The sequence below is a fragment of the Podarcis gaigeae genome, assembly GCF_964106915.1.
Source record: "Podarcis gaigeae genome assembly, chromosome: 1".
Classification (NCBI taxonomy): Eukaryota; Metazoa; Chordata; class Lepidosauria; order Squamata; family Lacertidae; genus Podarcis; species Podarcis gaigeae.
In genome coordinates this window covers 40115090-40187178 of record NC_139678.1, presented here as the reverse complement: position 1 = coordinate 40187178, position 72089 = coordinate 40115090, and the positions used below count along the sequence as shown (strand labels likewise).

Genomic DNA, 72089 nt, shown 5'->3' with positions numbered 1-72089 from the left:
TAAAATTTTATCTATCATCTATCTATTATCTATCTATCTCTATCTATATCTATCTATCTATCTATCTATCTATCTATCTATCTATCTATCTATCTATCATCTATCATCATCATCTATCATCTATCATCTATCATCTATCTATCTATCATCTATCTATCTATCTATCTATCTATCTATCTATCTATCTATCATCTATCTATCATCATCTATCATCTATCATCTATCTATCTATCTATCATCTATCTATCTATATCTATCTATCTATCTATCTATCTATCTATCTATCTATCTTTCTATCTATCTAAGATCAAAGTGGTATATAGAAATATCAAGTAACTTTAACAGAATATGTTCCCTCCCTTTAATTGGCTGCAAAAGTCTGTGGGCATAAAAAGTGTTCAACAAATTAATACTGAGGATGCCTCATGAATGTTGATTGGAAGAGTCTTGCACAAGACCAGGCTGATCACCCTGAAAGATCAGTTTCATGGCTTCAGATAAGTTTTACCATTTTTTTTCTTGAAAAAGAGGTGCTGGAACTTACCACGAGTGCCTCCCTTGTTCTCTTATAATGGCAATGGCACTCACCGGAAAGGTGCTGGAACCACGTTCTGGCTGGAAAAAGCCCCGAGTCTCACCAAATTGAGGGAGAACCAAAGACACTCCTACAGATGACCTTAGTGAGTGAGTTGGGATATAAATCCCTTTCATTTCCATGAGACTCAACACAGGCTTGGACCTTTTTCATTTGAGATCTGTTGGACTTCAAAGCACTTCATTTCTGGTTGCAATTTAATTTCTCCAGATGCCTGCTCCCCGTTCTCATTGTTTACACAACATGTGGACTCTTTTCAAATTCCTTCTTGTCTTTTAAGCGTTCCTTGGGTCAGTTTGTAGTGAACTGACAATTAACCTGTGGGCTCTTCACCTTGCCACACGGCATGTTAGTTTCATTCTTGCTTTGTTAATTTCATCTGTTTGGACATTTTGTTTTTCACTACAGCCACCTCTGTTCTTGTCAGCTTGTTGACAGCTGGACTTTCTTTGAAAGCGTTTCCAGGAAAAACACCCCCTGCATTTTGAGGTGGCGGGTGGTGGCAGTGGCGTTGAATTTGAGATAAAGTTACCTTACCAAGTAGAAAAGATGGTCAAGAAGAGTTTCCTGCATGTTTCCTGCATGACGACCCCCTCCATTGATTGGCAACGTTGCTTTTGCTTCATTTCATCTCACCTTTGTGTTGTTTGGTGATTGTGATTAAATCTTTATGAGTGCAGATATAAAATGAAGCTCTTGCAGCCTTATTGGAGAGGTCTAGCATATCTGTTAAGCAACTTAACAGGTTGAGCTCCCTTTGAAGCTCCAGGGGCATCGGCTGGTGTGGAATGCAGCAGCCCAAGTGTTGACAGGAGTTAAACGCTTGGACGTTATTACACCAATTCTGTGTCAGCTGCACTGGCTGCTTCTTTGCTTCCACACCCAGTTCAAAGTGCTGGTCATGACCTTTAAAGCCCTTAATGGTTTGGGACCAAGTTATCTGGAGGACCACCTGTGCCTATGCACACCTGCCAGAGTTTTAAGGTCATTGATAAAGCTCCTTCTCGTATGCCTGTCAGGGGGAAAGGTTGGGCTGACAGTCATGAAGAATGGGGCCTTCTTCAAGGTGGCCCCACTCTCATGGAATTCCCTGCAAACAAGAGATAGGATCAGCCTTCTCCTAGCTAACATTTAAACTAGCTCCAGAAAGGTGTTTTTTGTTTTGTTTTGTTTTGTTTTGTTTTGTTTTGTTTTAAGAATTCCATGGCACCTTTTATTGAGGGTGTTCAAGAGGCAGTGGCCTGATGATGGAATTGCACTCAGTGAATTGAAATGTTCTGCTGGTGTATCATTTGAGATTTTCTGTGGTGACTTTGAGCAGAGCAACAGTTACAACTCTAACCTCTGCACAGTTCTCCACATTCCATGCCCTTCAACATTTCTCTGATGAAAACAGGGATATCCTAAGGAAAAGTGGGACATTCTGGGGTCAAATCAGAAACCAGGGTGGCTTTTGTAAATCTGGGACTGTCCCTGGAAAATAGGGGCACTCAGAGGGTCTGACATTCCAGCCCTGCAAACATCAGCAACACACACACACACACACACACACACACACACACACACACACATCCTCCTCCATCCAAGGAAGAGGCAATATCACAGTTCATGGATACATGTCAGCGAGGAAAAAGCACCCAAGGCAGGGACAAAGCAAGGCTAATGAGGATGTGACCAGAGAAGGTGTGTGGCCTGGGAAGAATTCCAAAGGCTGACTAGAGAGACCCAGAAGTTTGGGGGCTTGGGATGCCTCACCCCTAATGCACACCCCTCTGAGTTCCTTGCAGTGCTTTGAAGTGTTCCCACATTGCCTCACATTTCTTGCAGTCATCATATGTTAAAGAAATTAGAGAGAGAGAGAGAGAGAGAGAGAGAGAGAGAGAGAGAGAGAGAGAGAGAGAGATTAACAAAATGCTTTGTGGATGGATATTTAGATCAGATGTTTATGTGCATAGTGCTGGAATGTGCACTCTTTTTTACAGGCATTGTAGGTGAGAAAGGAACTTTCTAAAAATGAATGGCATTTTTCATACATATACCTAATAGCAAAGAGGAATCATTCCATAATATGTAAGAAGCTTTTATGTGATCAAAGCATCTTTTCCTTTATAGCAAAGGAAATGATTCCCTGTATAGCTGAATTGCAGAACCAAAATATATGCTAAGGTGAATAATGCTCTGCTTCTACATTCTTTTGCCCTAGACCAGCAGAGAGCATACAGAGAGCATACCTGACCAAGGATGACAGTGTTCAAATTGATTGTGGGAGGGAGGTATGGGGGCCTTTAATTAAATCCACAAACCCCACCTCCTCATTTGCCCCACCCTTATTTGGGCCAAAGCATGGTACCCATTGCTTTCTAAAAACAGTAGTCAAGGGAGCTTTTGCAAAAGCTAAGGGGCTGCCTCCCCTCCTTCCCATATAATTTGAGCACTCATGTGCACCAATTCCTATATAACTGTTATCTTGCTTAAGTATGGCCATTACAACCCCCACCCACCAACCCACACACACCCTTCAAATATGGAATCCCACATTTTATTTTAATTTTTAAATGGGAACAGATAGGGAATCCATCCTTTGTTGTCCTTATTGAACCAAGATTGCTGGAATTTCAAGGCTAGTAAGCACTGCCTTATCAGTTGGATCAGTTTAGAGATCATGCCTGTAGCCCCCATTTGTGTGGGTGATTTCCTATCCAGTTATGGTGGGTAAACAACAACAACAACAACAATTCTTACTTGCCCTTTACTGTAAGGTCCCAGGACATTTACAAGAATGGGGGGGAAATGCAGTGTAAAAATCAGTTCACCATTCAAAATCAAAAGGATAGGGGGTGTACTAAAATCATATATCTCAGGTAAAGAGGTGCATCTTCAGCATACAATGAAGGTGCCAGATGCACCTCTCTGGAGAGGGAATGCCACAGCTTGAGGGTTGCCGCAGAAAATGCTGAAGTCTATTTCCAAGCACATGTAGCTCCTAATTGGATGGGAGGCTTTTCTTGGTCAGTGCATCCTGCTGCTCTCAGCACACCTGACTTCCAAGTAAGTGTGTTTTAGACCAAGGGCTTCCATAAAACAAAAGCCTTTCCAGGACCATCATAGATTCCTCTGTTCGTTGCTCACTGATTCCAATTAGCATCCCCTTTGTCTGTCAAAAGAACCTTGGTTCCTTTATCAGTCTTGCCCTCTCCTTTTGCATTTACCCTGTCTGGATTTAGAAACAAGACGCTGGATCAAGACAGTGGCCCATCGAGTCCATCTTCTCAATCTTACAATCGCCAACCAGATGCCATGGAAAGACCACAAAGAGGAAGCAAGCACAATAGCACTTACCTTTCCTGCGGTTTCCAGCAACTGTAGTCAGAAGCACACTGTCTCCGACCTTGTATTTCCTAGCCTTATATTTCATGAATTTGCCTAATCCTGGAAAGAGGGGTGGACTGTTAAGCCACTCTGAGAATTGCAGCTTGATGAGAGGAATAGGGGCCTCCCCAGCATTAGTAACAAACTACAGTTCCCAGGATTCTCTTGGGGAAGTCATACCTGTTTATAGTGACATGACGCTGCCAGATGGTTGCAGCTGCAGCAGTGGCGTAGCGTGGGTTGTCAGCACCCGGGGCAAGGCAAGTAATTTGCGCCCCCTAACCCGTGGATTTGCGCCCCCTAACCCATGGATTTGCACCCCCTAACCCGTGGATTTGCACCCCCTAACCCTAACCCCCAGATGTTGCGCCCGGTGCGGCCGGCCCCCCCTGCACTCCCCATGCTACGCCACTGAGCTGCAGCACAGATTTGTATAATGACATTATTAATGCCACTGAAATTTCTTTTATTCCCCCATGCACAGCCATTTTGCTGACATTGACCATACCCACAAAGCCAACCAGTGCACAGAAACCTGTTTGAGATCAAAGCACAATCATTTAGATAGAGGTTCTGGCAATATTATGCCTACATTGCAATAGCAGGAGCATAGGAAATGACAAGGTTGCAATCTAGCAGGCATTGCTGGTGCATTTCATTAATTCCAAAGGAAAATGCACAGAATTGCTGCACATGCCCTTTGCAATGAATAATGGCTGCCTAACAAATGCATTTGCTAAATTGTGCCCAGGCTATAAAATGATCACTATTAGCAAAATGGCATAAACAAACAGGAATATTGCTAATGTAACACACAAAGATGCTAAAAGAATATTATGATATGTATTTATGTAAACAGGTAGAGGTTTTGTTGTGTTATTTCCCTCTATAGCATATTCATACTTTAATATATATTGCATACTTTAATATATATTGCTAAATTATATGCTGCTACATATTTATAAAATCTAAATCTAAATAACTCATCATAAAAGAAGCAGGCTCTTTACAGGAAAGGATACACTTCCTGACTGATACTAAAAACACACAAAAAAAACCTTTTCTAAAACTCCTAAAACCACATTTTGGATGGCCAAATGATTCCTTGTAGAGTAATTTGGGCGATAAGATTATTATTAAATTACGATGACTGCCTCATCACAGTGGAATAAAATAATAAATAATTTGGGTTTAGGGTAAAACATAACTTTGCAAGTAATTATTCTCAGCTTGTAAATGATGTCTCTCCATAACCAGCCAAGCATAAAACGAGAAGATGAAGATGAGACTTATTTTCACTTCATTTCACTCCTTTGTAATTGACAAGCTCTCACTGGGTGTCAATTTTAAGAGATGACAAATCCTAAATCTTAGAGGACCCCATTCAATAGTTCAGCTCTCTAAACTGTTTGCAAATTAATCTGCATTTTCAAATGATTCAGGCATGAAATATAAGATGACATATATATTATGAAAATATTAATTTCCTTGTCTCTTTTCCTGCATCCAAAGACAAAAGTAGCTTTTAAAATATTCACTTTGTTAAGAAGAGATTGCATTTAAATGAGTAAATGTACAATGCACCACATTATAACAGTTTACCTTATCTTGTATTCCTGTTTTGTTCCAACACAAGCATTAGTTTCCATTCTCTGATAAAAAGATACAATTTTCTGCCTAATTCTGCATGGTAATTAGGCTTGAGCTATTTCACATGGCACATATTAACCAACAAAAATGTTTCACTGTTGCCAAAGGCTCCTTTTTAACCACATAAGTAGATGTAAAGATATAAATTCAGACTTACATGTTATTATCTTTAGCCCATGCCTTTTTATCTAATAATAAAATTTAGGATCTCACAATGGAAGTGGCAATATCAACATTAAGCTAAACTGGTCCTGGGGAAGAAATTATTTTAAAATTCAGCAACGTTGCCTTGGCCATCTGGGGTTAGAATTCATAGGAACTGCCTTATGTTATCAGATCAGTAGTCTGGCTAACCCATAAAAGTAACCAATTTTGGATGCTTTCCCAGATAATTTACTTTAGTTCAGGGTACAAATAGAGTGTTATGCTCTTTCAAGTTTGCTCCTGACATCTGGATCCACCAGGGTTCAGGGTTGGCCGTCAAAAAGCCGGCAGTTCCCTACAGTCGCCAACTCTGGATAAATGCAAACCAAATGGTAACTTGGTGCTTCAAACCACCTGGTAAGCCAAGTCATCTGCAGCACTCTGTCAATTAGTGGAGAGAAGATGACCACACAGCTGTACTTTATCAGAAATTCAGGGAAGCAGAGGAATGTCACATCCTTCTCAGTACATGGCAACATATGGCCAGCTAAGCAAGTGATTACATGAACATAGGAACGGCCCTGCTGGATCAGACCAAAGGTATTGAGTGCAGCATCTTTCTCTCAAGCGGCCAACCAGATGCCAATGAGAAGCCTACATAAGCAGGACAAGAACACAGGAACTCTCTTCTGTTCATGTTCCTGGGCAACTGGTATTCCTAGGAAACCAACCTGCCTCTGATACTGGAGATAATATAGCCATCACAGCTAGCAGTCACTGATAGCCTAATCTGCCAATAATTTGTCTAACCAAGAAGAAGAAGAAGAGTTTGGATTTGATATCCCGCCTTTCACTCCCCTTCAGGAGTCTCAAAGCGGCTAACAACCTCCTTTCCCTTCCTCCCCCACAACAAACACTCTGTGAGGTGAGTGGGGCTGAGAGACTTCACAGAAGTGTGACTGGCCCAAGGTCACCCAGCAGCTGCATGTGGAGGAGCGGAGACGCGAACCCGGTTCCCCAGATTATGTGACTGCCGCTCTTAACCACTACACCACACTGGCTCTCAAAGCTGTCCAAGTTGGTGACTATCACAGCATCTTAGTGTAGTGTGTATTTTGTATTATAATCATGTGTATGTTCTTCCATTAGTCTGCCCTGACTATCCTACCATGAAGATTCATTGGATAACTCCAGGTCCATACCACTCAAGTTGCCCCTTAGTGAATAGTCACCTCTGTTCAATTCATATGTGCTTGTTATCGGAATATGAGCAAAACCAGCATTCAAGGAAGAATTCTGAAACACGTTCTCTTTATGTTGCTGCTGCTGCTATTCTTTCAAGGTATAGAATGTACAAAGCATAGGATGACATGTTCCTGCCAGAAGGGCTTTTAATCCAAAAGAACAGCATACTCTCTTGAACCAAATACGTTTGCAAAAAAACTCAAAGTTATGTTGTTCTAATTTTTATTTTGTTTTCCAGGATTCCCAGTGATGTTTACTGCTGAGTGAAAGAATATGCTGTAATGAAAGTATCAGACTTGGTACCACATCATTGCCTTGAGTGTAATCGACAGGATGTAAGTTATATGTTTTTAAGAGTATCCCACAAAATCAAACTACATAAAACATTCCAACAGTTGATTTCAGTTATGAGATCTGACACTATGACTTTTGATCCTATCTCTTTTTTCGTAAAGGCAGGTAGAGTGAATGGGAAATCCTACAAGGTGGTTTTTGCAGTTAGATTGCACTTGAACTAGGCAGGGATCCTTCAGTTCACAGGGGATGGATCTGGAGCCCTCCAGTTGTTATTGGATCACAACTCCCGGCATCCTTGACCATTGGCCATGCTGGCTGGGGTTGATAGGAGTTGGAGCTCGATAACATCTGGAAGACCACAGGTTGCCCACCCCTAATTTAGGTACAACATCTGCTTTAGGATTGGACCTGGGGTCAACAAAATAATCCACTGGAACTCTTCTACTTTGTGATTGGGTAATGCCACCATCACTTTCCCGAATTGCTCTTGTTGTTGGAGTTACTGTTACCTCCCCTGGGGAACTCTATTTATCAAGTGCTAAAGTGTCATTTAAACAGCTGGTACGCCAGTCATCTGCATGACTGAGGAAGCAAATGACTAGGGAAATTCTTCCCTTTGCTTGGCAGGATCTTGCAGGTCGGAGTGTCACGTTACCAGGCCAACTACTTGTTCCAGCACCACAGCTGTTTTCTGCAGCCAAGATCATGAGGACACTGGAATTTCCAGAAGCGTGTGGCCTCTGGGGTCTGGAGAAATGAGCTGGCTTGGTTGTATGTATTTTCAGAGACAGACTACAGTAGCACCAAGTCGTTATATGCTCACCGAGGTAAGCAATCACTTACCACAAATATTTCTTACAAAGAAATCTTATAAGAAATCTTTCTTATATATCACTGAAGCATATAGCCTAAGGGGCAATCCTGTCTTTCCTTCCTTCATCAAGGCAAATGCTAAAAACCTCTTCTCCACATCGTCACCAAAGTCTGGTTTGTAAACCTACTTTTCTTTTCTTTTCTCTTGCATTGACTAGTAAAACACCCTTTCAGTTCTCCATTGCTTCCGTTGAGTGCCCCTACTCTCATATTGAGCTGGTTCAGCAAACCTTTGTTAAAAATCACCCCTTTCTGCCCCATCACTATGATTCGTATGTCACTTCTATATGTTTCTGCACTGGCTTCCTGTCCATATCAAACTTTCATGAGTGCAAATTTTAACTTGAAAGAGGACTTTTGAACTTTCATTGCTCTGCTGCCAGGCAGGGATTTCCCCCCACTCTGCAACGAGCAAGCTGTAAAAAAAGGCCTTGGGCTACTGTCATCTGAAAATCATGGTTCCTGAGATTTGAGGTGGGCTTCCCTAAAGGGGCATTGGTCGGAGGCAAGCAGTGACCAAGAATTAAGGCATCAAAGGGGAGAGATACAAGAAGCAGAAATACAGAGAGAGAATGAAAAGAATTTCTTAAAGAGTGGGTGTCAGGATGGAGTGGAGAAGGGCAAAAGAGCTTTTCCCCCTCTGCAAGTACGCCAAACAACGCTGAGTTCCAAAACCATTTCAACATCCTGGTAGATCATTCCTGTAACTGGAGGCTGTTCTCCCCAAATTCCTCCTGGAAATCTGTTCATTAGCACACAAAAGAAAAATAATGTTTCTGTTTTCTTTCTTTAAAAGGTACATGTGCTGCTTTAGCATGGTTTGTGTCTTCTGTTTGTCTCTTTCTATCTCCCTCCAAGCAGCATGTTTTCCTATTCACACATGCAGGCCTTGTAGGTCTACAGGTCACAACGTTAAACTGTTGTGTGGAACGCTTAATCACTGGGCTTTTACTCTTAGCCTCAGGGACTAGTGTTTTCTAGACCTAATGGATTCAGGGAGATTTGAGCTAAGGAATTAGTCTCTGCACTCCATGGGCCTGGTCCTCCCAAAAACATGCACAAGCCAGACCTCACTTGCACACCAAGTATGTGGAGGAGGACCTAGAGACAGCAGCCTTTAGAAAACCTCCAGAGCCCCAAGACTACCTCCAGTATTTATGGGAAGAACTAGTGAGCAGGCGCAGTCTTTAACATATGCGCCGCCGGGGTGCAAAGATCCGCCCAGTGCCTCCGTTGTGAATGACAAGCGCCGCTGCTGGCACGGCGCATCTTTGGTAAATGAACGCACAAAGCCAAAAATCCTTTAGTGAAACAGTAGGTATACATTTCGGTAATACCTAGGTATATATGTATTTTGTTTTTATAGCTTGATCAAAATTATTTATTATTTCATAACAGGTAGACAGTTAAGGGCTTTGGTGGCGTCAGCAGCGGGCGGTGGGTGCCCCACAGAAATCGATGCCCGGGTGCCCTGCACCCCTTGCACCCGCAGGTAAAGACAGCCCTCCTGGTGAGTCCTTAGTCCTTGAATGAGGGATTCTAAAACACCCCTCACCTTTGCTTCCATATCCTACCCAATGCAATGGGATCAAAGCTTAACAGTATAGTTCCCATGGGAGGAAATGTCCACAGGAAGGGGGAGGAAATATACTTGCCACTGTCTTGTCCCCATCATACTAGAACAATGTCCCTTGCATAGCACTTCCTACTGTATTAAGATGACTCTAACAGCACTGAAAGCAGACATTACACCATGGCTGTGGGTGATAGAATCATAGTATTGTAGAGTTGGAAGAGACCCACAAAGCCATCTAGTCCAACTCTCTGAAATGCAGGAATCACAGCTAAAGAATTCCTGACAGATGGCTATCCAACCTGAATTAAAAACCTCCAATGAAGGAGAGTCCATCACATTCAAGGTCAACCTTGCGTCTGCACAGTCTTTTTTTGATAGGTAACGCACTAAATGATCAGATCCTTTTGCTATGAATCCATATTTTGCTCTGTGCTTTTTTTTAATAAAAAAGTGAAATTGCCCTTACATGGCCAGGTTTATTTTAAAGTAGCTTGTTTTTGAAAAAGTTGCTCATTACAAGATGTATTCTAAATCTGACCATGTCTGGATGCTGGCACACACTGCCTACCGGCCTTTACATTTCCCAGATTTATGGTTCTCCCTCCTATTTTTTCACCACTTATTCCATGCGTATTATCTACAGATTGAACTTATCACTGCATGTTAAGGACAGTCGGTAAGAGTGAACTTCCTGGTGATTCCCAGGGAGTCCCCATTGATAATTTCTTCATGATATGTGATATGCTCATTTACTTCTGCTTCTCTGACCTTAATCCTCCCGCTTTCCAAGTAGTTTAGAACTTCCCCTTTGGTTACTTACTAACCCTGTGTCCAGTCTTCAGTGTACAAGCATAAAAAGCTATCCTGATGTCCAAGTAGATTATGTTTGTTTCTTCACCCCTGTCAGGTTTCATTGTCACCTCCTCAAACAAGTTAATAACATTTGTCAAGCATGGCCTCCCCTTTATACATGTCATGGTTGTCTTTGACAAGCTGCACCTGTCCAAGTATTTGTCTGTTTTGTCCCTAAGCAATGACCCCAAATCCTACCCAGCCCCCAGCCCCCCCCCCCCGGCAATATCTTTAGTTTTTATGCAGGGTGGTTTATTTTATTTATTTTTTTTAAAGAACTTCCATACAATTCAGTAGTTTCACACTGCTACTTCAAAATTATGGAATAGGTGCTCCTCTGTACAGTTTGCACAAGTAAGTCAGTATATAGACTCATTGCACAAGCTACTTATATAAGGCACTCCAGTTTCTCAAGATACTTGCAATTAATTAGACTTTTACAAAATACATATATCAAAGATTGCTACATCCCACCACATTCATACTAGGGATAGGCATGGACCTCCTGATCCAATTTGTGGATTGATCTGTAAATCTGGATCAGACCTGATCTGGTGTGATCTGAACCCATTTTGACCTACCCCAGATCTGAATCCAGATTGTGATCTGGAAATTACAGATCTCTGGGAATCCAAATAACTTGCATTTGAAGCCAAAATGGTAATAACAGACTTGTTTTTTTGCAGTGGGGCACAAGATTTGTAGACAATGTAACTGCTATAGAGGGAATTAATTCTGCCAAATTTCAGGTGAGCATCTCTAGGACGTTACATGCTAGCCACCTTTAAATTTTGAAATGTTTTATAATCTGAGCAAACATTACTTTTTTATTTTTTCACATAAGAACATGAAGTTTGGAGGCACTGAAGCTGCTGTATTGATTTATTTTGGCCGCCCATTAAAACTATTATCTAGACTGGTTACAAAATGCAATAATTAAAATGAATAAAAAGTAATAGTTTGGTAAGAGGTGAACAATCACTGGAATATTGAAGGACCACAGAATATTTGTTCTTTCTTTGCATTTGTATTCTCCTGCTACACCTTAATAAAAGAGAAAATAACATTAAAAGGTTTAATGTAGTTTGGCTCATTAAGATACATGTCAAGACACAATAAATAATAACACCAACAAGCTTGACCCTACCCCAAGCAACCCTGATATCAAAGCCCTATACTAGTTCCTAAAGATGCTCAGGTTTAGATGCTCAGCCTGTTAAATTCCTAGGCAGTGGAGTTCCTACAGGCCACTGAAAAGGCATTTTTGTGGATACCCAGTATGAAGATGGCAACATCAAGGCTAAACCAACAGTGCAAATCTATGCATGCTTACTCAGAAGTCTCAGAAGTGTGTCCCACTATGCTTGATGGGGCTTACTCCCCTGGAGCCAGTGTGGTATAGTGGGTTCGCGTCTCCGCTCCTCCACATGCAGCTGCTGGGTGACCTTGGGCCAGTCACACTTCTTTGAAGTCTCTCAGCCCCACTCACCTCACAGAGTGTTTGTTGTGGGGGAGGAAGGGAAAGGAGAATGTTAGCCGCCTTGAGACTCCTTAAAGGGAGTGAAAGGCGGGATATCAAATCCAAACTCCACTTCTTCTTCTTCTTCTTCTTCTTCTTCTTCTTCTTCTTCTTCTGCTTCTGCTTCTGCTTCTGCTGCTTCTGCTTCTGCTTCTTCTTCTTCTTCTTCTTCTTCTTCTTCTTCTTCTTCTTCTTCTTCTTCTTCTTCTTCTTCTTCTTCTTCTTCTGTATAGGATCCCTGCCAAAATGAACCACTGATCTGATCCAAGGATGCAAGTCTTATGCTATTCAGAAGAGCAGAGAAAGATTGCAATGCTATATATGCAAGAAAAGAAATCTGGGGCTTAATAGTTAAGAATCAGAATGCATATGGTGCTTGCACTGAGAAATAACTCATTTTAACAACTGCAACAGCATCTTTAATAATATAGGCATGAAAAGTTTGAAATGTGTTTCCTTTTATGTTAGAATCAGGATAGCTGGAAAGTTTAGCCAACGGCTGGGAAACGTTCCAACGACAGATCAGCAAATCACAACATTTAACTCATCCAGAATCACATAAGTTGTTTTTCCTTCCTGCCTTTTCTAACATAAATGTGTGATCTCGATTTGGACGACCTATGTTTGATGCACTTTTGTACTCCCTTTGGGACAAAATGTTTTGAAGGCTGCCTCTAGCTGTGGCTTCTTTCGAGAGGAAATCAGATCAGATAGGAAGCCCATACAGTTATGGAGGAAAAGACTGCTAAAGGAAGTGTTCAACATATGCTGCCTGCAATAGGCCAGTTCCTTCTGCGTGGCATTCAGTCTCGTGTACAGGAGCAAAATGAGGTCTCTGAAGCTTAGGAAGCACAGAAATGAAAGCAATGATCACAGTATTGGCATGATTATAGTACAGTTCACCATAAACCTACAGGTTAACTGGCTAAGGCCATATGTGCATGATAAGAGACAGATGTATTTTCACAATGTATACACAATACATTTGGGAAATTAACAAGTTAAAGAACTTCAACACTTCTCTGCCTGTTTTGTTGCGTATTATAGCTAACAACCGAGAAGAGAACCTGACAGCATGAAGAAGAAGAAAGCTGGATTCAAATGTGTCATCTAACCCCAGAACAAACAGAAAGCACAGAGCATTCTCCCCAGAGGATTTAACACTGAAGGTGCCTAACAGCTAGGCACTTCAGCTGAAATTATACTGACTCCCTACCTAGCATGCTTTAAATAAATCACTAGCCTGGTTGTACAAAATGAAAGTTTACCCTTGTCTTTTCTGAAGAATCGGAAACAAAATTCTGCAATGTTCAAATGCCTAACCTATTGGTTAGGATTCCTAGTGTGAGCAGACAGTTGCTGTAAATATTAGAATTCTGTTTCTGAAAAGTCTTGCATTCAAATCTCATGCTGGCTCCATCTGATCTGCAGCAGAATGGTTGTTTTCCAATTTGCCCATCACCATCATAAAAAATAATAAGAAGAAGAAAACAGGGGAAACGTCCCAAACAAGACTGTGTACACTCAGTGGGCATAGAATGAAATGGAAGATATTGGGAGAAGGCATGGAACCATGGGCAACCATGCTCCATTCCTTGTTGCTGCTGTTGTAATCTGTAATAGTCAATTCATCATCAATATTCAAGAACCTGGTTTTAAGTAGCCAAAACAACACTGGTCAGTGCCCAAGAGTGAATTGTCAGCATACCGAAGATTTTCAAAAATTATTAGAACATAATCCAAGACAGCCAGATGAAGACTTAGCATGCTCAGTGGCCACTTATCATTATTTTTAAAGTTATCTATGTTGCTCCTAACTTCTTAGCTTGAATAAGAGCTCTCCGATTGTGGGAACTTAATCTCAGACCTGGTTCAGATGTTTATCAGAGGGCAATATGCCTATACAGGGGTGAAGGAAGGCGTCGTGACACCCGGGGCGGGCGTCAGGACGTAGGCCGCATGTGCGGCGGCGCTACGTACAACGCATGTAGCGACACCACAAGTGCGCTGTATAGCGGTTTGCCACCGGTGCCAGCAGAGGATTCTGGCACTGTCCATTCGGCGCTGGAGTGACGCTGCACATGCGCTGTACTTAGCGGTTTGCTGTCGGTGCTGGGATCCTTTGTTCGCAGCTGCAGCCACAAACGAAGGATCCTCCAAAAGCAGCTGCGCGATGGCTGCTCGTGCCACCATGAGCCCCCGCGGGGTGACGTATTGTCACCCCCGCAGGCTTGGAACCCGGGGCGTACCTCCACCCCGCCCGCCCACCGTTGTGACGCCACTGTGCCTATACAGTATACATCTTAGGTTACTTAAATAATATGAATATTCCAAGATCTCAATGAAAGGGTTTATTTAAATGTTCTTTGGGTAACTATTAACGCAGAGCAATGGAAGGGGCTTCGCACTTACAGCTTTGGGAGATGGAGCCCTGCATTAGTAATGTAATGAAAGTGTTTCTTTGTGTGTGTGTTTGTGTGCATGTGCACCTGTGTCTGTTTGTATATCCTGCTTTGGGAAGTGGCAGCCTTGCTGCTGGGCATGCGAAGGAGTCTGCTCTAATGCCACACACTACTACTAGGGCAGATTTTTTAAAATCTTTTTTTAAAATAGAAAATGTTGTTGGATTGGTGGGCATTGGTGTAAGGGAGTGAGAATAAAATAAGAAAATAAGAAGAACGTGCTGGATCAGGCCAATGGCCCATGTAATCCAGCATCTTGTTCTCACAGTGGCCAACCAGATGCACAACTATTTAAAGAAGTGCATTTTTAAAACAAACACCTTAACAGAAGTCCCAAACATCCTCTAGGCTTGAGGGCAGAAGAGTATGGCATTTGCAATAGGCAAAGTGCAGTGACACTAGCTGGGCTTCAGATGGTTACTTTCAGCTTTTTCTGGGTACATTTCGGAAACTTGCCATATCAAAGACCAGGGGGCGGAGAAATAGGCTCTACAGCAGCACCTCCAAACCTCTGAAAAGCTATTTGGCCACAATCTAACCCAGTCAGGCAATTATTAATCTCTTGAAATCAATGGGCTTAAGTGCACCTTTTTTCCTGTGTTGGGTTGTGGCCATTTTGTGTGCACAGCCAAAATCCTGAGGCTGAAATATTGCCCAACTGCTGCCCCCAAACAAATGAATATAAAGAATTTATAATCTGTTACATCCTGATAATTATATTTCCCCCCATTTTTTCTTTAAAAAAAACCAACAACCTTCCAAGGCATTGTAATGCTGTGCAACATGTTCCGAAATACTATTACATGCAGCTTAATCAGTTTTCCTTTTTGCCAGAATGGCACTCATAGCAGTGAAATAAGTTTTTCAGAAAGCTATTTTGGCTAGCAAAATCCTCTATTTGCTTGTTATTTCCAGAACAGGAACAATGGTCTGGGAGTTGTTGTTGCTGGGGGTTTTTTATGCCATATTCCCACCTCTTCCAATTCATTGTAATAACAACCATGACAGAAATATAAAGGAGAATTTAAAAGATAATACTCAGTAAGAATGACTGAAGTGGCATGCTTCATTACAAAAACAACAACAAAAAAACCCTACATTTGTATTCTGGAACATCCCTGCAGAAGGCTAGATAAATTAGCTGAACAGGATGTAATGTAAACAAACCTTTACAGCTAAGCTGCAACAACGGTCTTCTATTAACAGAGCGACAGATAGCAAGTACTTTCTAGTTAAACCATAGTGTTTAATGCAACATAGCAGTGAGAAAACCTAATTAGAAATGAATTGCTATGAAAATACACCTTCAGAAATCCAAGTAGACTCAATACAATTTGGATATGAGAGCTGGAACATAGAATTTAGGCACTAGGCTTGCCTAGTTTAAAAACCAATGGTTAAAAATGGTACCCCCAAGATGAAGGAATTGCTAGGAAATAAATTAAATTTGAAATGACTGTTGGAACATATGCATTATACAAAAGATCATGAAATTCATTTCATCTGACATATTGTACAATGAGCTACAAGAACATTTGCAACTGATAAGAAGTATGCAAGATCTCATTTATTATTCTAACAATAAAGATTACACCATGAAACTAAGGTGTAATACTTCACGCTGTGTTCTAGCAACCTGAAGGTCAGGAACAAAAGACATGTCTTGAAACTCCTAGTTTTCCAAGTATCAAGGGATGCAGTTGTATGCTAGCAGTTGAAAACCAAACGAATGTTCTGTGCTACATGTACAGAATGAATGAAGCACAAAGGCCTCATTGAAAAGAAAAATAGACACTGGAATCATCTGAATTTTAGATGTTGTCTCCTTAGGTTCACCAAATACGCAGCACATGGCAGGTCTATTTTGAGAAATTACAAAAAAAAATCATAAAAATCTCTGAAAAACTGACAAAAGTTTAATTGTAGGAGTGCGGAGGAATCTGAAATAAAAGCATTTTGCTACCCTACCAAACGTCTAAGCTGAAATCAGGTATAGACTTCATATTTAAGTATGCAGTCTATTTTTCTGGAAGAAAGTGCATTTAGAATCAATAATTTAATTTCTGAAGTGTAGGCGTATATTTTTAAAAGCTACACAGAAAAGACCTTCCTTGAATATTTCATTCTAATTGGAATCATGATATCTCTAATAATTGCTGTTTGGTTTTCGTATTTCAAAAACCAATTGCTTTTTGCTCTGCATATTCAGTGACTGTTATCTTCTAGGAAAATATATTCTGTGATGTTTTTTTCTTCTAGGATGGGCTGTGTGCATGTCAAAGGTCCCAGGTTCAATCCCTAGCATCTTCAGGGAGGACTGGAAATGCTGCTTCTCTGAACCCCTGGAGAGCTGGTGCCAGTCAGTGTAAACAATACTGAGCTGGATGGACCAATGGCCTGAACTGATAGAAGGAGGCTTCCTATGTTCCTAATGCAAATGAAGATCCCTTAGCTGCAGCTGACCAGGAGTGGGGTGGGTGGTGGGTGTGAACGAGGTGGCAGAGAAGTCAAGATGGATTAAATGCACCAATGGAGCCAATCAAACACTGCCAAAGTCTTCCAATCTATTTCATTCTATTAAAGAGAACCAGTGTGGTGTAGTGGTTAAGAGCGGTGGACTCGTAATCTGGTGAACCGGGTTCGCTTCCCCGCTCCTCCACATGCAGCTGCTGGGTGACCTTGGGCCAGTCACACTTCTCTGAAGTCTCTCAGCCCCACTCACCTCACAGGCAAAACAAAAAAAATTCCTTCCAGTAGCACCGTAAAGACCTACTAAGTTAGTTCTTGGTATGAGCTTTCGTGTGCATGCACACTTCTTCAGATACACTGAAACAGAAGTTTCCAGACCCTTCTATATAGTGAGAAGGTGGGGAGGGGTATTACTCAGAAGGGTGGTGGGAATGGGTGATTGGCAGATAGCTGTGATGAGCCTGTTGATGACTCTTAACAACTGCAATAGGTCTTACAGGAAAAAGCAAGGGGTGAGAAGGTGAAAAATGGCATTGTCATGTATAATGAGATAAGAATCCAGTGTCTTTGTTCAGACCAGGTCTCTCCATGGTTTTAAGTTTAGTGATAAGTTGCAATTCAGCAGCTTCTCTTTCCAGTCTATTTCTGAAATTCCTTTGTAGTAAAACAGCTACTTTGAGATCTTGTATAGAATGTCCTGGGAGATTGAAGTGTTCTCCTACTGGTTTCTCTGTCTTGTGATTCCTGATGTCAGATTTATGTCCGTTTATTCTTTGGCGTAAGGTCTGGCCTGTTTGTCCAATATAGAGAGCTGAAGGACACTGTTGGCATTTGATGGCATACACAATGTTAGACGATGAGCAATTAAATAGTCCCGAGATGGTATGTGTGATGTTGTTGGGGCCAGTAATGGTGTTGTCCGGGTGTATGTGGCAGCAAAGTTGGCATCTGGGTTTATTGCAGGCTCTGGTGCCAGTGTCCGTGTTAGGTCTGGTTGTAGTATTATTGTGGGTTAGGAGTTGTTTAAGATTGGATGGCTGTCTGTAGGCAATGAAAGGTCTTCCTCCCAGAGCTTGAGAAAGAGAACTGTCATTGTCCAGGAGAGGTTGTAGATGATGTGTTGTACTGTTTTAACTTGGGAGCTGTATGTGATGACTCACAGGGTGTCTATTGTGGGGGAGGAAGGGAAAGGAGAATGTCAGCTCCTTTGAGACTCCTTCGGGTAGTGATAAAGCGGGATATCAAATCCAAACTCTTCTTCTCTTCTTCTTCTTAATGTTCGAAAGAATGGTTGTCACATAGCTCAGTTGGTAGAGCATGAGACTTTCAGTCTCACAGTTGTGAGTTTGATCCCCACATTGGACAAAAGATTCCTGCATAATCATAAACTTTGCCTTAGAGCAGAGCTTTCCAAACTGTGTGTTGTGACACGTTAGTGTGTCGACTGCAATGTGTGGGTGTGTCATGTGGACACACCCGGTGCTCCTCCCGGGGTTGGAAAGGGGTTTGTTTAACCTCCAGTTTGCTAATAAAGCTGGATGACTGTGTTGCGAAATGATGCAGGAAAAAAGTGTGTCACCAATGTGAAAAGTTTGGAAAGCTCTGCCTCAGAGTAATTTATAGATAGGCCTTTACTGTTTATAGAATGTAGCAAACACCTCCACTACATACTTGTAGATTTGTAAGTGTAAAATCTTTTTTGCATGTGGCTATACATACTGGTAGTTACCAGTATTCTATTATATACCATGGTGCGCTAGATTGAGCCTGGAAACAAGATGTTTCAGAGTGGCTTGAATGATAGATTGATTTAAAAGCATTTATAAACCACTAAAGATTTGTAAAAGGATGACTACATAAAGATCCACACTAATCGCTTGCCTTCAGATCAGAAGGAAATGATGCAGGCAGATTATATAGTATTTTAATAGTTCAACACATAACCTCAAAGTGGAAATAAAAAGAGAGAAACAAACTGAAGCATGGAAGATAAGGGGGTGGGGGACAGTTTTTGCTTTTGTGCCATTCTACCACAGCAAATCTGCATTCGTAATTTTTGTCTTCCTGATGAGGTATTTTATAATACGGCGAAGTGACCAGATGACAGCTTCAATGCAAATCTAATTCTCCCAACCAACCCATTGTAGAATACTGAACAGGTTGTACAAACGTGTCCCAAACTGTAATTAATCACACACATTTGTTTTCTGTTTCTACCTTCCATATGATCATAAGGGATAGCTTTTGGGATAATGGGTTAGATGTTAGATGGCTGCCATCTTCACTTTGTGTTCTTTGTTGTTGCTAAAGCATCCATGACAGATGGTCATCCAACCTCTGCTTTAAAACAGTAGGTGGACCTGGAGGGATGGTGTGATAGGACTGGCTTGATAGGAAGGTTGTTTCTTGTACCTAACCCAAATTTTGAGGGGCAAGCCACTAATGGAACTGGAAGCAGGTAATATATAACATAACAATGTCAATGTACCTTCACTAACTTCTAGTTAGCTCCCAGGAATGATTGTGGTTTTCTCATAACCAAACTACCTTAACTTAAATTTTTGGTATTCAGATATCCGTGCATTTTGTCTTCTTTAGAATTAATGTGGCCAGGAAAGATCTTTTTCACAAACTATTTGCTTTCACGTTGCTAGTGTGTTTTTAAATTCCTGGGGTTAGAAGAAAATGATTCCCCCCCTTGACATTGTTTGACAGCTGAAACTAAACAAATCCTATTGAAGTACAAAGCTAATAGAAGGTTTACTATGTGTGTCATTAGCACCCTCCATACAAGGAAGCAGAAGATATGAGGTGTGGATTTTTAAAATATGATAAAATGAGAACACTGTTAGAAGCACAAGAAGGTGCGACATCAGTCCAGGCATTTTCTTCTTACACAATCAGATTGCCTCCACCTTATTCTAGTAAATAATCACCATTATATGATTCAAGTTGACGCCTTTCAAATTATTTTTATCAGCTCAAAAATATAGACCACAGCTGAAATATGATTTAAATATTGTGTCATTTAAGACCCAAAATGATTCACAGTGTACTGCTAAACTTTTTTTTTATGCTCATCTTAACAAAATAATAAAAAAGGAAGATACCTAATTTATATGCCAGAATGTGTGGCTTTTTAAAAAGCTCTCACTTTCTTATGGAATTCCATGCAATGAATTTTTTTTTTCTTTTTTGGGAATAAAGATGGAAATAGGCTAGAACAGCCCATACAAATCATAGAATTTTACAGTTCTAATTTAGGTGGCAATTAAGCTGTGTGCTTGTGGCTGTTTTAACTGCCCTTTTTCCATTCTGAAATTTGTCAGGCCTGATGCTTTGAAGGAGAAAGAGGATGTCTGTAGAAGACATGCTGGTTAGCTAGGAAACACAGAAGTTACAGGCAGCAGAAGACTGCCTTGGCGTCCTATTGAGCAAATGGAAAACAGAAAGAAATTGGAAAAAGAAAGTTATATATTTATTTCATAAAATCTGTACACTGCTTGATTGCAAAAAAGAAAAAACCCTCAAAGTTGTTTACAAATAAAAAAACACACACAGTAAAATCAAGAAAAATTCACAACCATCAATACTTTAAAACACACAAAAGTTAAAATACTAAAACATATTAAAAATGCCTAATTTATTTTTTGAGGGTGTTCCCCCCCCCCCAGCATATGGGACCTGCAGACTCTCCCTCCAGCATTGCATTTCCCATCCTCCCGCAGTGGAATGGTGCAGACCCCAACCTCAAGCTCCCTCCTTGTGCTCAAGGCCACTGGTTGAAGCTCCAGTCCTTCTCCCTTTCTCTCTTTCTCACCAAGAGAGGTGTCGCGGCTGAGATTCTCTGTGCCAGTGGCAGCCCTGACCCCAGATACATGACTTGCTAATTATGGTTCAGAAAGCATAATTGCAGCAGCCGTGGAAGGCAATCCAAGGGGTCCAGTTGTCGTGATGCAGGTGACTCCCCACTGACTTGGGAAGATTTGTCCATCGTTGTTTTTTCCATAATATTCTTTATCGGTTTTCATTTGCACACTCCACATACATATATTGTATTACATTTCACATTTACACCTGCTACCCAGAGCCGACTTCCCTCCTTCCCTCTTCTGGCCTTTTATATCACATCTAACTTTTTCGCATTGTCTTCATCCGTTTTGTATATTATTGTTCTTCTATCATATTTGTCCATAGAGTGTCTATAGTCAAATAAATGCTCCTGTATATACAATTCTTATTGTCGGTTTATATTCATTTACAATTACCATTGGTTACATTAATTACATTATGCATTTTCTTTATATTTCACATTATGAGGTTTATTTCAATTCTACTGGTTCCACTATTTCACCTTATCCTTCAAAGATTTTTCCATCGTTAGTAGGGGAAGGTATTTACCATATTTTTCACCCTATAGGACACACCAGCCCATAGGACGCACCTACTTTTTTTGGGGGGGGAATAAAGGAAAAAATTATTCCCCCCCAGCCGTGGCTTCAGCGCGCCCCACGCTCCGGGCAGCAGGCTGCTATCTGCAGCCTAGGGAGCCCTGCGGGAACGCCCGCGGGCTCCCCAGGCTTGCTGATAGCTTCCTGAAGCTTCCAGTGTGCACCGACCCCTCTCACTCTCCAAGCTTCAGCAAAAGCCTGCATTCGCACCATAGGACGCACACAGATTTCCCCTTCCTTTTTGGAGGGGAAAAAGTGTGTTCTATAGGGTGAAAAATACGGTACCTCATCATCATCATCATCATCATCATCATCATCATGTCACTTTTTCCAAAAAAGAATAACTAAAAGCAACTTACTAAAGCATTTTAAAGGATAAAAATAAAAATAAAGCAAACCAAATTACACCTTGTGACATCACTGAGAAGACCTATTTTCAGGATGTCATCCTCTGCACCTCTTGGGGTGGAGGTGGGGCAAACACAGAGTTTTCGTCTCTTCCAGATAATAGCAACAGGGCACTGTCTTGTTAATACAGTGAAGAGTCTAGTGGTACAAGCCACAAGCTTTCATGGACTAGAATTCATTTCATTAGATGTAACACTCCATCAAGAGAAGTTGACTCTAAGCCACAAAAACTAATGCTATAATAAATTTGTTAAGAGCTGTAACCAGTTGTGGTTTGGCATTCATAGAGGTATTTGCATTTTTGTTTCTTTAAGTCTTCTTTTTACACTTAAAAAAATGCTTTTGTAAGTTGTTTTGAGTGGCTAAACAATAATGATGAAGATGAAGTAAAGGAATTCCTCTGCTAGGGATGGACAGATCTGCCCAAGTCTATTCCACTCTGTTTCCATATGCAGCCATCTTAAAGTATGTCGTGTCCTATTTCTGTGTGGACTTTTGGATAGTTCTGAGGAAATCTTTAAAAATCCCCACAGAGAAATTGCACCCGAAAATGGAGGAGTTCATAAGAGGTGTACTGAGAACTGTTTGCCTTTACCCCTGTTTTTAACAGCTGCTTGGAGCAGCTTTAAAGCTCAGCATCTCCACCACTCCAAGTAAAAATGCTTTTTAAAATGATACAGGAAGTCACTTCTCTGTAATTCTATGCTGAAATGACCACTATTTGCACACACAAAATGACTGGTAGTACAACATGGAGGCAGCCATATTTTTGTACATACAATTACCCTTTGCATATAGAATTACACAGGAAGTAACACACAGTCACTTCCTGTAATGTTTTTGCCTGGTGCATTAGAGGTAAAACTTCAAGCAGAATTACGCATTGAAAAGTAAGGGGGGGAGGCAGAACACCCCTCAGTACACCTTGCAAGTGCAATGGCCAAACTAGCCCTCATAAAGGTGCATACATCTCAGAAGTAAATGGTAGGATTCCATTCCATTCCAAGAACTGGTTCAACAGGACTGGTGAGGGGCAGGAATTCATGGAACAGAGAGAAATCCTCTGACATCCCCAGTCCTTATCATTTATTATTATTTATTAGGTTAAGGTTTAATGAAGTATCATCAGACCAAATTTCTTCATCAGATAAAAACAATAAAACTGAATTTTCAGCCACAATGGCAAAACATGTGCAAGAGGAATTATCCATTGCAGAAAACATTAAATTCTAATTGATACTGATTTCATTTTCTTCTCTGACTTGAATGGGGTTTCTCTTTGTAAAAGCTAAGAAATATAAGGCCCATTCCAAATCGAAAAGGCGGGCGTTCACCCATCTCTTACGATGTTAGAATGAAATATAAACCTGACAGGCAGGATTGATTCAAAGTGTAATGCAGACTTTCCGAATAAAACCATTGGAAACAACTGGTTACAGCATCTCTACTAATCAGTGTCATTCATGCATGTTCAAGTTATTGAACATTACACCATCTTTCAGTCGTAATGTCACTTGACACCTGACAAAAAATCCTGCTGCTGTTATTGATAGAGATAAGCCTAATGTACTGCTGTGGGTACGTAGTTTAATGTGGGAATGGCTGAAAACAGCCAGATTATTTACACATAACAGCAAAACTATTAAAATTAAACTTTGTCCGTGCCCATAAGAGCAAATAACAATGATATGACCTTGGAACTTCTCTCCGTGTCTCCCTTGTATTCGAGCATGTTTGTTTGTGTGTTTATTACAATTTAATAATTATGGGGTTTTTTTTGCTTTGTTTTACACTGCTTAGAAGAAACGAATAATTTTGTACAAGTAATATAATGGGGCTTCCTAACCCAACAGAACATATTTTCAGGGCACATGGGAGCGCTGCTGGTGGTAGGAGAGGAAGCACTGTTGCATGAGTGGAATTCTGTTCTGCTCATGAGCTGGATACATCCCACTGTGATTTCCTCCCCAATTTTATACATAATTGAAATTGCTAGGAGTGTGCACTAACCACAATATTTGGTTCAGACCTTAGTTTTAAAAGAGCTAACCTCAGTCCAAAGCACTTTTCAGACTGCCTGATTTGGCCCCCGGGGTCAAGGCCAAGGCTGCATCAGGAAAAATAAGAACCACCCAATTCACTATTGAGAAATAAAAAGGGGGAGTCTCTTTTAACAAAAATAGTTTAAATTGCAGGTAGAGTACTCTCTCCAAAGTGGATTAATCTGTCAAATGCTGTGTGTGCTGTGTACCTTTAAAGTTTGGTTTTTTAAAAAATAATAATGAAACTGTAACTTTTGTATATTCTGGCAGGACTGGATGAAGTTTGCTGGTGTGTTGGACTCTTCTGAGGAGATGAATCCAGGCAAATTTCAGAAAGATAGCTGTAGTGGTTTTCACACAGAGGCAGCCTATACAGTTTTGGAGTGAATAAAAAGGGAATCACTCCCCTAGTGTGGGCAATTAGTTTGAAAACAGCAGTCATGAGAGAGTTGTCCCTAAGTGAAAAACATGCCAAACATCAGACAAATTAGATGAGTGGTTTTCATGTATTTAAAGTTTTGTTGGTCGGAGAACTAAAAGGATTTACTTTCCTCCTCCAAAGCACTTGCATTAAAGTATCTGGGTAACATAATTCTCTCTAATTACAAGCTTGTTAGGTGCGTCAGTTTACTTCTAGCAGGTACTTGTCTGTAGATTTTTTTGGTGTTTGACTTGGTAAGGCTCCTTGAGGCATTTTGTGGAGTCCCTATACAAACCTTGGACAAACCCTGCTTCATCTTGGTCATACTCAGAATTCTTCCAACACACTCCGCTCTGGCTTGAGATTTGTGATCACACTCCTAATTCTTGTTATTCTTGTTATTTGCTTTTTTAAAGACCCGTGGCAAAAGTGTGTCTTACTGGAGCGGACTGGTAAAAAATATTCTTATCTTTTCTAGCCCTGTGATGTTGTTGTTTAGTCGTTTAGTCGTGTCTGACTCTTCATGACCCCATGGACCAGAGCACTCTTGTCTTCCACTGCCTCCTGCATTTTGGTCAAACTCATATTAGTAGCTTCGAGAACACTGTCCAACCATCTCATTCTCTGTTGTCCCCTTCTCCTTGTACCCTCAATCTTTCACAACAGCAGGGTCTTTTCTAGGGAGTCTTCTCTTCTCTTCTCATGAGGTGGGCAAAGTATTGGAGCTTCAGGATCTGTCCTTCCAGTGAACACTCAGGGCTGATTTCCTTAAGAATGGATAAGTTTGATCTTCTTGCAGTCCATGGGACTCTCAAGAGTCTCCTCCAGCACCATAATTCAAAGGCATCAATTCTTCGGCGAGCAGCCTTTTTTATGGTCTAGCTCTCACTTCCATACACACTGGGGAAACCATAGCTTTAACTATATGGGCCTTTGTCAGCAAGGTGATGTCTCTGCTTTTTAAGATGCTGTCTAGGTTTGTCATTGCTTTTCTCCCAAGAAGCAGGCGTCTTTTAATTTCGTGACTGCTGTCACCATCTGCAGTGATCATGGAGCCCAAGAAAGTAAAATCTCTCACTGCCTCCATTTCTTTCCCTTCTATTTGCTAGGAGGTGATGGGACCAGTGGCCATGATCTTAGTTTAGCTCTGTGAAACCAAGGTTCTAATACCTCAACATAACATATTTTAACTAGCAGACATTTATGTGTTGTTTGTGTGCAAGATAAACATTTGATATTGTGATAAGAATACATAGAAGAGTATTGTTTATGTGAATGCACAGCCGGTTACATCTTGTGTGTTTCCTGAAAGCATGGCATGACTTGGCCGACACTGCATAAACCTGTAACTGAATTACACCAAACAAATTATCACAAAGAAGGATACCTAGCAGGGACTGGGCAGAGGAGGAATGGTGGATACTGCCTCCCCAGCCTGAACCTTCCAGAGAAGAAGAAGACAGTTCAGAATTACAGCAGGGGTTTGAGAGAGGTCACAGCTCAGAGGAAGATGAGGGGGAAAGCTGGAAAATAATGGGAGAGGAGGAAGAAGAAGCACCACCAGGAAGAGACAGTTGACGAACTCAGTGTCTTTAGAAAGCATTCCAGACTCTCCTCTTCCAGAACACAGCATGCCTTGAAAGTAGGAGAGCAGAGAGCTCAAAGGCAAAAGGTACTTTTCAACAGCCATAGCAATGACTCATGAGAAGTGGGAGGAACAGAGGGAGTGGGGTTTCACTTGGAGCAACGCCATTACTCCCAGAGGCTGCATTTCTAAGCCTCTCTGTGTGAATATTGAACAAATAGCATTGGTAAGAACTTTCCTTGTCTTATCTGTTCCTGGCAACCTACCGTGGAGGGTTGGAGCCTCTTGACGCCTGACAATGCCACAAAAAAGGGGCAGGGGAATCATTTCCAACTAGCTTCCATCATGAATAATTGCTTCCCAACCCAAATAATGACTGACCAAAAGAGATTGTGATGTCTAGTCAGTACAACATAAGTGGGTTCCTCAGTTTTGCTCCTTGCCTGTCCCAATTCTTCCTTCTTCTGGCCTTATATAGACCCAGTGCTTTCTTCTTGTCAGAGTTCAAATGAGATATTGGGGACTGCAACTCAGAGGCTCTGCGTAGCACATACAATGTTCAGAGATCCCAGCAACTGCCATAGGAACATAAGAAGAGCCTTCTGGATCAGGCCAGTGTAGCACCCTGTTTCTACAGCAGGCAAGTAGATACCTATGTGAAGCCCACAAGTTTCCCATAGCCACACTTTCCCCATTCTACCAGTGATTGCCATGTGGGGTAAGAGGACAGAGGGGTCCTTCTAGTTGTTGGGACGGATATTTTGTAATTACACAGCACATTTCTTTCACTTCATGCATCTTGCTCAGCTGAATCTGTAATCTGACCAAAGAGGGCATTAGCTTCTTCTATTTCAGTAATGTGGCAAATGATTAAATTTTACCCTAAGGCTGACTTTCTAGAGAAAACAATTTTGAACATTTGAATTAGTGCAACTGATGTTTGTGAAAAAAACTAATATTGTTCCATTCATTTTAAAATGTTAAACATAACCTCCAAGCCTGAAACAGGAGGGAAGAAAATATTTTTCATGAAAGAACTTGATATGGCCCAAGAAGAACATTTAATTACATCTAAGTATATTTGCCATGATTCATGATGGCTATTTGCATCAAATGATTTTTAAATATTAAATATTAAATCCATTTAAATGTAATAACTTTTAGGAGGAATTTTCATCTTTATTTCAGAGTCATGCTATTTTAAAATTCGTCATTAGAGCTAATAAGGAATGATGTTGGAACTACCCTGTACATTTAAATGAAGCATAAATCAATTATTGAAGCAGAGGAATTTTTTTCATCATTGTAATGATTATTGGAATAAATTTAGTCCTTAGATGTTCCTTAATGATATCCTCAGTAGTGAAAGTAGGAAATTACACGGACTTAATTTTTACTACATACTGTTTAAATGCGCTTGTAATGTTTTCCTCTGGCAAAACCATGTAGATCAGAGGCTCTCAAATCACTGGTTCATTCAGCATTCTTATACAGCTAAGCTTTGGCCAGGTGGATCCTTTCAATAATAAACCCAAGTGTGTTGTTCCCTGTGCGTGTTTATATTGCCTGGCACACACTCAAATAGAAGATGAACTGCAAACATTATAAATTTGCTCCATTATCTCACAGCTTAGAGATGTCGGGGGATATATCCTGCTTCAGTCCTGCTGGAGTCTTTATCTCTGCACTAAAAAGAATAATTTCTTTGCAATTTCAGAATGTTGTCCTTCTGTTCACTGTCTGCCATTTTGTTGTAGCTGAGAATTATCATCATCATTATCATTGCTGCGTTTGTTTGTAAGCCATCTTTATTAGCTGCCCTGTCTAAGAGTACTCACAAGAAATAAAAGAACGCACATTTCAATAACAATAAAACAATCGCAATAAAAGTCCAATGCAGCATAAGAGCACTAGTTGCAGAAAATTAAAAAAAAAACTTTCTAAACCTAAGATATATTAAAATGTCTGGGGAAATAGATAAATGTGAATTCCTAAACCCTAAGTGGGTGTGCGTGTTAAGACCCAGCAGGCATTCCCACCCACTGGCCTTTGTCAATGTGGGGCCAGAGCAGCAAGACTTTGCCATCATGGAGGTCTCCACTGCAGCTGGAAAAACCATGGCAGAGACAGTCCTAATCCCCAGTGGTGTTTAATACTGGCAGTAGCTGGTGTAGGTCCTGAAATGGGGAGGGCCTTGGGTATGGGCTGATTATAAATACAAATGTGTTTTAAGTTCACATGTTAATGGTGGCAGACAAATTATCATCTGGCCTTGTATATTCAGAACATTGTTATTAGGGTCATATCCGAAATAAATATATGTCAGGGACTGGACTGAGGAGGAATGGTGGAAACTGCCCCCCCCCCCCACTCCTGAACCGTCTCAAGAAAAGGAGGACAGTGGTTTGCAGAAGGTTCAGAGGCTGCAGAGGATAGAAGCTGGGAAATATTGGGAGAGGGGCAGCAGGAAGAAGAGGCACCAGGGGAGAGACAGCTGACGGACTCAATGTCTTTAGAAAGCATTCCTGACCCACCAACCTCCCAGGACTTGGCGGGCATTGAGAGTAGGAGAACAGAAAGCTCAGAGGCAGAAAGCACAGATTAGCCAATGAAGGAATGACATAGAATAGGAGAGTTACAGATAGGTAGCCGTGTTGGTCTGCCATAGTCAAAACAAAAAAAATTCCTTAAAGACAGTTGGTCTTTAAGGTGCTACTGGAATGAATTTTTTTTGTTTTGATTATAGAATAGGAGAGATGGAGGAGAGGGGACTTTATTTGGAGCAACACCATTATCCGAGAGAGACTTCATTTCTCTCTCTCTCTCTCTCTCTCTCTCTCTCTCTCTCTCAACACTGAATAAAAAACTTGGTAAGAATTCTTCTTGTTTATCTAGTCCCTGAAACCTGACAATATACCCTAAACCCTCCATAACATATAGTAAGCAAGAGCTTTTACACACATAAGAGAAAATTATTTATTTGACATTTAGAGAAAAATCCTAGGTACAATGAATTTAAACCCAGCTTGCCCAATAAAGTCCATATATTAAGAGCACCCCCTGCCTGTATTTTCAGCTCTCTTGCTTCTCTCCAATAGGTTGTGTTCGAGAATGCAACACAAAATACCTCCCCCACCTAAGGCTGCTAAATACATGTCAGGTGTTATTAATACTCTACAGTTGTCTCCAGCTAAATTTTACTCAGGTGAGACCTGTTAATTTCAATGGGTCTACATGTACAACTAACATTCATAGCCAGTGTAAGTTAATGCATAGAGTACTATACTTGGACCTGGAGGGGGCAGAGTTTGAATCCCTACTCCGTCATGAAGCTTGTGGGGATTAAATGAGGAGGGGAAGAACCATGCACATCTCCACCTCAAGCTCCTTGGGAGGAAAGTTGAGCTATAAAGTCCGTAAAGAGAGAAAGGAATAACTTCTACAGCTTAAGAAACATTTGCTCAATTGATACAAGAAGACAAGAAGAGGAACCCATAGGTTTGGGAGGGGGGAATCTCACAAAAACAAAATGAGTCATATCAAAGGAATATGATTCTTAGTGGCCATTTCATCCGTCTTTCTGAATGCATATTGTGGTGATAGTCAAGCAACCCATAGAGGCTACATTTCATTCTTTGTCTACAGTGGGGAGGGAAAGGTTTCAAGGGCTTCATTATCAATTACAGTCACTTCGGGAGATAGGAATGAAAGGTCTTTCAACTTTATCTGGTTTTTGAAAATATTTCCTCCTGAGTGAACTGCTTGTGGATATGATGAGAACTTTAAAACTGAATACCTCTCAGATCTCAACGATGCCTTTCTAGGATGTAAGGAGCTCTCCAAGTCAGAGTCAGACTAAGAGTTTTATGGCATGACCATCCAAGCACCATTTATGCCACATACCTCTCAGAAAGCACTTTGGTCTCACTGTAATTAATACTTAAACTTTCCTGATTATACAAGTTCCGCATTTAAAGATGAATCATCTCTTATCTACTTGGTGTAATGAAATATGAGCAAAAAAAGCAGGAGAGCTTATGGACTGTCAATTGAAAGAAGGAAAAGATCCTGAGCTACATCTCTTTCTTTCTTTTTTCTTTCTTTTTTCTTTCTTCTTTCTTTCTTTCTTTCTTTCTTTCTTTCTTTCTTATAACACTTTCTATTTCAGAAGAAATCTCTAAACAGTTTATGTATCCCAACAAAAATCTTTAAGAAAAACACAAATCAATACAGAGTGGAAGTGACAGATTGGCAGCGATGACAATTCCAGATTGGATACTTAACAATAATAATAAATCCCATGTTTTAAGTAGTATAATTTGGCAACAATTGATCTCAAACCAATGTACATAAATAAAATAAAATTAACTAGAGCAAAATTATATTCAAAACATCAAAACACATCAAGATACAACATCAAGATGCAAAATAGTTATAGTGTATATCTAGATAATCTCAAAAATATTTCCAAAAAAGCCATCACATGTAATAGCACAATTTCTAAAATCATTTGCCTACACACTCACACTACACAAAATTAATCTGAACGCACAACTGCCACATACACAACCATTCAATAATGGCACTATCTCCTTGCACCCAGCATATTTAGCTATTCACTCAGTTCTCACTTCAAGAAACTACAATGAACACTCAAACATTTATCACCCAATAATAAGGTACAGAAAAAATAGGTCCACTGAATAGGAATAATTCAATGGCAGCAAAAAAGAGCAGCCCCCACCTCTCATTTTTGGTGGGCTGCTAATGTGCTGCTGAGTAAGATAATTTTTTAAAAAAAACCCTGCTGGATTGTGCTATGTCCCTTGTGAAAGCTAGCCTGCATTGGGGACATGGCCTGGTCCTCTTCAACCCAGTGGAAGCCAGACCAGTGTAAAAAACAACTCAAAATAGGAGCAGCTATCTGAGGCCAAGAGACCTGTGCTGTCAATGATTGAATCAGAGGACTCTATCAGACTGCCGTTCCTCATATTAATTCATTCATCTGAAATAAAAGCTGAATTTCCCATTGATTAAAATAAAGAATAGTAGACAAGCATTTGCAACTGTAAATTTAAATACAGTCAGCTCTCAGGACTGTATGGTATCAGCTTCATGGGGGCAGTCAGTGTTTCGTATAATGTTTTTTGCAGACTATTTAGCGGACTGAAAGCAGGAAGATCAGGTGTGCTGACATTTGATTGAAACTGAGCAGGTTGGCCATTTCTCCTTGTCTCTCAACTCTGCCTCCTCTTCATTCACCATGGATCCCCTGCTGAACAGATGCTTTGGAGTTCTTCTGTCACACTTCTTTCATAGCAGTAAGAACTGGAGTCCCACTGTGCTGTGAGCACTCCTGCTGGGTCCTGCCCTTGATTTTGCCTTACTAAATACAAATCTTGATGAATCACAAAAGTACAGGACTAGAAAGACCAAAGGGTCATGTACTCCAATCCATCTACTTCACGTTCCAAGGTGACTAGCAAAAGCCAAATCCATGGCTCAGCATTGCGTTTCTGGAATAATGCAAGCAGGCCTATTACAAATTGTTGGTTTACAATGCTTTTTAATGTTGTTGTTTTGAGACCTGATAAACCCTTGAGGATGAGCCCTTGACATATACTGAATTCCTTATCTATTTGCCTCAAACTCAATGAAACAGATTCCCTTACAGTCGTACCTTGGAAGTTGAACGGAATCAGTTCCGGAAGTCTGTTCGACTTCCAAAACGTTCAGAAACCAAAGCGCTGCTTCCGATTTGGTGCAGGAAGCTCTTGCAGCCAATCAGAAGCCGTAGAAGCACCAGTGGACATTTGGCTTCCAAAAATAGTGCACAAACCAGAACAGTCACTTCTGGGTTTGCAGCGTTCGGGAACCCAAAAGTTCGAGAACTAAGCTGTTTGAAAGCCAAAGTACAACTGCACAAGCATTCTTCCAGTTATGGGCCCATTCACATAATATATTTACTCAATAATTAAGAAGTAGCTGAGTGGTGTGTATTTTTGCTTCTATGTTTAAAAAATGTTGCAATAGGCCTTCACAGGTTTCTGATAGCGCTTATAGTGTGAGGCTGTCAAGAATGTTCCTTGCAGAGTTCTGAAGAGCTCTGGGTTGTTAAAGCAGAGCAGCATAGGTGTTTTTTTAAAAAATATGAATGAATGTTTTAACATTTTTTCGAAAAAAATATCCTTTGCTGCTGTGCTTTAGCAAAAAGCAAGATATAATGCTTCAGTGTTTCACTGGCAACATTTTGGACAGCCTCGCTTATTGTAAAACTCATGCACTAAGAGATATTTTGTAAATACAGTACAGAACAGCAACTCAGCGGCTTTCTTAACATTGCACTTCAACTCAAGGTGAGGAAGATCCCAGAATCACCTCAGCTCTCCTCTTTGTTTCACCTCTACCCAGAGCCAGTGCACACCTCTAAGAAACACTGACATAATAAAAGGGGAGAATATAAAAACTGCTACAAAAGCAGCCCTCCCAAAATTTCGAAATGCGCCTCCTCACACAAAATGCTTCTGAAAATTTAAAATCTCTTTAGCCATGAAAAATAGTGGGGGGAAGTAATGCCAGCTTACACCTATCATTCTAAAACACTTAATTTTTCCATGTAAAACTGAGATTTCTGTTTTATGATATATTGGCCCAGAGGGATCAGATGGTGTTACTAAGTGTGAAACATTTACGATATCAGTACTGTACATTTTATTGATTTATTTGACGGGTGAAAATAGATCTCTGTTCCATGGCTATTCTTGGCCAAAAAAGTGTGGGATTTTCCACCCTCATTTCAGTTTAATCTAAGGCTGTGGTCCTAAAACGCTTAAAGCCCTAGACCCCAATCCCTACTGTGAGCCTCCTTTGACATTACCTGTTTCACCAATTACAAAACTATTTTCATGAACAGCAATGATGTGGCAGCTGTGCTTTGACACTGGACATGTGTCCTTCTCTCAGGGTGCAGAGAAGGGAGATACATTTGTGGCCTCATCTGAAATGAATCTGTATTTTGTCTTAATCTCAAAAGCAGTGTTCTTATGAGGCCTCCTGCCCACCCCCCTCTACTTTGTGCAACAAGGGGGAGGCGGGGGAAAACATTGGTACTTCTAAATTATAAGCTGGAAACATTAACAGACAGTTTTGCTATAAGCCACACATTTTCAGAAACCTGTGTAATCAGCGCTGGTGTAATTCATAGAGAGTTGAGCTAGGCAATTTTAGAGCTTCTCCCTGATGACCAAATCTACGACTTAATTTTGCTTGTCTTAATAACAGTTGTTCCAGATAAGGGGATGTCCATAGCCAGCCTGAGTGAATGGAGTCACTCGAGAACAGCCTTTCTTAACCTTGGATTCCCAGATGTTGGACTACAACATTCCCAACCTGGCGGGATCAGTTATCAGGGATGATGGGGACCCAAGGTTGGGAAAAACTGCTCTAGAATCTATGAATACTTCACCGCCCAGGTCAGTCACACAGTAATACACACACAGTATTACACACACCTGTGGGTTCCTGGCTCCTGCCCTAGCAATTATTGACATCACTTTCTTTAGTGATATATTATCTGATATATTATCTTCTGCCTAATTGCCTTTTAAGGCATGACAGTGTATGAGCATCACACATTTTCCAAAGGCTGCTCTAGATTGATCAAGTATATAGTAGTAGCTGCCCATGGCAACACTTGGCTTGGTCTAAATACAATGCTGAATCATTGCTTAGTGCCACATGCCCTATTCTGCTCCCGCTACTATCTCCTCTTCTGGCACAACTGTGAGGAACAGATCAGAAACTAACCACAGTTTCTCATCTCACCTGAACAGGGAGCTTCAGTTAGTTTTAACTGTGACTTTTCTGAACATCCCAGGATCATAAGTCGTGGTTTGGGTTGTTTGGACAAACCATAGTTCAATCTAACCATAGTTTGTCCTTGTTTGGATGAAATGACCAACCGTGATTCATTGCAAATGGAAGTGAATCTTTCTGTCTCCTCACAGCCGAGCAAGAGAAGAGGGGAAGGGAGAGTGCATGAGTCCGAGGCTCATTCACATGGCACTAAACTATGGTTTAGTGTTATGTCTGAATGCAGCCATTGAGCTTTGTGGTGGAACAGGAACTGTACCTGGTCCTTTCACATTAACTCACTGTTCTAGTCATTTTAGATAATGTGGGGAAAGTTGAAATACATAAAAATTGAATTCAAAAAATGCTTATCTGAAATACAGAAACCACCTCACCACTCCCCCTCCCAAAAAGAATATTAGGAACTGATGTGAAACTAGAAAGAAAAGGCATCATTTATCAACATTAAGGCATTTACTGCAAATAGTTTCTGTAGCTAAATGAAAAAATCTTTAAGAGGAAATCCATTAAATGCTTCAAGTGTATATTTTTCCTCTGGGCTCACTAAGTCTTATTTTGCTGTGCCTCTACACTGGCCTTCCTCAGATAAAATAAGCAAATGTAGAAATATTGGCAGCTTTCATACTCCCCCCCCCCCCCCAAGACTCAGTGAATAAGGAAGGTCTCTTGTTTCCTAGCTTTTTCACAGAAGTATACAGTGAAATATCTGGCAAGCAGGAACAGCCAAGATGAGATTATGGTTTGCTACTGCATTGGGAGCATCTATGCATCTATCTATGAATATTTTAAAGTTTGAATTTTAAAACTCCTATAACATAGAGCAATGTTTTCCTACAGTAACAATTATAAGAAGTTGTGGTCTGAAATGGGGAACTTTCAACTGCTTAAAGGGTAATTAACAAACAGCGCCCAGATAAATTTGGTGCTAGGATGTAAAGTGTGTTTCATCTCAGTGTATTGCTGGATTTTAAATTAAGACAGGAATGGGAATGAATATCTCTCTGAAAGTCTAGGTGAAGGAAATAAACAGAAGCCTGTCCACAGAAGAAGAAGAAAATCTGGTAATTCCATGTAAATGGAGGAGAAATTTTGGGCTATGCAGCCACCAGACAGATGGGGAGAAATGTGATTCCATTCAGATTTATAAGTCAACCTCCCTAATATGCTGTTTCTAAAACAATATGCAAAACAAAGCACAGTGACCTCGTACAATTTTTGCAATGTGGTTCAATGGCAAGTTGAACAGTATGTGTCCTAAATAAATAAATATTCATACATTAATGAAACTAGCATACCAAAATGCATTCATTATATATGGGGAAATTGCCTTGAACAAGAAATGTACATATTAGGCAACGTGGCATAAAAATACACACTAAAATGTTGCTGAATTTTCATCTGGATAAAATGTGGAGTACTGAATTTAAGAGCAGAAAAATGACCAACCGAGAGAAAGCGAAATGAACAGATTTGTTCATCTTGTGTGGGACTTTGCTGTAAAAAAGAAAGCTGGTTATGATTCTAAAAGAGTGGATGTACTCTAGAGCAAGTTAGGCATTGCCATCTCAAACAGAAACACTAAGAGACAGCCATCTTGATTCATGTTAGACATTTTGTTTCCTTTCTGGTTAATGATTTATGGAAACAAGAGATGAAAAAGAATAAATCTACAAAGCTAAGCACTCCAGCATGGAAAATGTTTTCAAACAAAGAGGAAATGCTTCTTTTGCAGAAGCCAATTTCCTCAGGATAGAAAGGAGAAATTAACATTTGGGAAGTTTCTACACTTAACTCCCCTATTTATCTCATAATCCTTCATGAAGCATTAGATAACATGCAGCTTTTTTTCAGTATTCCCTCTTAAACAAATTTAGGGGTTTGTATGCATTTTCTAGTCACTTGTTAGGATTCATCTCAGACCAGTGACAAAGACCTGGAGTTGATAACAATTGAATTGGAAGTGATGTAGAAAATAAATATCTAAAACATTATGATGAGTACACACTTCCTCCTCGAAGTTTAATTCTAGCCACAACCCCCCCAAAAAAATTATTAGACTGAGTTTTGAGGCTTGCAAAGGTGCAGAATTGTGGAACAGGCATCACTATACACCAATGTTCAATTAACTTCATGCAACAGGATAACCAGTGGAGAGGGTTCTTGTGTGGTGATTGTAGAAATTATGACAGAATAAAAAAGAGAAATAGGTGAAAATAGGACTCATATGTTATCAGAGCCATGAGATATGTATGATGAATCTGAAGAAAACTAATTCCCCAAGATGACCACCTTATCTTGTGACAATGACAGTGTAATCTTATACATGTCTATTCAGAAGTAAGCACCACTGAGTTCAGTGTATCTTCTTCAGAGAGAAGATGCTTAGAAAAGTCAAGGTAGACTCTGGAGCACTGGCTTCATACAATCTCAGCAGCTTATTGTTATCGAGAACTGAGGAACTGCTCATGAACCAGCTTCAGTCTTGGAGACATCATCCAAGTTACCACCACAAAAAATGAATTAAATTTTGCTCTCTGGCATGCATGATGGTTGCCAGATCCAAATCATAGCGGGCTGATTTATTGTATTTCACTTACAGCTCAACCACTAGCAGTTCTAAGCAGTGTGCATAACAATAAATGGTAGACGGAATAAAACATTCCGGAGTCTGCCTGCCTCTTCCCACTCAGCTGCCCTACAGCTGGGGGGGAGGCAGTGGACGGACCATTTGGGTAGTCCCAGGAGAGAGGTGTGGCTTGGGTGCTCTGCAGGCCCCACGGTTAGTGCCGCCTGGCATAGGCGCCGACTCCATGCGGCCTGAGGGGGCCCGAGCCCCCTCAAAAATTTGTTTGGGGGGGCTCTGCCCCCCCAAATAATTTAAGAAAATTATTAGTTATATTATGCTTTGTAAAATCACAAAATTATGTTGGTATTTTTTATTTTACTTGTTTGACTATAGTTACCTTTTAAAATACATTCAGTAATGAGTTAAAACAAAGCCACTCCCGATCTAGAGAGGGGGTGGGGTTGCGGGCTCTCGACCCATCAACAATCTCGCGGGGCTGGCGTCAGCCCCGCGAGAAGCGGGGATTCCCCCTAGCTCATTAATATTCACCGCCCACGGCGGCAGCCAATCGGCTGCCGCAAAGGGCGGGCCCTCACAGGTTCACTTAAGGTCGGGGCAGCCTGGGGCTCGCCCCTTTCGTTCCCCCAGCAGCAGCGATTTGGAGGTCTTGGGCCCCCCCAATATTTTTTATAAGTCGGTATGGGTCCCCGCCCCCCCCCCAATATTTTTTATAAGTCGGCGCCCCTGCCGCCTGGCATTTTGTCACCCCCCTCAGTGGTGACACCAGGGGCAGCCCGCACCTGCCACACTCACCACACACCCCTTCCTCCGTCCCTGCATAAAGTAGAACACTACCTTAACACATTACAGCTTGCTCCCCAGACTGAATTTGTAAAAAGTTTCTAACCCATGGGTAAAACCAAATGCACTACAAAGCTACAAAGCTGTCTTAATCAAGGGAGGTTGAATTTGCTCAGCATCATCAGTCCTGGCAAACAGTTTTACTTTAGTCCCTCAACCATACCCAGACTGCTCAGGGTACAAGACATTGACATAACTCGTTTCTTAATTACAGTGAAGCGCTGTGCTTCTATGCAGCCCATGTATGGATGTTATATGTACCCTCCCTCTCTTCCACCTCACCACAATCCCTTCCTTTTCCTTCCTTTGTCTACACCTGAAACTCTGAGGAACTTGAAATTGCAAAACTGCATTGAAAGGCTTCAGTTGTAAAAAGGGGGGGGGGGAGCTGGATACATTTTTTATCTGCATTTAAAACATTATCCCTAAAATATTTATTACAAATTTAAAGTTTTAATAAGTGATTAAATTTTACTGATCTTGAGTTATTTCGTCTTACAGTATATGCTTTATTAGGGTTTTTTTTAAAAAAAAGTTTAAATATGAACAAACATTCAGGCTACCAGCTTGATTTTAAACCAAGTCTCCTTGCTGTACTAAAATGGTTTAATGTATGAACCTATAATTTTCTAAGTACCCAGAATGTACAGTGGTCATTTTGAAACTGATACATGAACTGAATATGTGCATAATTAAACATCTCAAACAGTTTATGCAGCACTTATAATACCCTATGACTTTTACAATAATTTCAACAACCTGGGGAGGCTGTTAGTCCATAGTCTAATAAGACTTCTTTATGGTGTCACAGAAAATAGAATGAGGCTACTTTCAAAAGTTTCATATTTCTCATGGTATGCCACTTTGAACTTTGTGTAGAAAGATACTGTAAAATTGTTTTATGATATTTGATATCATACACTGCAATTATTTTGATGATTGTGGAGCATAGCAGTATGATATGAAGAATAGTCTAAGATATGCAACACAAAGAGATTTTGATAGGAGACCAATTTAGTGTGTTCCAAAGAGTAAGTAATAGACATAGTGAATATTCACAACCTTCCTTTTTCTGTTGGTCTCGTCTAAGTAAACACGGTCTCTTTTGAATGGCAAGTTCCTTGAGGGTAATCTGTACAAGAGTCAGCTGGAGACACTTTTCACAGCTATTGCCACATGCTATCTTCTGACTATGCTGCTACAGAACAGGGGCAGGTAAAAAAAGAATTTCGAATTCTACAAATGGCATTGCACTTATACATGCCTGCTTGGATTAAGTCCCGGTGGGTCTTTTCTCTTAAACAAACAAGGATAGAAAATAACACTCTAGTTCGGTTAAGAAGAAGCAGAAGAAGAGTTTGGATTTGATATCCCGCCTTTCACTCCCCTTCAGGAGTCTCAAAGCGGCTAACAATCTCCTTTCCCTTCCTACCCCACAACAAACACTCTGTGAGGTGAGTGGGGCTGAGGGACTTCAAGATGTATGACTAGCTCAAGGTCACCCAGCAACTGCATGTGGAGGAGCGGGAAAGCGAACCTGGTTCCCCAGATTACGTGACTACCGCTCTTAACCACTACACCACACTGGCTCTCAAAGTTAATGTAACACAGTAGCTTAAAGGTCACATTCCAGGCGGTGGCGGAGCTTCATGCATCCAGGGGGCAGAGAGCAGGCGGGGGGCATGCATCCTGGGGGCGTGGTGCCCAGCGCGGGCGGGGGGCAGCCATGATGGCACCCCACCGGGATTGCGCTGCCGGGGGCAGTGTGCTCCCCCACCCCACCCCTCTTCCTCTGCCAGTGATTCCAGTCAAGGTACAGTAGATCCATCTATTGTGCACATACAGCTTCAGAACCATGTACAAAATCTCTTACAGATGCGATAGTGAATGTTGAACGAAAGGATTCGACCTTCCTGTTGCAGGTGCTTCTGTACTGCAACATTTCTTTTACAGGTTGGGTGCTGCTCATCTTCCCTTCTAATAAAAGTTTCGAATCCAATGGATGAAATTTTGAAAGTATTCCTTTCATTAGTGTACAAGTGGATAATTGTGGCATGATTATACTTCAACACTGTTGTCAAATTGAATGCTGGGCAAAATATCCATACAGCATCATCTAATTTACAGGGAGTGATGCCTTCTGAATAAGCATGATGAGGTGCCTGTCAATCAGGAGCACAGCATTAAATTGAAACTCAGGTATTGCTGTGGACCTCAGGTGAAAATACTAACAGTGCAGCCCTAATCATGTCTACGTAGATATAAGTCCTACTAAATTTAGTGGGGCTTACTCCCAAGTAAGGGAGTTTTGTGATTTCAGAAGCTGAAATAATTAATCAAGTATGTCAGCCTAACTCTGCATACTTTCTTATTCATTCATTTTTATTAAGAGATTTCTATACATCGTTTCACCGAAAATGGTCATAATGCAGTTTACACACATACACGCAAAAACACAAATTAATATAAAACACAATAAGCAAGTATTTTTTTTAAAAAAAATAATAAATAACACAATGAACAGCATCATAAAAACGACTTCACCCATCAGCCCCCAAAAGCCTAACGAAAAGGTGGGTTTTTAATTTGGTGTTTTAAAAAAATTAAAAGTTGGGGTGAGACACACTTCTGTGGGGAGGTCATTTCACAGATGTGTTCCCCAATGAAGTGTATCATAAAACTACCATTAAGGTTCTTGATCTCCACATAACATTTCTTATTTACCAGAAGAGCCTCTTTCGCTGATTTAATGGGAAGGATAATGTGGAAAATAATCCCTCATATATTTGGGCCTAGGGCCTTCAGGGCCATATTTACTAGGGAGTAAACTGCTTTGGAATGCTTACCTCTGAGTAATAAGTTCAGGCTACATATTTGAGACCTGACAAGAAACCAGCCTAAATAATGGTAGAGTGTAATCACAATCCCACATGTGATAATGGTTTGTTTTCACAGTCGTGTTATCACGGGTGGCTATTAAAAGCTTGCAGAAGGTGTAAGGGTTGTGTGATCAGCACTACAGAGCTTCACAGAAGAATACATAAACCTTCATCTTACATGAGTTGATGATTGGACCTTATTTGTTCTGTTGCCATTTCTCGGTGCCTTGCCATTATCTAGAAGCCAGAACCAGATATCAACGAAGTGACAAGGTTTTGGCATCATAATTTAACTTTGCAACGTATTCTCAATCATTTCCTATAACATTGTTTTTCCACTTTCTCGACATAGAAAGTGGTCTCTATAGGCTTACATTGGCATAATTTTGCCATCGTCTTGACATAGTAATATGGTCTCTACAGACTTGAAAAGAAAATTTTGTCACTGCCTTAATATCATAATGTCCTTCACAGATGGATCTTCAGATGCATCACAATCACCACATACATGCACCGTGGCATCATCAAGAAACAGTAGGCAACTTTATCTTCCTATGTGAGAGAAAGCAGTAAATTTTTGCTTGGGGGATGGAGGAGGACAATTATGTGTTGAGCATGATCAGCAGAGATATTCTGTGTTATATTTCCAGCTTCAAAACATTTTGAGCATATATTTTTAACGAACGCTGAAAACACATGCAGAAGTCTAACCCGTGTTCCTACTTTTTACAGCATTTGAAATGTATTCAGCTCTCCAGAGAGTATTCTAATATTTTCCCTGATGTTGTGGAATAGCTCAAAAGGCTTGGTAAGATGGCAAATAATACTATTAAGGTTGCAGTCCTGTGCACACTTACCTGGCAGTTATCTATTGAACTTGGTGGGCTTTATTTATAAGTAGACGTAACTAGGGTTGCACTGTAAATAAATATATATGAGACATTTACAGTCCAATCCCAGATATGTCTACTCACAGAGACAAGAAATTCAGCAAGCATGCTTGTTTAGATAAGTTTGCCAAAGCTGCGATTTGGTGAAATATTACTAGTTATTTTAGATTAAGGCTTGGATTAAGGCAGTTATTTCAGATTTAACTGAAAATTGAGACCACCTTTGCCATTTGGTGGTCTGAACATAATATGGCCTGGAATTAATTTTCTACATTCCAGTACAGTATAAGAGTCTTAATGGCAGGCCTTCATGTCAAAATTAATGCTCAAATCAATTCACAAACTGATTGAATGATCTTATTCCAATTAAATCATAAACCATAATGCTAATAACAGAAGCAGTATATCACAGTGAGTGTGATGCATCAGAAGATGACTGGTTCTGATCCACTGACATTTTTAAACATTTAAATCTCATTTGAACTGGTGCAGTTGTCACTAGATCTCAGCTATTCTTTGAAATAAGTGGCCAGGAAGTGTCTACCTGCACAACTCATACAAAATATTGGAGGTGCTGTATCATTCTAATCACAGAGGATTCATGAATCCCCTTTCCTGACATAATGGACTCAGCTAAGGTAAAGGTAAAGGGACCCCTGGCCATTAGGTCCAGTCGTGGCTGACTGGGGTTGCGGCGCTCATCTCACTTTATTGGCCGAGGGAGCTGGCATACAGCTTCCGGGTCATGTGGCCAGCATGACTAAGCCGCTTCTGGTGAACCAGAGCAGCGCATGGAAACGCCGATTACCTTCCCGCCAGAGCGGTACCTATTTATCTACTTGCACTTTGACGTGCTTTCGAACTGCTAGGTTGGCAGGAGCAGGGACCGAGCAACGGGAGCTGACCCCATCGCAGGGATTCGAACTGCCGGCCGTCTGATTGGCAAGTTCTAGGCTCTGTGGTTTAACCCACAGCGCCTGCAAATAAAATGTTTTAAATGTGTTGTGCAGTGCAATTTGCACATGTGATACTAGATGGTGACAGTGAGCTATGCAAAATTCAATGTATTTTTCAAAACTTTTTATAAGAGCATTTTCACAGTGTTTTTCATATGTGTGTAGATTCCACCGATGATGAACATGGGAGTTCACTACACTACATTACAACCAGTTGCAATAATATCTTCCCCAGCTCTAAAGCTGTGAGCAGGGAGTACTTTTGTTCCATTTTCCTGACATTGCCTTACCTGATTTTTTTTATGTTTTATGTAATGTTTCAAATGTCATAGAAGCCACTTCTAGAAATCTAGCAGAATCTAGTGGAAATTTACTGCTCATTTCTGTGTAAATTCTTCCGGGGGGGGGGGGGGAATCCATTTGCAGCCCTGTTAAACTGGAAAATTGTGGGATGAAATTAGGGGTGGTGTCCCTGCAAAGAGGCCTTTCCTGCTGTTTTCATGGGTGAACAGAAGTGTGCATTCAAACTAAGTGGAGTAGCAACATGTCATGTCTGATGACGTTCATTGCCATGTCACACCACACCCACTGGTGTGAATGAAACTTAGTGGTCCTGTATCTCAAATAAAATGCCACAGTTTCACAATGCAACTGGTGTTGCAGTGCAAAGGGGACAGCAGAAACCAGGACAGGTGTGCTATAACCAGGAAAATGCAATAATCCTCACATCTGAATGCACTCTAACTTTGCATAAGATTGTACAATGTGATTGCTAAAAACAGAATAACTATTAATTATATAGCCCTATAAGCTAACCAAATATGTTATTCTTCCATTGAGCAGTGGGTGTTGTTATTATTCATTCATTACCTAAGGACAACAGAGGCGGATTTAGGGGAGCACGACTGGTTCAGTTGCACTGGAGGCGGAGCCTTGGGGGCACTGCAACTATGCTGTAGAATGGAAGGTGAGAGAAGTGGAGAGGGAGAGGGGCAATGAATTTTGCCATTGCACAGGGCTCCACTGAAATTTGAAACCCCAAGGTCTGCCATTGAGGACAATCAAGATGAAATTATTTTCTTCTGTTGTTACCTCACAAATAACACCGTTTCTTTGTAAAAAGCATGCTGGGGCTGCCTTATGTATGCATAATAGGTGTGTATAATAGTCTCCTGTTTCTTAGCTTTTTGTGCAGCTATAGATTCTACAGACATGAAGGTTGACAGTTCCTTCCATGCAGTCTCATCCAGAAACCCAGCCAAACTGCAGTGTTAAGACTGGGCTGATTTAACACCATTGATATCAATGCAACTTTAAAATAAAATTCAAATAATGTTATATAAGTGGGTTCTGGACTGTACTGTAAGGCTGCAAGATTCTCAGCTCACTAATTGTGTCGTGTTTTCTTGAAATCAATGGAACTTACTTCCAGGTAAGTGTGTTTTAGATAGGGTCTTGACATCTCACGTTCTGCATTTTTACCATTCAGTCTGGGAGATTTCTATGACTCAATTTATTTAGTGAGCATGTGGATTTCTTATGGAAATCTGTTTGGCATTTTATGGCGTCCAAAAAACCATTCCTCAAGCTTTGTGCGGAAGGGATATACAGATCTCTTAAGTCTACAACTTAAGAGGTGTGACCCTAATTAAATGAGAACAGAGATTTGATTCTTTGCTTCACAGTTTTGCTGAAAGATTGCATAACCGAAACATGATGGATCTTCAATCCGTTTCACAGCAGCAAGACAGGAAAACACATTGCAATGTATAATCATACTGTGGTTTAACAATGTACTATTTAAACAACATTACAGAATCTGCAATAACATATGAAATAACAGCCAAAGTGATGATGTTAAAAACAGCAATTCGTTTATTTTATTTCTGCTACCAACGTTTCCAGGATGTTGTTTTTTATGTATGTAAATTTGCAGATTTAGAGTTATTTGGGTATGTTTGCTTTTTGTTTTCGCAAAATGTTGTTTTGGTTCTTTTTAACAGATACTGTCAGAAAAGCTGATGGTGAGCATTAGTGCAAATATTGCCAAAAGAAATATTCAAACGGCTGAAGACGGATGCTCCCAAACAGCAAACATGAAAAGCTAGATTCTTCTTTAAAGTCTCTCCATGTCTTCCTCTCTGCCTGGGTTCTTTCCTCTTTTTCTTCTTAATGCCATGTTGGAGTAGATCCTGCTTAGCCTCCAATCAACATTTCAAGCACTGGGATCATGTTTGATATTGTCAGATGGCCTGGAAAATTAAAAACCCAATTAAAGGCTCAGCACGAGGGTCAGCTCTTCTGCATATCAAAAGGCCTCCTCTGGCTATTCTGCTCAAATTGTATCTGTTAACAGCTCACTTTGCAGAAAGTGAAATAGCACAGCATTTATGAGTAATAAGTACCTTCCAGCTGATACATTTCAAACATAAACCACTTTCATGGCCCCGGCAAAAAGTACAAGTCATAATCAAATTGTCAATTTTTTCCTGTGAGATGCATGGATCTATTGTAACTGTGATTGTTAAAGAAGGCAATGCATTTTATTCACATGTTGGGAAAAAAGATGCACAATTTCCCTACAATTAAAGATTTTTTGTCACATTTTTACTGCCTTTCCTTTACATTTCTAAATAGTTACTATAATTGATTTTCGGGTTGCATTCATTTTTTTTTCCTTTTTGTAGAAGAATCATTTATAGTTTTTATGTAGTGGAAGAAATGGTTGAAGTGAATAGCATTTTTGTTTAGCTGGGGTATTAATGTTCACCCAAATGTTTATAATGTGAATGTGCAAAGCACTAAAAGCTTTCGAGCGAAATGCAAATTAGTAGAGCACTCAAATGACATTTTTAGAAGGAGTTTTCATCTGTCAATGTGGCATAATATTAAGTCAAACTAAAGTCACTACTTCAGCTACTGGCCATTTGAAAAAATTTCATAAGATACTAGGCTTGACAGAAAAGAAAACAAACTACATAAATATTTTTCATCATATTATATTAACCAAGCAGCTGCTTTAAGATTCCACAAGTTAGCATATAATGTCTCCCTTTAGAATATATTTTGAGTATATGCAGTGTCAAAAATCTAAATCCCTGGGTTTTGCATAATGCATTAAGGTCCACATCTGAGACAGGAAAGATTTTTCAAAGCAATGTCATGTGATGTAGTAGCACGAGCCCTGATAAGGGGGGGAAATTCCAGGGAATTTTAGAAGTGGGAGGGAAGAAAATAATGCATTTTGTTACTTGGATTTGTACTGCAGGGTACTACGAGAAGCAATTTTTAAAAAATCTTTCTGTTTTAGTGTAATGTCAGTAGCTTAGATTCTCCTATTACATCGCCTGTGTGTGTGTGTGTGTTTATATATAAAAAAGAAATAGACACCTAAGACTGAAGTGACATCAAGGACTTAAGGGACATTGTGCTTTAGACAATGCAACGTGCTCTGAAAATAGGTAGTCCCTTACATTCCGTGGACCTGTGATATTCTCTGAGAAGCCTTCACATTCCAATTAGTAACCTCTTCTTGTTTGGGCTGGCTTGCTGGAATGAAGCAGGTAACTGATACTTTTAATGCAACAAAGTATTTTAGTAATTTATATTTAAATTGTCCTTTTATTCATGGGTGGTAATTTTCACACTTTTAAACACCTCTAGGCTCCTGGGTTAGGGCGCATACCTGCATGCATGTTTACCTGGAAGGAAACCACACTCAATTCAATGGGATTTAGGCTCAATTAAGTGTGCCTAGGCTTGCAGCTTGGCAGCCCAACCCGATAGTGTTTACTCAGCAGCAAGTCCCAGTGAGACATATCTAGTAACTTTCTCAGTGATCCAAAGCTGCATGGCCATGTATACACGGAATATCCCCTGATGCCAAACTGAATAGTGCAGCCCCTGAATTCGCACAGACATTCATGTTTATATTAGAGCTCAGAGCGCTCGTGAAAGCTGCTGGATTCCTTCTGATCAATTCATGTGACGCATTGATATTTTTTTATCAATAGGACACGAGGCCACACGCCCTTTTCAAAACCGTTTGTCACAGTTACAAAAATGAAGAGAGGCCTGTTCTGCCACGCTGAATATATTTTTAAAATATTAATTAATTAATAACATGATCTTTCCAATGAAGTGTAGCGTAAACAGGCTTCTTAATTTGGGACACAATTTGGAAGTAAAAAGACAATAGATTTGTGGGGTTTTTAATATTTTTAAAAAAGGAAAGATAAACATTTCTAAATAAACTCTCCTCTGACGGCTTGATATAGTGCTTCTGAAAGTTTTTTTTTTATTAAAAAAAATTGCCATAATGGTACAGCAGAGATTTAGCTGTGTTTTATTCCTTTAAAAATAAAAAGTCTCCTGCAGTGCACCCCATCATGGCCACTTGGGAAATAATGGAATTGCTGATAGACCCCCTTAGCCAACATGACACTAGTGGGCGCCATCATAATAACTTCAGATAGGCTGCAACTTATTCCTATTAAAGGGCAGCATATTGCATATTAATAGACAATTTAAAATAATTACAGGCTTTAATATTTTTCGGGGAATGGTTGCTTGTCTCCTGAAAGTTTCACACTTCTTATAGAAAAGAAAGCAAATGCTTCTTCTTCTTTTTTCCCCCTCCCAGAGAAACAATGTATAATAATATGTCAGTAAAGATTGAGCAATTTTGAGTAGTGATGGGTGAAAAGGACATTATGTTCTTTTTTTCTTGTCATGGTCTGTATTTTTCTGTCAGTTGGCAAAGGCTGCACTCAGCAAGAAGAAGCTAAAGACCTGCACTGAGAGACGTGAGGGTGACAGCTAACCTGACAGGTCAGAAGATGACTGCAGAATTAGCCTTACTTTAATTCTCACTAAAATTCACAGCTTCTGACGAGGAAATGGGAAAAAGAAATTTCCTTACACATTTTCTTTTCATTTCGTGTGCAGATTATACATATTCTGCTTCCATTAACAAGATGGAGATTGTGCTTTATGCAGCTCTATATTTAAGGGCAAAAGACCAAGAAGATGACAAGAATGACCCCTCTCTTGTCTTATGATCACTGCCAGTTTGACATGACACTAATTAGACTCCCTTAATCTAAACCCAGTTAGTTCTGCATGCTTGCAGCAAAACCACTGCAAAACCCGAACATAAATTGCCTTGGGCCTTTGTCTTCACACACATGCACTTACACACACACACACACACACACACACACACACAAACTTACCTTATCATTCATAATCCAATCACAATATTCCTAATGTACAAGCGTTCAAAGAATTGCAATTCTCTTATTTCTAAAATCTCAATTGCCTCTGATTGTATAATAAAGGAAAGAATAGGCACTTGCATGTGTGTGTTTGGTCTAAATTGTCTCCCCGACCCATTGTTTTTGAAAATTCTGTGGATGAATTGAATATCTTGTGGGTGAACATATGTAGCATTTTCATGCAATGTCACTGTGCCAATTGATTAGATATTGTGTTTATGCACTGAACACAAAACCTGTTTTAAATAATTGCTATAGGGCAATGTTAATGTAGAATGATCTGTACTGCCATAGCGTGAGACTATCATGAGCAAAGAAAACACAAGAATATTCAATATTCAATAGTGAAACAGAGGGGCCATGATCCAACATAGAACAGTCATGTTTGTCCATTGATGTAAATAAGCTAAAGCGTACCCAACTCGTGGCTTGTTGTTAAGCAAGAAAAAGGATAATTGGACGTTGAGGGGAGACCTGGTGATAGCACACGCCTGCAGTCTTTGCGATCTGATTTATTGTTTTTGATTTTAGAAGTTCATTGGTCATTCACACAGATTTCTGAGCCACACTTTTATTTTATCACCCCAGGGAAACTGTTTTGGGATCGTAATGCAGTCTGAAGCTGCTGTTGCTGCATATGCTGAAGTCATCCCAAAATAGCTATTTGTACCCGAGTGCAAATGCAGTTTTTAGTAATGCAATCAAGTGTTAAGGAAAAGTGTGATTTACCAATTCAGACTGACCTCAGCCCAGAAATGAGCAGCCCGGCGGACCAAGTTGCTGTTGGTTTCTGCTTCCTTCACTGAGCAGCGAAGTGCTTGTCACAAGACAATGTTTACATTCCACAGTCAAGTGCTGTTGGGTTTTCTCACGGGAAAGGAGACTGGATGTGACGTACACTGGTTTCCTGTTTTTCACTGTTCTTTGCAGTTCAGTGTGATTCTCTCCGTGCTTCAGAGGAGAGAGGATGCCTTTCTCTGCTCCGGCAGAGGGAAAATGTTTTTCTGTAAATTACCAGCTTTGAAGTGTAAATAAAGTAATATAGAGCATGTTGGCACGTACTTTTCATCATTCCGCTGTGCACTGGACACTGCTTATCTCCAATATTTGGTTCCGGGCCCAGAAAAACGCAGTGTTTTGAGAATGGACTCCAGAAGTCGGGCTCCTGGCAAAGGAACAAAGGAGCAAAGAATTGGAGTGCCGGCAAAGGATCGGAATGCAGAGGGCCGGATCGGACGATATCTCTGCGCGTCAAGATGATTTGATGAGGTACGTGCTACAGCTCCGGGCAGCCTGCCAGCTTCTAATTAATGGCTTTATGGCTGGACTTTGAACTGTTATAGCCGGTTTTGCCGTGGCACAGGCAAAAGGCTAGAAGGATAAATTTTTCCTATGCTGGGGGAAATCGAAAGTAAAGCAGCTGCAGCAGTGTCGCAGCATGAATTTAAGACAGCAGAGAGAACTTTCACTTTTGAACTTGCCTTTGGAATGCGGTTTGAAGCAGCTGCAGATAAGCAAAGCAGTTAAGCAGAAAGGCACAGGTTCACAGGCAGAGGCTGGAAATCGAAAGTACTTTTGAATTTGCTTTTGGATTGAAGCAGCTGTACACAGACGCAGCTTGTATAAAGCAGCCTGATTTAAAGCAGCAGAGATGACGCAGAAGGCTAATGCCAAAGTCATGATGGCTAGCTGCAGAAGGCTGGATGAGGCAAGTGGGGAATTTGATGCCAATCAGCCAAATGCTCAACTCACAGTAGCCAGTGATACTGCCATGATTCTGAATGGAGCAGACCGCCAGGGTGATAGCTGCATGGGCAAGGGGGAGACTTCACAGACGTCATCCCATAGTGCAGTGGAACCACCAGATGGCGCCAAAGCTTTGAAGGCAGTGAAATGCTACACGTGTGGACGTCTAGGCCATATGAAGAGGGAATGCAGATATCCCAGGGCCAAGACAGAGGAGCGCAGCGAAAGCTCATCGCATGGAAAAGGCCGAGGCAAAGGTCCGGTGTCCAGGACAACACAGCACAAGGCAATGGTCTCACGCTTCACTCCAAAAGTTGCAGAGGTCCAGAAGACGTCTAGATCTTTCTTCGTTGTTGATTCAGCGGCGACCCACCACATGTGCAACGATAAGCGACTGTTCGTGTCTTTTACACCGCAGGAAGGTGCGATTCACCAGGCGGATGACCACACAATCCCCAGTAAAGGCTACGGAACTGTTGTTCTTCACAGTTTGGACTTATCGATACAGGATGTGCTTTATGTGCCAGATGCCAAGCATAATCTGCTCAGCGTTGGACAGCTGAATGAGCGGAAAATTGACGTTTCCTTTAAGAACAAAAGGTGCATCATCACAAAGAAAAATGATTATGTATTGCATGCTGAATATGTTGATCGTTTGTATGTTTTGTATTTTGATGATGTTGTGCAGGATGACACTTGTTGCATTGCAGGTTCTAACAAAAGTTTGCATGCAGAATGTATTCACGATTTTCATCGAAAATTTGGTCATTTGCATTTTGAGGCAGTATCTAAAATGCCTGCCTTGGTTGAAGGTATGACTATTAAACCCTGCAGGTACCACATGAAGTGCAAGGCATGCGCAGCAAACAAGGTAAAAATGGCTGCGAAAGGTAAGGTGTCTAGTAGGCAAGCTACAGAACCATACCAGGTTGTTCATGCTGATTTGGTTGGACCACTAACGCCCTCTTTGGGTGGAAACAGGTACTTCATGGTTCTCATTGATGCATTTTCCAGGTATATTTATGTGTACAATCTCAAGCAGAAATCAGAGGCTTTTCCTAGGTTCAAGGAATTCTGTGCTTGGTTGGGAAATGTGCATGGTAAGAAGGTAAAGACTCTTTTCAGTGATCGCGGGGGAGAATTCACTTCTCAGCAGTTTGAAGCTTTTCTGACTGAGAAAGGAATTCAACACGATTTGTCTAGTCCTCGCTCGCCATGGCAGAATGGACTTGCGGAACGAGCAAATCAGACATTGCTTCAAGGGTTAAAAACCTTGCTGCATGATGCCAATCTTCCAGAGAGTTATTGGGCCGAAGCTCTCTCGTGTTTTGTTTACAGTTATAATCGCAGGTTATCTTCAGCGATTGGTTGTACCCCCTATGAGAAGATGTTTGGCAAGAAGCCATACATCAAACACATGAAAATTTTTGGTTCTGACATGTGGGTTCACTCACCACAAAGCTCCAAGTTAGACAAGCGTGGATTGCATGGTATCTTTCTAGGTTATCAGAAAGGGTCTTACAGAATAATGATGACTGACTCTAAGGCAATTAAGCTCACAAGAAGTGTTGAGTACAATGCCAAGTGGGGGGAGAATGTGGGAATTTTCCAATGTTATCCTGATGACAGTGATGAAACTGAGGATAGTCAAAAGCAACCGCAACAACCCACACCCACTGATGAAGGTTCTGATTCTGAGTCTGAAACTGAATCGGGTGATTCAGAGGATTTCAAGAGTGCGAAAGCCTCTATGCGACCCTCTGAAAGCTCTGATCAAGAATTGGAGGAACCATTGTTCACAATAGGTCACTTTTCTCCTAAGAAGGAAGAGGAGAGTGTTGAAGACTTAAGGCTAATTCGCAGGTCACAGAGAGCAACAAAAGGCAGACCTCCAAAGAGATTTGCTGATGAGTTTGCCAAGATAGCAGTAACAGCTGTTAAAAGCTCCAAGAAGGTGTTTGAACCTTCAAGTTTCCAAGAAATCCAGGATTTGGATTCAAAGGAAGCTGAGCCATGGTTAAATGCCATGAAGGCTGAGCTTGATTCCTTGGAAAGGAACAAAACATGGGACCTTGTTCCAGTAGTTCCAGGAATGAAACTGCTTGGAAGCAAATGGGTCTTCAAAGCGAAGACAGATCAAAATGGCAAGATAGTCAGACACAAAGCCAGATTGGTAGCCAGAGGTTTTGCACAGGTACCAGGTGAAGACTATCACGAGACCTACTCACCCACCGTGAGGTATGAGAGCATTAGGCTTATGCTCAAGCTAGCTGCAGAAGAGAATCTACACATTAGTCACCATGATGTGAATACAGCTTTTCTGTACGGATCTCTAGATGAATCACTTTATATGCTTCCACCTGATGGCGTACAGGTAAAACAGGGATTTGTTTGTGCTCTGAAAAAGTCCCTTTATGGTCTCAAACAAAGTGCACGGTGTTGGCACACAAAACTCACTGAAGTATTGTTTTCTCTAGGTTTTAAGCAAGGGAAAGCTGATCCATGTGTATTTGTCAAAGAGGAGGGGCAAAAGAAACTGTATTGTTTGTTTTATGTTGATGATCTTTTATTCTTTTGGAAGGATGTCACAATGTACAATAACGCCCTAGCTCAACTGAAAGAGCACTTTGACATGAAAGATCTTGGTGAGGTAAACAACTACCTATCTCTGGAAATAGAGAGAGATCAAGATGGTAACATTCTAGTACACCAGTCACGTAAAATTGCTGATGTGTTAAGCAAACTAAACCTGATGGATGCTAACCCTGTAGACACACCGATGACAACAGGTTATCAGGTAGATGACACTGGAGAAGCATTTTCTGATACTACACTGTACAGAAGTGTGCTAGGCAAGCTAAACTTCATTGCCAGATGTTCAAGACCAGACATTGCTGTTAGCTGTAATTTGCTAAGCAGACAAGTCAACAATCCTACTGTTAAGGATTGGAAAGCTCTGAAACGCATAGCGCGGTATTTGAAAGGCACTATGCATTACAGACTGAGATTTAACAATCAAAAGTCTGGTGGTCTTGAGATATTTGCAGATGCAAGTTTTGGAAGTGACACTACAGACAGGAAAAGTACGTCTGGAGTTTGCTATAAGTACAATCAGGGTCTATTTGATTGGTCATGCAAGAAGCAAACAACAGTTAGCTTAAGTACTTGTGAAGCTGAACTGAATGCACTGTCTTATTCACTTAAGGATTGTGAATGGTTGTTACAATTGTGCAAAGACATGAAAATTCCTGTCAAGTGTCCAATCCAGGTTTACCAGGACAACAAAGCATGTTTGGCTTTGCTCAATTCTGAAGGTTGTAAGCAAAGCACGAAGCACTTGCAATTGAAGTTGCAACATGCTAGGGAACGTATTCAAAAGGGACTCGTAACGGTGTCCTATATGCCAGGTAATGAAATTCCTGCTGATGTATTGTCCAAGATTGTATCAAGGGATCAACACTGTACCTATGTGCAGAAGTTGGGTTTGTACTGATATTGTACGAACACGCTGCCCAGTGATGTTCACAGAAAGGGGGAGGATGTTGGTTTCTGCTTCCTTCACTGAGCAGCGAAGTGCTTGTCACAAGACAATGTTTACATTCCACAGTCAAGTGCTGTTGGGTTTTCTCACGGGAAAGGAGACTGGATGTGACGTACACTGGTTTCCTGTTTTTCACTGTTCTTTGCAGTTCAGTGTGATTCTCTCCGTGCTTCAGAGGAGAGAGGATGCCTTTCTCTGCTCCGGCAGAGGGAAAATGTTTTTCTGTAAATTACCAGCTTTGAAGTGTAAATAAAGTAATATAGAGCATGTTGGCACGTACTTTTCATCATTCCGCTGTGCACTGGACACTGCTTATCTCCAACAGTTGCTATGGTCTTATGCTCACTTTCCAGAGCATGGATGGGAAACCTGTGCACTCCACCAGACCCAACTAGCATGGACATTGGCCAGAGATGATAGGAGTTTTAATCCAATAACATTTAGAGGGTCATAGGTTTTCTCTCCCTGCTCTAAGGGGTCTCCTACATTGCTTTGTCTGACTGCTAGGTGCAGCTTTTAAAATAAATAGATAAAATCAATTAACAGTTTTGCAAAACTTTGGATTCCCACCCCCACTACTTTCCATGATTATGGGAAAGGCTTGGATTGACTTATGAGGATGATCCTGTAGAAGCAATGATGCTTGCTGGATTGTCCTTTGTAGCTGCGGCATACAAAGCTGCATGCACAACTCAAACCCATGGCTCACTGCTGCAAAGAACAGGGTGATCAAACCATCCCAAAGCCATCAAGAGGAAAGCCTGGGTTGTACTAATCCTGCACGCTATATTTACTATGTGCCGCTATTAGCACATTTAGAAAGAGTTTTCAGTAGCTGCAGTCAATAATCTGCCCTCGTTTTTTTCCTAAATCTTCTTTAATATCAGTTCACTTTCGTTGGCTAGGGACCGGGAGGTAATATGGTTATGAAAACAAACAAATAAATAGGAAGAACTTTCTGACAGTAAGAGCTGTTCGACCAGGGAATGGGCTCCCTTGGGAAGTTGTGAACTGGAGGTTTTTAAGCAGTGTTTGGATGGTCATCTGTGATGGATGTTTTAGTTGAGATCCCTGCATTGCAGAAGGTTGGGCCAGATGATCCTTGAGGGTCTACAGTTCTATGATTCTATGTCTTTGGATAAGGTGGGGGGGGGGAGAGTCAGAAATATTAGTCAATGACTTCAGCCTAGGGATGGGTGAACAGAAGACCATTCATGCAGTCCAACATTCAAAGAAAGAAACTTCTCAGGGATGGATTCAAAGATTTAGCAGAATGCTCAAAGGAGCCTAATTTTCCTGGAAGTTGTTGGACTACAACCCATCATCCTTGACCATTGGCCATACAACATAAGGAGGCACCACATCTTAAATTTTTCAAGTTAATATTTAGTCCTTTCCGAGTTTTGATGCTACTAATTAGGTAAGAGGAAACATTTATGGGGGGGAAATGTTTTGGCTTATTAAGTTTTTCATTGCCCTTTTCTGATGTAAACTGACCTCAGCACTGGCCAACACAACATGAGCGCAGTGGTGGTTTGGCATCATGACTTTGTTGTGATGCGTTGCTACAAGTCTAGGGATACATACACAAAAATAAGTGCACTATATATTTAAAGCAGTATTATGCCACTTTAAACAGTCATGACTTTCCCTCAAAGAATCCTGGGGATTGTAGTTTGTTAAGAGTTCTGAGACTGTTAATGGTAAAGGGTAAAGGGACTCCTGACCATTAGGTCCAGTCGTGGCCAACTCTGGGGTTGTGGCGCGGGGATTCGAACCGCCGACCTTCTGATCGGCAATTCCTAGGCTCTGTGGTTTAACCCACAGCGCCACCCGGAGACCCCTATTTACCTCACAGAGCTACAGAACTTGAAAGTGCCTTCACTTTTGTGCCTTCACAAAAGTCAATCCCTCTTCCCAGGGAACTCTGAGAGCTGTAGCTCTGTGTGGGACAGGGGTCTCCTAACAACTCCCAGCACCCTTAACAAATCATTCCCAGGATTTGGTGGGAGGGAGCCATGATTGTTGAAAGTGACATGATGCTGCTTTAAATGCACAGTGCAGATAGGGCCTCAGTTGTCACCTTCCTTTGTACTCTGTTTACTTCCCTTACCACACTGGCTGATCTTGGAGTCTTAAATTTCAGCAGCGCCCTGAGGGATACCAAAATTCAGTACTCTCTGCCTCTCACCTTCCATTCTCTATCATAGCTGTGCTGCCCCTTGTGGCATCTCTGAGGCTCTGCGCCTGGTACGACTGAACAGGTCGCATGACCCTAAAACGTCCTCTGCTCACCATCACTTCCAAAACCCATGAGTGGAAAATGTCTGGACAGTATCTGTTGGGCTCTGTCTTTTTTAAATACTGGGGAGGAAAATTAAGAAATCATAAGAATGTAGAACAGATGAAAAGGAATAGACATCAGCTGCCACAGGCATATATTTTAAATAAATGTTTGAATTAAAACCGTACAAATGGAGAACAAAGAGACAAAATGCATTTTGCAAACTAAACAGGCTCTGTATAAATTGAGACAAACCAAACCATGCTTCGGAAGTTATTGAAGAGTCCTAAATTCTTCATTACGCCACTGACTGTTAGCTTGTAGAATTCTAGAAATGCACCCTGCAGTTTGCACTAATTGGTGGGAAAAGGAGGTTCTGTGTCAAAGGCAACTAATTGTTTGATGGGAATAGCAAGCTTTCACATTCATATATACCACACCACTATATCACATCATTTTTTTGCATTCAGGGATTTATAAGGAGGTGTTATATTGTGCCACAGTTAATTGTAATGAGTTTATGGGCTCTGGTGCCCATATACATCTTGTTTACACATGGGCAAGGTGATGTTACCAGTGAAAGGGCTTCTAAATGAGACTGTTGGGCATTTAACTAAAGACTTGCATTCTGCATAAGCAGCATACATAAAAGTGTATATTATGCAGATTTTTGAAACCTGTGTCTTCAGGAAGACACTGTTTTGACCATAATGCATTCTGTCATGTGAGATAAAATGCAGGGAGCATTTACATTTCTCCCACTCAGTAAGCTTCTACCACACGGCTTGCATTTTTCTCACATCAATAGACATCTTTTTAAACATTATATTTGTGTCTGTCTCTCTTGATGGCAAATAAAATTCAATAAATAAAATTCCTTATGATAAATAATGCTAGATTTACAAAGTGGCTTTGATAAAGTGTGCTTGGTTTCAGGAGCGATTTGTTAAAAACAAATAAATTTAACAAGACATGCACACAAGCTCAAAATGTATTAATAGGTTGTAGATGATGCACAATAACATAATGACCCAAAAGACCATTTGCACAGTTGTTCACTCTGCTTAACTTACTGCCAAATCAGACAATTATTCAACAGAACCCGGGCCTGTTAGCTATGCAGAGCAGATCTTCGTCTGGCTGCTGGGTTAACAAACCAGTAGCTTTTGTGGATCTTCAATACGACAATGGGGCACGCTAGCATCAAAAACATCAAATATAATGTGGCATGTAGAAAAGACATTACAGGACATTAAACATTGGTACCGATTATAAACCACACTGTGTACTATGGTAAAAATGCATAGTAATTTACTGTGGTCCCAATCCTTCTACCTTTTAGAAAACAAAAAACAAAAGAAATAATTACTGGCATCATGTAAATGCACATAGTTTTCTTTGATATTCTCATGTTATATGCAACATACTGCATTTATATATTAAGCACTTGGGGCCAGTTCACAATGTCAAACTGAAAAGGCTAACAGTTATTAAGTCAAAATTAGGAAACCATACTAAAAATCTAACAGATGAAATCACCTAAAGATTTAGGATTAATTTGCCAACTCTTTCCTTAAGATCCAATACGGCTTTTTACCATCTTTGTGCCAAGTCCTGCTTAGACTAGCCTGATTATTTTACTAGACTTTTACTGGAATATTTTTCCTAGCCTATTAACAGACTTCTATTATCTTAGTGGGTTATATTAATGGACTGTGGGTTGGTTGGTTTTTTTTAAAGACATCTACTGAATGTACTGGTAGAGGGACTGGTCTCTCTTCCTTTACCTATCAGCTGTGTTTTCCCAGTGGCCATGGAGAAAAGGACTTGCCTTCCTCCATGGGAAGCATGAAAGCCAAGTGATACGTCCCTCCCTTACCTTCTTCCTCGCTCGCCTGGTTGGGATTCTGTGCCCTTGCCTGGGGACCAGATGAGTAGTTAAATGCAAGCCAAGTATTCATTAACCCTCGATCTCCAGGTGCTGGTGGACTACAATTCCTACCATCTTCAGCCAGCTCAGCCAAGGGACATGGATGATGGGAGCTATAGACCTATATCAGGGGTCCAAAGGAAACAAAATATGGGAATAACCTTTTTCCGAATAGGAAAGTTTCAGATTTGAATTTCTACTGAAATGAGGCTGCATTTTAATGTTGTATTTTAATCCTGTTTTGAAGTTGTATTTTAATCAATTGTTTTTATACCTGGTGTTAGCTGCCCTGAGCCCGGCCTTGGCTGGGAAAGGCGGGGTATAAATAAAATTTATCATCATCATCATCAAAGCACAAGTACTTTGGTGAAGGTTGGTGTGGGGACTGTGATTCAGTCCATTTCCTTTATAAAGAGAAACAAATGGAAATGCTAGGTTCAAATTCCCTTTGGTTTAAGAACGAGCAATGTCTTCTGCTCATTCCCTCATGCTCCAAAACCAAGGAAACAGGAAGTTGTGTTTCCAGCCTCAACTTGTGCACCACGAGAGAGCAAAGACACTGGCCAGGAAACTGAGGCCCTTGGGACCATCCCAGGCCACAGCCTCACAGCCTTGCTCCACGCTCTCCTGAAGTGCTTTTGCCTGGATGCAATGTGTTATTTATGGAGTGGTGACCATGCCTCCGGCTTACCTGAGCAGAGGAAAGAGAGGTAGCAATGCACGTGTGATCTCAATAGGCAGGGATTTCCAAAGTGCAGGCACTGCCTCACTAAACGAGTTCTTAGAAATGCAGAATGGGCATTATGTGGTACCTGTAGCAGTGCCAATTCCGCTGATCGAAGCAATCGAGTGGGCACACATGGAGTAAATCAATCTCATAGGTGGGTGCACTCTTCCCACCTCAGATCAAATCTATGCTGCCAGGTGCCATAAGAAAGCGTCAGAGATAGCACATGATAGTACGCACCCCGGAAATGATCTCTTTCAGCTTCTGCCTTCTGGAAGAAGGTATAGGGTTATAAAGGCCAGGACTAGCCACCTGAGAAACAGTTTTTACGCTAATGCAATTCTGGTTCTAAACGCAGCATAAGGGGTCTCTGTAGTATAGTGTATTTTAAAATGGGGTTTTAGAGTTCTTAGGGGTTTTTGAACGTTTTATGTAGTTTTTAATGTGGTTTTATGTAGTTTTTATGTAGTTTTGTGGTAGTTTTATGTAGTGTTTATGTAGTTTTATGTAGTTTTTATGTAGTTTTGTGGTAGTTTTATGTAGTGTTTATGTAGTTTTTCAATTTCATTGTTCCGCAAGGGACAATGACAATAAAGATATCGTAATCGTAATCGTAATCATAGGTAAACTGGTCCCAAGTTGTTAAGGGCTTTGTATGCTAATAGTAACACCTTGATGTTGCTAACAAAATGGGTACAATTAGCACGGTCCCAATTAGTTAAGGCATACCCAAGCAATCGGGTGAAATTTTTGCATAGCCTTTTAGAGTAACCGAGGGTTGTTTATAAGCTTCTTTCAAATTGGGGGAGGAAACATCCTCCAAATGGTTAAGGCTTTTAAAGGCCACCCAAGAAGAAGAAAGTTGGTACACTTGTGGCACACTCACACTAATTACTAAAGAAGAAGTCAGAATATTTCTGCACCAGTCACAACCTGATATTTGCCTCATAAGGCAGGCCTGCATTCCAACACAGAACATCACAAAACCCATATGTGATGGAATGTTGGTCTCTGTGAGTGTTGTTGGATTTGAGGGAGAGAGACTTCTAGCTGCAGCATGGAAGTCATACCTGGGCTTACAAACTCTTGCTTTGCGGAAGAACCAATGCCCTCCTTGCCAACATAAGCATTGAAAGATGGATTACTGAAAGCTGGGGCTCAGGATCAGGCCAGGGCATAAATGATTTAAATTGATACTTATGCTTTTTAAAAAAGCAGTTCAAAATATAATTACTTTTTGAAATCTGCAGGTATCCAAATTTCTACAGGTATCCAAACTTGCTAGAAAACCAGCAGCTTCTTTGTCATGTAATCTATTTAAAACTCTCTCTCCCCAACTTGGTGGATTCCAGATGTTTTGCACTACAACAGAGCCAGGCTGGCTGGCTGGCGCTGATGTGAGCTGTGGTCCAAAACATCTGGAGGGCACCAGGTTGGGGAAGATTGGTTTAGAAGATTTGTTAATACTACGAACAGTGTTCTGCCTCCCACCCTTCTGCTGACATCTTTGCGAAAACAGTGTACTACTTGCTGTTGCCATATAAATGGTTAAAACATTGAAATGCATTGAAGAACTTATATGCTAACACATCAGCCCAGTTATAATTTGGAGACAATGAATAATATATTTCAGACAAAGTGAAGGCAGCTATAGAATTAAACTAAAATAGAAAAATTACGCCCACAAGGCATTTAAATTTAGGAGCTGAATAAGTTATTCACACATTAAAAGGTTCATATATTTCAAAGAAAGCATTAAAAAGTTTCTTTCTAAGGAAAAAAACTGAGAAACTAACAAAAACTAGGATAATTCTAAACAAGGCCAAAGCTGGGATGGAAACTTATTTAACAGAGCAAACTTATGCGTGCTTCCTTAGAAACAAGTACCACACTATTCAGTGAAAGTTACTCCCAGGTAAGCATTCATAAAGTCTTATAAAAGCTGCAATCATATGTCCCCTTATTCACTTGATGAAATGCTTGTTAATTGCTGTGACTGCAAGGCCAGCTGTTTTGTACCTATAAGTGCAGCAGTTCTTTCACGTGAACTCCTTACTATCAATAAAGCTGTGCTGTGAAATATTTGCTGCCATTGGTGGGAACATCCACTTGATGAGTCGTTTTTCCTCTGATATACTTTGTGCCCAACAAACAGCTGCTCTGGAGGACTGGAGCAGCATGAGATTCTCTGCCGACTCTCAGTTCTGCCTGTGAACAGAAGGAGCCCTTCCATTTGTAGAAGCCTAGTCAGGATCAAAAGCAATGTGATGCAACCAGCTACCCTTTTGTTTTGTATCTTCTGCACCTTTCTATGCTTCATAATGTAAATGTTTTATGTGGCAACAATAGCATAGGGGGGCACACATTTGGGCCCCTGTGGAGGCCCACACCTGAGCAAGAGGCCTACTGTGAATAGGATATCCTACTTTAGAGGACCATCCTCAGGTAGAAGGATTGCCTATTCCAAGGGTGGATCTAAACATGGGGGAGGGGGGACAACACTATGAATAAGCCAGAAATTAAATCATTATAACAAAAGAAAAAACCGCTATGGAAAATTGCATAGAATTTTGTTTTGCTCTCTAGCGCCATCTGGTGTTGTATGCTTATAATGCATTCAAAACACCGTTTTTTGACTAACGTACCTGAGTCCCAAGTCTAGTTTAAAATAAAGGACCATATCAAGAGGGAACAGCTGGGGCTTTGGAGCTGCCCATCAACAGTTAGGAGAGACTGCCCTCCCCTGAGGCATGTTGAGGCAGCCCCCTTGGGTGCTGCCACACAACCCAAATAAGGGAGGCTGCAGTGGCAGGGCAGGGCACCTTCCCCTTTCTCCTCAGGTGGCAAAATGGGCTAGGCTGTCCCTGAAAGCATCTGGAGCAGACTGAGCAGACACACAGGTGTTGTGTTGTATTCTATTTAAAGTAGAATCATGATTTCAAAATTTGCATCTGTACCTAAACAATAGCATGTGCATATTTTATGCAAATCTCTGACTTCATTTGTCCTCTTTTTTGATGATGCATTTCCACTGTTTAAATGTCATGTATGTGGTCACCCTTAAAAGCAGGGGCTGTTGGCCTTTTTCAGCCCAGCAGCTGCATCAACAGTTGACGCTGCCTGTCCCCCTGGAAATCATGCAAAATTGGCAGTGGCCAAATTACACTCGTGCACACACATGCCGCCACCATGCATATAGGAACTTGCATGAGGGCAGGAACGATAAATGCTGCTAAGACAACAGCCAGTGTACCAAGAATGGGAGCCCTTTTCACATTCTCCTAAAGCCTTACCTTGGAAGGGGCAGAGAGAGAGGGAGAGAGAGAGAGAGAGTAACCTCTGTGTACATAAACAGACAGAGAAGTGTCAGGCGACCAGTGTAGATACCTAAACTTTAATGTTGCCCCCTTCCTCTGCTCATCAGATCAGCCTGATGTATGGCTGGAGAGGCAGATCAGATCTCCATCATCATGCTGGGGCTTAGCATTGTGAGGATGGGACTATACCTGGATATTTTATTTTATTTTTAAAAAGGAAGATGGCATCAAGGCCCAATTGTTAGGGAGCAGGTCTTGAAAGACCTACACTGGCTCCCAGTACATTTCCGAGCACAGTTCAAAGTGTTGGTGCTGACCTTTAAAGCCTTAAACGGCCTCAGTCATCTTCGCCCCCATTGTTCTGCCCGGACACTGAGGTCCAGTGCCAAGGGACTTCTGGCAGTTCCCTCACTGCAAGAAGCCAAGTTACAGGGAACCAGGCAAAGGACCTTCTCGGTAGTGGCACCCGCCCTGTGGAACGCCCTCCCACCAGATGTCAAAGAGAAAAACAACTACCAGGCTTTTAGAAGACATCTGAAGGCAGCCCTGTTTAGGGAAGCTTTTAATGTTTAATAGATTATTGTATTTTAATATTCTGTTGGAAGCCGCCCAGAGTGGCTGGGGAAACCCAGCCAGATGGGCGGGGTATAAATAATAAATTATTATTATATTATTATAAAGAGTTCAGCAGACTGGATAAGGCCCATTGGTCATGGGTTTGCCACCCCTTTACTAAATCCTTTCACCCTGCTGCTTCTTTTCATTGCCACCACTTCCTGTTCGGTTGTCCCTTCTAGGCAACTAAGGGGGAAAGAAGAGGAGCCACCAGCCTCTGGGAAGGTTACACCCAAAGGAAAGGGAAAAGCAAATGGAGTAGCAAAAAGGAAGTCAACCTAGGAAGGGTATTTTGTTCAGAACCTCCCAAACCATCTAGATTTTGTTTGCCACATTGGGAATGTGGCTTTTTCATTCTATTTTTTAATCAATTTATTCTGTCCATTTCTTCCAAGGAGCTCAAGGGGTGTATACATATTTATCCCCCTCATTTTATCCTCACAACAACCCTGTAAGGTAGGTTAGGCTGACAGGCAGGGACTGGCCCAAGGTCACCCAGTGAGCTTCATGGCTGACTGTGTATTTGAACCCTGGTCTCCCAGGTCGTAGCCCAACACTCTAACCACTATGCCACACTGTCTCTCTAGACCTGACAATCTCACTTCTTCCCAAATGCCTTTGCTGAAATGTGCTCACACAGAAATCGGTGGGACTTTAACAACATAATCTAGTTCATGACTTTGTTGTTGTTGTTTAGTCATTTAGTCGTGTCCAACTCTTCGTGACCCCATGGACCACAGCACACCAGGCACTCGTGTCTTCCACTGCCTCCCACAGTTTAGTCAAACTCATGCTGGTAGCTTCGAGAACACTATCCAACCATCTCGTCCTCTGTCGTCCCCTTCTCCTCTTTCCCAACATCAGGGTCTTTTCCAGGGAGTCTTCTCTTCTCTTCTCATGAGGTGGCCAAAGTATTGGAGCCTCAGCTTCACGATCTGTCCTTCCAGTGAGCACTCAGGGCTGATTTCCTTAAGAATGGAGAGGTTTGATCTTCTTGAAGTCCATGGGACTCTCAAGAGTCTCCTCCAGCACCATAATTCAAAAGCATCAATTCTTCAGCGATCAGCCTTCTTTATGGTCCAGCTCTCACTTCCATTCATCACTACTGGGAAAACCATAGCTTTAACTATATGGACCTTTGTGGGCAAGGTGATGTCTCTGCTTTTTAAGATGCTGTTCATGACTACTCAGAAGTAATTTGTTTTGAGTTCAATGGTTTTTACTTGCATGTCAGTGTGTATAGGATTGTGGCATAAACTGGCTACTTGGGCTGGATAATGTCTCTTCTTTTCCTTTACATGCCCATAACCTATTATATTTTGCTAGATGTTTGCTTTCCCCGCCCCCCAATAAGCATATCCCCCATTATTTATTTCATTCCTCGATTTAATATTTGCCTGATTCCTCCCCACTCGGAGGATGACAATGAAGATTAAACTCTCAGCGTGGGTCTCCTTCAAAAGCAGTGCCGAGCATAAGGATGCCATTGTTTTTCCACAGCAGCCGTTTGTTATAATTCTCGCCTTCCAAAATCTGCACCACTGTAATTTGGTACTGCCTTATAATTAAATCTGTGATTTCACATTAACTGAAATCAGCCATTTGGAGAAAATATGCAAGACTCATTCACTGGCCTTTCTGAATCTCTTTTTCACAATTGCAAACTCCTGGTCAAACAAATTAAATTACCGCAGCAATATGTAACTCATTTTATGCAAATTAAGGTATTAATGTTCTGAATCATATCCATGAGAATCATCTGTGGGTATTTTTTTTTACCCTTGTAGCTTTCTGCCTTCGGTGCTTCTATGAAACAGCAAAACTGATGCTTAATTTCTGAAAAACTAATTTGACTGGTGTTAACTTTTGGTGTATAAAAGAATATCTACGTAAATATTTTTTGACATTCTATACTTTTCAGAAGCTGCTATCTGCATACCATAATAGACAACATCAGTTGCTTGTATTCTGCAGCACACTTTTCATCTTTTCTCATCAGTGATGGGTGCATGATTACTATAAATAATTAATTTGATTGTTTGTTTATTTTCAAGTACTTTTATCTTGCATAGATATAGATATAGATATAGATATGAATGATACTATGATAACCAATACTGCTAGCAAAATCAAAATCAATCAAAAATCACAATTTGTTCTAGAATTACACTAATACATTTAAAATAATGAAAAGCACTATGGTGGGTACATAATAATTTAAAACAACAATTAAGCAGCAGCAATGAAATAAATATCAATGACAGACCATTAGGGGAGCAATCCTACAGCCAGGGTTAGGATGGCTGAAGGGCATCTGGAAGCTGGCAGAGAGGGAGGCCCCTGGTTGGGGGGCACTCCTTGTACCCCTGCAGAAAGGACATGGGCATACTGCCACCAGTGTCCTGCCACCAGGAGAAACTGGGCACTCTGGCAGGGGTGGGGGTGGGACGCTTCATTGCCCCAACATGCCCCAAAACAGGCCCTGGAGCTTGCATTAATTTCTTCTCAGGGGCCACATACATTCTCCAAGGGGACAAAAACACAGAGAGAAGCTTTGGCAGAGTTTAGCAAGCTGGCAGAGTTCAGGAAGTAGTGTAGACCCACTATGGAGTCCCACCCACCATTGCTACCATAGGATGGATGTATACATTTTCATGACACCCCAAAGTCCTCTTACATAAAGGGTCTTTGTCTTTCTTCAGGAGGCCAAAAGCATGGAAAAGGAGGACAGATGGACCTTCCAGAGAAGAGAGTTCAGGATCCTGTGGGCAACCACTGAAACCACTTTCTTGTCTAACCATCTGTCCCAAATCAGATGCAGAAGAAACTCTGATTTCTAAGTCCTCAGACATGGGCCTATTGGAACAGGCAGGCCTTCAAATATCCCAGGCTATTTACGGTTCTAAAGGCTGATAGCAGCATTATGAATTATGCCTGGAAAAATGGAAGATAGTACCATTACTGGTCACAGTAGATAATATTGGGCTATGTGGACCAGTATAAGGCTGTTACAAGTGGACTAGATCAGAGATGGGTAACCTGTGGTCCTCCAGGTGTTGTTGGATTCCAGCTCCCATCCTCCTTGACCACTGACCATGCTGACTATAGAATTTAAAAAATGAAAAGAAGAAAACCAACAAAACCAACTCAAACTGCAGCAGATACTGGCAGAGATTCAGCACCTTTTGCTATGGACCTGTAGGCAGATTGTGTTAGGATATTTCCGTTCCACCTTAAAAGGGAGCAGGATGTTTGTGTCACAGCCTGCGTATTTCCTGTTCACAGGATGTTTCTGTTGTGTCTAGGCTTTCGTTTCTCTCTGTGCCTGAGACATTGAAGCAGGCATGTTTTCTCTTTGTTCTGACCAACGCTGAATAAAGTTGTAAATAATACTCTCCTGCGTGCATCTTTCGCTGTGCGAATTCTGCTGATAGAGCGTGCATCAGCTCTGGAATGTGGCAAGCTATTTCTGGAGCTCGTGTCGCTAATTGAATGATACTGCGTGTCTACGGGAGGTCGATGGATCGCAACGGAGATGACATGGGGTCATGATGGACTCTGTCTCCCTGGCAGTATCCCAACAGATTGTACTTATTGCTACAGGGTTTTTTTTAAAAAAGTTTATGATTGTTTAAGCTATTTTGTTGGTGCTTTTAGCAGCCTTTAATTGGTTTGATGGTATGCTTTATTGTTTTATAACTAGTGATTCCAAGGCTGTTTATTTAATATATGGAACCCCACCCTGTATTTTACCTAGTTTTTAATACAATACTATTTGCTTCATAGATCCAGGTGTGGTCTGGTAGGGGAGCTCTGTGTATACTAATGGATTTCCCTCTTGCCTTAAACTACATGAACAGAGGTGGGAAAATCACTACCCAGTTTCTCAGTACCAATAAACTGATTCATATTCAGTTTATAGGGTAATGAGCTGCAAAATCCCCATTTTCTGTGGCATCACATATCCACCTTGGTCTTATGAATCTCCACCAAAAAAGCAGGCAGCTGTGGATGAAAGAAAGAAATGGTAAAATGGCACTTTTCAGTAATCAAAATGATCTTCAAAAGAGAACTACGAAATAGTCTGTGGAAGTCACACTCTTGCTAAGAGATGTAAACCATATCATTTGTGTGAAAGCGGTGTCAAATTAGGGGATTCCCAAAGTATTTCTCCAGCCATGATAAATATCCCATCACAGGAGGAAGGCCCAAAGATAGTTCTGTGGTTATTGTTCCCCTTTGTCGTGTCCAAGCCAAGACATTTGGCCTCTTAAGGCAAAACAGAAAATGGCGTGCGTCCCCCATCACCTGTACCACCTCCTGAGGCAACAGGAGGTGACCCAGAGAAGTCCCAGCATGCTGAAGACTGCAGAGGATAGAGAAAGGAGGCTGGAGAGCAGTAGGCAGTGACAGCCCTGCTCTTCCCAAGCATCAGCCATGGGTGATAAGTGCTGGAGGCGGTGAGCAGTGTGCTCCTTTGGGGGTCTGGATCTGCTATCCCTCCCACCTGCCCCCAGCCTGCTGCAAGAGGTGACTGCCTCACTGAGGCCAAGCGGTCTAGTCCCTACTCCAGACTGACCAACCATTTTCAGCCTGAGGGTCATGTTCCAATCTAGGCGACTTTCTGGGAGCCACAGAAATGTGTCGGTGGTGGCCAGAGGCAAAACTGGGTGGAGGAACCAATGCAAATATTTCCTTTGCACCACAGGCTAGTTTCTACACATATCCATGCACCCTTCTCTGTCCTCCATGCAAGTAAGAGGCAGAGTTTAAGGATACATTCTAGGCAGACAAAAACCCTGGAAAAGGGTGGGATAATATAATAATAATAATAATAATAATAATAATAATAATAATAATAATAATAATAATTATTATTATTATTTATTATTTGTACCCCACCCATCTGGTTGGGTTTCCCCAGCCACTCTGAGCGGGTTCCAACAAAGATAAAAGATACACCGAAATGTCACATATCAAAAACTTCCCTGAACAGGGCTGCCTTCAGATGTCTTCTGAATGTCAGGTAGTTGTTTATCGCTTTGACATCTGATGGGAGGGCGTTCCACAGGGCGGGCGCCACTACTGAGAAGGCCCTCTGCCTGGTTCTGTCTTGTCAGGATTCAACCTCAATCTGTTAGCTGCCATCCATCCTCCAACCGCTTCCAGGCACTCACACAGGACCTTCACCGCCTTCACTGGTTCTGATTTAAAAGAGAGGTAGAGCTGGGTATCATCTGCATACTGATGAACACCCAGTCCAAACCTCCTGATGATCTCTCCCAGTGGCTGCATGTAAATGTTGAAAAGCATGGGGGAGAGGACAGAACCCTGAGGCACCCCACAAGTGAGAGCCCAGGGGTCTGAACACTCCTCCCCCACCACCACTTTCTGAACACGGCCCAGGAGGAAGGAGCGGAACCACTGTAGGACAGTGCCCCCAGCTCCCAGCCCCTCAAGATGGTCCAGAAGGATGTTATGGTTGATGGTATCAAACACCGCTGAGAGATCCAGCAGAACTAGGAAACAGCTCTCACCTTTGTCCCTAGCCCGCCGGAGATCATCAACCAGTGCGACCAAGGCAGTTTCAGTCCCATGATGAGGCCTGAATCCCGACTGGAAGGGATCCAAATGGTCCGCTTCTTCCAGGCGTGCCTGGAGTTGTTCAGCAACCACTCGCTCAATCACCTTGCCCAAGAATGGAAGGTTTGAGACTGGGCTATAATTGGCCATCGTGGCCGCATCTAAAGATGTTTTTTTAAGAAGCGGTTTAATAACCGCCTCTTTCAGCGGGTCTGGGAAGGCTCCCTCACGGAGGGAAGCATTCACCACCCCACGAAGCCCATCGCCCAGTCGTTCCCGGCTAGCTTTTATAAGCCAGGATGGGCAAGGATCCAGGAGACAGGTGGTTGGCTTCACTCGTCCAAGCAGCCTGTCCACATCCTCGGAGGTAACAGATTGGAATTGATCCCACACAACTTGACTAGACAGGACTCTAGCACTCTCCCGCCCCGGCCCTGCTCCCACGGTGGAGTCTACTTCTTCCCGAATCTGAGCGATTTTATCTGCAAAAAACTTTGCAAAATCATTGCAGGAGAACATGTGGCCCGTACTAGGCCCTGATGTTGCAGGTGGTTCCACTAAATTGTGAACCACCTGAAAAAGTCTCCTGCTGCTGTTTTCTGCAGATGCAATAGAGGCGGTGAAGAAAGTCTTCTTCGCCGTCGCTATCGCCACTTGGTAGGCTTGACGTTGAGCTCTAACCTGTGTCCGGTCAGATTCGGAATGAGTTATCCGCCACGGGCGCTCTAGCCGTCTCAACGATTGTTTCATTGCCCTCAGATCTGTGGAAAACCACGGGGCTCTCCGGGCTCCAAGCAATCGGAGAGGGCGCTTCGGAGCCAAACAGTCAATAGCCCTGGTTAACTCCACATTCCAGCGGGCCACCAGGGAATCGGCTGAAAGGCCATCAACATGGGATAAAGCATCCCCTACCACTCTCTGGAAACCATTTGGATCCATTAAGTGGCGGGGGCGGACCATCCAAATTGGTCCCACCTCCCTGCAGAGGGGATGGGTCGCAGAGAAGTCCAGTTGCACCAGGAAGTGATCTGACCATGGCACTTCTTTCATTTCGCTTTTACTTAGTGTCAGATCACCAACATCCATAGAGGTAAACACCAGGTCCAAGGCATGTCCGCGGCTATGGGTTGGGCCAGACTTATTCAGGGACAGCCCCATGGAGGCCATGCTTTCCACGAAGTCCCGAGTGGCCCCTTGTAAGGTCGTGTCGGCATGGATGTTAAAATCCCCTAGGACAACCAAGCTAGGTGTCTCCAGAAGAACATCCGCCACGACCTGAAGCAGCTTGGGCAGGGAATCCTTGGTGCAGCGGGGAGGTCGGTACACCAACAGGAATCCTGTACTGCCCCTATTGCCCAACTTCCAGAACATGCACTCAGAAAACCGTGTCTTCCCAATAGGACGCCCGGTGCAAACTAATGACTTCCTAAAAATCACTGCAACTCCCCCTCCCCGCCCACATGACCTGGGTTGCTGTGCGTAAGAGAAACCTGGTGGACAAGCAGCGGCAAGGACAGGCCCATCTGCTTCATCCAGCCAAGTCTCTGTTACACATGCCAGGTCAAGTCCTCCATCCATGATCAAGTCATGGATGGCAGTGGTCTTATGAATCATTGACCTGGCATTGCACAGCAACACTTTCAGGTCATGTGGGTATCCCTTGCTGATTCTAGTATCCATCCGGCCAGGACCAGACCCGGAGGCAGGGATAGTCCTCAAACAATGACTAAACCTGCCTCCTCTGTAATGACAGGGATGCAAGGTCAGAGAGGGTTGACCTGGAGAAGGTTGAGGCTGGGGAAGGTCTGTGGTGTGGGCAGACTCGTGGAGAGCACTTTTGGCCACTGGACCTGAGGTTCCCCCTGCGATATTTGATAACACAAAGCTAACTTTTTCAGCACCAGGCACAACAATATGCTAGTCAAACAGCCGAAAGATTGATATGTTTATCCCTTGGAATTGTGGAATTTGCAAACATAAAGAATTGAAACAAATTATTAGAATGTGATCCTGCCCCCCTCCGGGTGCCTTGAAATCAACAATTCATTCGTAACCTTCACTGTTCATGGCAGTAATCATGCATTCCTCGTATTATTATATTTTTATGGAACTCCTAATTGTCATTAGTATCACTGCGAAGTTAAACCAACTTTTACAGATGAGACCTGCCTTTCCGATAGCAGCTGTGACATATATCTCACCAAAGGAACTTTTTGTGAAATCATTGCAAAATGAACCTCTTTGGCTGTATTTAAAAAAAAAAACAGACAAAGGGAGAGAACAGTCAGCCTGAGATTTACACCTGATTTGTGTTATAGTAATCTTTGAAATTAAGAAGTGTATCCTTGCATTTCATTAAATTCCAGCTAATGAGATAACTGTCTTTTCCAAGGAGGGAGTGATGAAGTACTCATGCCATAAAGCATAAATTAATGCTGCAAGGTTAAACACTGGAACTAACTCATGTTTCAACAAAGGCCCCTACCAGCAGTTAAATTAACTGACATAAATACCATAAAATCTGTCTTTATTTTAGTCTCAGATGATGCTTCTTTTTACACCCCTGCTTTCAGTTTGTATAACTCATTTTTGCACATTACTGCATGCACCATTTGCCATTTAAAGAATCAGCTACAACTGGGGGGAAATTGAGGAATCAAGTGTTCAGGGAGGGGGAACCAACGGGTATAAGGGATACTTTTTCCAATACTTGTAATAGCACTGGCATTCTTCTTCTTCTTCTTTTAATGCAACAGTAGACAAGTGCAGTTCAAAGAAAAGGACAATTATGAGAAAGCCAAATCCAAGAAGTCTACTTTTTCAGGGATTTTGATAGACATCTTGGAAAAAAAATGATAAAGAAAACCTGTGGTGATAATAGGTTTGATATATATATTCTAGCAAAAATTATATCACATTAATGAGGTGGCTTAAAGGGCTCATGCATTTTGTAGGAGGCATTTCAATGTATTAGTATAATTAGCAGTGATGAGAAAACTGTTTGGAACTGAATTACCTCTCATGAGTTCATTTGAGCTATATGAAATTACACCATGCAAGAAGGAAAATTATGGAGCCATCCAGAGAGAGTTCATGCCTGATTTGATCATAGCCACTAATTGGATGATCATTTTCCTAAAGCTTTTCAAATGGTTGACAGCTTTCTGCCTCTCGTTTTTTTTTAATGGACTGGGTCTTTATTTCTTGTTCTAAGCAACCAAACATACGCTTGTGTGCGATTTTGGTATTTCTACAGAGACCTACAGGTGTAATTGTCACAATCTGAGCAACCTTTGTCCCTTAATTAGCTGCTTTTGGGGAACCCCTAATGAGAGTTGCTGTTCTTGTTAACAATCTTAGAGAATACCTGATGGGTAAAACTCTCCAAAGTCTGAAGCATGTCAGCAGACACCATATGACAGCAATTTAATGAAGTTAAAAACTGCCCTGATTCAGATCGCTGGAGTAGCATCTGTGTTGTATAGCTTTTGATTCCTGTTAGTCTATTTAAATCACACACACACACACACACACACACACACACACACACACACACATATCCATGAACTGAGTGTTCCGGTGAAGGATAACAGAAAGGTGAAGGATACAGAAAGGAGAGCTTATTAATGGAAATATTTTATGAGCTCTGTTTCTGCGCCTCCTAATATCCAATACCACAGAGGGAATTGAAACTGTGGTACCCTTCTTCAGATAATTTACTTTAAATGGAAAGCATTATCTATGTAAAATCTGGCAAACGGATGGCTAAATATTTGGTTCATTTCCCATTTTTGTATATGCATATACATATGAATCCTTTGTAATATTTTGGCGGCTTCTGATATATATATAGATAGAAAGAAAGATAGTCATTTTCTTTCTTTTATCGCAAGCATATTGCAACCAGATTCAGGGCTGGTGTCATCCTGAGTGGAAATCATTATTACCTAAAAATAGTACTTTCACAAAGAGAGGGTTTGACCCAGAAAGCCATGAAGGAAAATCACTTTAGAGAACGAAGTGCTATCTAGTTGTTGCGCGCCCCCCCCCTTCCCTGTCCCCCTGCCTTGTACCAAAAGATGCTGCATTTCTGCAAAAAGAAGGCTTCATGGTTGGAACATTCATCTCTGTTAAAGATGCCATGTAGAAGCTAAAAAGAGTTAGGTTCACCCACATGGACTTTTAAAATTCGTTCATTCTTCTACACCTGTTACAATAGTGCTAGGCAACTAATTCAGATTGCTTAAAAGTCCTCGACGTGAAGCTGCCCTTAAAGATGGTCTGAAGAGTGCAAAATGCAGAATGTAGCAACTAAAATTTCACAACACCCCTGTTTCTCAACACTTACCTGGCTGCCTATTTGTTTTCCTTTTAAGGTGCTGGTATCAAGCTGTGATCAGGACGCAGGTGGCGCTTTGGTGTAAAACTCTGGGCCTTGGGCTTGCCGATTGGAAGGTCGGTGGTTTGAATCCCCGTGACGGGGTGAACTCCCGTTGCTTGGTCCCAGCTCCTGCCAACCTAGCAGTTCGAAAGCATGTCAAAGTGCAAGTAAATAAATAGGTACCACTCCAGCGGGAAGGTAAATGGCGTTTCTGTGCACTGCTCTGGTTTCGCCAGAAGCAGCTTAGTCATGTTGGCCACATGACCTAAACAAACATCAGCTCCCTCAGCCAGTAAAGCGAGATGAGTGCCGCAACCCCAGAGTCGTTCGCAACTGAACTTAATTGTCAGGGGTCCTTTACCTTTTTTATCAAGCTGTGGAGTTTAGGAATGGGCTACCTGAAGCACTGCCTACATCTATTGACATCCAAGCCCCTTCTCTCACAATAGTAGAGTTGGAAGGGATCCTGAGGATCATCTAGTCCAAACTCCTGCAATACAGGAATCTGAACATGACAGATGGCCATACAAACTCCATTTAAATCCCTCTAAGGAAGGAGAGTCCACCAGCACCTCTGGTGGGAATCTGTTCCACTGTTGAAAAGCGTTTACTGTCAGAAAGTTCCTCCAGAGTCGGAATCTCTGCTCTAGTTGAACCATACACTCATATGTTATTCACAAGTAATGTCCAATGAGTGTACAGTTTGT

The 72089-nt window shown here is 41.4% G+C and overlaps 1 long non-coding RNA gene across 2 annotated transcripts; it reads right to left on the bottom strand.

The window, feature by feature from the left end:
* Positions 1–43878: 43878 nt before the first annotated feature.
* Positions 43879–61601, bottom strand: LOC310847798. 2 transcript variants are annotated; one of them, XR_014566023.1, is made up of 3 exons: positions 61550–61601; positions 54737–54909; positions 43879–44234 (listed from the first exon to the last, which is right to left on the bottom strand). It is a non-coding gene; the product is annotated as an uncharacterized lncRNA (long non-coding RNA). The 2 variants fall into 2 exon arrangements; XR_014566024.1 differs by lacking the exon at positions 61550–61601 and adding an exon at positions 56709–56875.
* Positions 61602–72089: the final 10488 nt, after the last annotated feature.